The 60,948-nt window shown below is 48.5% G+C and overlaps 3 protein-coding genes and 1 long non-coding RNA gene across 7 annotated transcripts; 3 read left to right on the forward strand and 1 right to left on the reverse strand.

The window, feature by feature from the left end:
* Nucleotides 1–2,490: 2,490 nt before the first annotated feature.
* Nucleotides 2,491–17,324, forward strand: LOC109459510 (membrane-spanning 4-domains subfamily A member 8-like). The gene is made up of 7 exons (XM_074336444.2): nucleotides 2,491–2,667; nucleotides 3,427–3,646; nucleotides 5,600–5,725; nucleotides 9,226–9,285; nucleotides 10,324–10,452; nucleotides 15,862–15,975; nucleotides 16,159–17,324. The coding sequence occupies exons 2-7, from the start codon at nucleotides 3,431–3,433 to the stop codon at nucleotides 16,264–16,266; spliced, it is 753 nt and encodes a 250-aa protein (XP_074192545.2). The 5' UTR covers nucleotides 2,491–2,667; nucleotides 3,427–3,430; the 3' UTR covers nucleotides 16,267–17,324.
* Nucleotides 17,325–31,892: 14,568 nt separating this feature from the next.
* On the forward strand, nucleotides 31,893–40,787 carry LOC109459505 (membrane-spanning 4-domains subfamily A member 15). The gene is made up of 6 exons (XM_019754006.3): nucleotides 31,893–33,134; nucleotides 35,017–35,139; nucleotides 37,448–37,504; nucleotides 38,207–38,299; nucleotides 38,654–38,767; nucleotides 39,771–40,787. Exons 1-6 carry the CDS (start codon nucleotides 32,910–32,912, stop codon nucleotides 39,885–39,887), a joined length of 729 nt encoding a protein of 242 aa, XP_019609565.3. The 5' UTR covers nucleotides 31,893–32,909; the 3' UTR covers nucleotides 39,888–40,787.
* A 2,562-nt stretch (nucleotides 40,788–43,349) lies between these two features.
* LOC141572274 (uncharacterized) lies at nucleotides 43,350–50,671 on the reverse strand. Its single transcript, XR_012497599.2, has 2 exons — nucleotides 50,161–50,671; nucleotides 43,350–46,914 (listed from the first exon to the last, which is right to left on the reverse strand). It is a non-coding gene; the product is annotated as an uncharacterized LOC141572274 (long non-coding RNA).
* MS4A10 (membrane spanning 4-domains A10) lies at nucleotides 44,499–58,852 on the forward strand. Of its 4 annotated transcripts, none has more exons than XM_019754091.3 (7): nucleotides 44,499–46,896; nucleotides 51,102–51,284; nucleotides 51,751–51,870; nucleotides 52,934–52,990; nucleotides 54,637–54,768; nucleotides 55,823–55,933; nucleotides 58,172–58,852. In XM_019754091.3, the coding sequence occupies exons 2-7, from the start codon at nucleotides 51,123–51,125 to the stop codon at nucleotides 58,277–58,279; spliced, it is 690 nt and encodes a 229-aa protein (XP_019609650.3). In that variant the 5' UTR covers nucleotides 44,499–46,896; nucleotides 51,102–51,122; the 3' UTR covers nucleotides 58,280–58,852. The 4 variants fall into 4 exon arrangements, with proteins under 4 accessions (XP_019609650.3, XP_074192548.2, XP_019609652.3 ...); XM_088789620.1 differs by lacking the exon at nucleotides 44,499–46,896 and adding an exon at nucleotides 48,179–48,287; XM_074336447.2 differs by lacking the exon at nucleotides 52,934–52,990.
* Nucleotides 58,853–60,948: the final 2,096 nt, after the last annotated feature.

Here is a 60,948-nt window from a genome sequence, read left to right on the forward strand (position 1 = left end):
ATTACAACTAAATTATAGAACAATAAACCTAGAGAACCATCTGAAGACTAGCTGAACAGAAGTTTTATTACTAAGGATATAAAGAAGAAGCCACGTCAAGACTGATACGAGGGGTGGAGACAGGAAATGGGCTGGCCCCAAACCTCCGTGTGGTGGTTGAGAATCAGGAGGGATATCTTGGCAGCAGAGGTTCCCCCCCGAGGAGCAAGGGACCCCAGCCCCACACCAAGCTACCCAGCCCAGAGTACTAGTGCCAGGAAGAGGAACTTCCACAATATCTGGCTGTGAAAAACAATAGGGATTCCGACCACCCGGGAGAGATGGAAGGCTATGGGAAAACCAGATAACCACTAAAGGCCCATGCACAGATTCACTCACTTTCAGGCACTCACCCTGGGCTCCGGCAGAGGGACAGTGTTTCAGAGGTGTCGAAGGCATTTTGGAGCAGACTGAGGTATGTGGCTGTGAGGCAAGGGCTGAAAGACAGTCACCATTTTCCCTGTGTGGGGTCTTTCTCCATGCAGCCAGCAGGCAGGCACCATCTTTCTTGTGTTGAGTCCTCCCCTCACATAGCCAAAAATGAATCTGATTGGTCTGGTGAGCTCTGTTGCTCCACTTGGCTCACTCCCTGGGACCCAGTCCCACCCAACTCCCCCAATGCCAGAGCACTTTCTTGGGGAGCAGCCAGCCCCACCCACATTGCAATTTTTCTTGGAAAACTCAGTCTGTGGGCCCCAGGCTGACTGGCCTCGGTGTACACTGAGACTTGTGCTGAGTAGCTCCAGGGTCAGCGCTGGCACCAAATCATAATCTACATTAACCTGATGACCACAACTCTTCCCACTCTAGTGATTCCCTGAGACCCTGCCTCACCCAAATTACGTACTGCACAAGATTTTATCAGGGGCTGAAACTTAAGGGAGCTGGCTACTAATCAGTGGGGTCATTTCTTAAATTATATAAATGTCTAACCACTATGCTATACACTTGAAATTAATATAAAATAATATTGAATGTCATCTGTAATTAAAAGTTTTTAAAGTGGGGAGGAAAGATGAAGGGGAATAAGAGGTCCAAATTTCTAAGTACAAAACAAATAAGTCATGGGGATGTAATGTACAGCATAGGGAATATAGTCAACAATATTGTGATAGCGTGGTACAATGTCAGATGGTTGCTGGATGTATCATGGTGATCACTTCTTTAGGAATACAAATATTAAATAACTATGGTGTACTCCTGAAACTAATATAATATTGTATATTAGCTATATTGTCAATAAAAATCTTTTAAAAAACATTATTAAACTAACACATGAATAGATAATAGACCAGTGGAATAGAAGAGAAAGACCAGACTTAGAACCAAATAAATAATAGAAATTTAACATGTAACAAAGATGGCATTTCAAATCACTGAAGTAAAGATAGACTATTTAACAAATGGTGCTGGGACAACTAGGTAGCCTTGGGAAAAATATAAAATTACATCCAGTAGCAAAAGATTGATAAATTTTACTACATAATTTTTTTTTATTTTGCACGATAAAAGTAACACCAAAAACAAAATCAAAAGACATTGTCAAACTTGGAGAAAATATATCACAGATGAAGAGTTAATATCCTTAATATATAAAGAACTCTTAAAAATTGAGGGACAAAAGTCCAGAAATTGAACCAAAAAAGTAGTTATAGACATAAAGTTTGGCTCTATCTACCTTTTCATCCTTATTTATTTCAAAGTCCTTCACCCACAAAATGCTTCAACCACTATTCACCACACCCAAAATATATCCTACGCCTTCTCTTCTCCCTGCCTTTGCCCCCCTCCATACCCTCTACCTGTAAATATATTCTTTCTATCAACCCTTTCACAAAGTTCTGGCCATCTCATCAGCTTTATTTGTTCATACAGTAGGCATTTGTTTAGCGCCTATTATATGCCAATAGGAGCACAAAGGTGAATGTGTCATGAACTATTCCATCAAGAGACTTACTGCCTAGAGCAGCAGTGCTTGCACATTTTGTCTGTGCAGTTCACGTGGTGTACATCATAGGTACATTGGGTGCCCATCCACGGGTGTTTCCTGATTTTCTACAGGCTCTGACTTAGATAAAAATGGACTTAAGTTGATGGCAATTCTCATTTCACATGCTGTGACTCCCCTTTTCTCATGCAGTGTATTGACGTCAAAATTCCACCTTCTGTTTGAAGTCTTCCTTAATCTCTTCAAATCCAACAAATCAGTTTCTTCTCTGTTCTCCTGCAGGGGACTCTTGTTTCTCTCCTGTGGTGTTTCTGTCATTCTGTCTTGCAACGCAGCTATATACATAACCCTTGAGTGCCCAGTTTATCTCTGTGTCTCCCAGGGCACCAAGCACAACCCTTTCTTCTCCACACAGAGAGCTCTTAAGCACTGCCCCAATTGAATTTGCATTTAACTGGTTCCTTGGCCAATACAGGAAGCAAATATGGGTGGGGAAGCTGAGCTCTGAGCAGTTGGTGACCTGGCCTGCACCTAGGAGAAAGTGGAGAGGACTTTGGATCTTTTAAACGTATCACTCAACCAACCGAACCCAGTGCATTCATTCTCTCGGGAAAAATAAGTTGCCTACAGCGAAGCACTAGCAAGAGGGGCAAGAGAGACCTAGCCACTGGGAGAGCAAAGTGAGTATGCTTAATCAATGATTTCTATGGATAACTGAAGGATGCTGATAAGGTTTTTCTGCCAAATGAGACTTATGACGAATCTGGGTATTGAGTAGAGCCAATGGCAGGGTTGATTGTACTAGCTTTTTGGGGTCTGCTCCAGAAAAAGAGAAAGAAAAAGAAACAAAAAGTTGTTATAATAAAACCAAACAAAATGCACAAGAAACTTGAGCAGCATGGCAGACCCCATGAAAGTGTACTGCACTTTCATGGCAATGGGCTTCCTTTGAGGACAATGATCTACATTTAACAAATATTTATATGACTAGGACCTAGGGGAATTCACGCCCACTTTCCCAGCCTCAGTTTCCTTTTTCAGAAATTGAGAGAATTGGACTCAATGTTCTCCAGGAGACTTTCCAGCTCTGAAGTTTTGTTATCAGACAGTACTACTAGGGCAAAGCAGCATGCTAACTGGGCAAGAGGAGAGATACAAAAATGAAAAAGACACAGCCTTTGTGCTCCGTAGTGCTTACCTTGCTTGGGCCTTACTTTTCTCATCTGTGAAACTGGGCAAGTGTGAGGATTAAAGGAAGTGTATTTGTAAAGCACTGACTTCATAAGTGCCCTATAACTGGTACGTGATATCTCTAAAAGAGGATTAAGTAACTCCTAGGGGGTTGAGATGCTCAAACAAGTTAATGACAGCCAAAGTCCTTTATCAATGTAAACATTAGTGCCTATGTGAGTGACGACTCTAGCACATTTGTGTTTTAGCAGCATGAGTTCAACGTCAGCAGGCCCCATGGCCAATTCTGTGTTTGTGGTGGGGCCCCACCACGGGTATCCTGTGGCCCCGGGGGGCATGCCTCAGGTGCCCCTGTATCCACGCAGCCAGCCCCAAGTCCACCTAATTCCTGGGAACCCACCTGGTTTGGAGAGATCTGTGTGTGTGCAACCTGCCCAGAGAGTCTTGAAAGACGGCAAAACCTTAGGGGTAAGTGAGATTTCACATTGCAGACCGGGGGCCACGTGGCTGGAGTCAGAGGAGGGAGGAGGTCTGGAAATACAGAAGTTCCAAACCCAGCAAGCAGGATAGAAGCTGAGCCGGCCTTGCCAAGCTCAGCCCTATTAGAAAGCTCAGCTGTGCCGCATCACCAGGGCCTCGGTGTGCGGCCTTATACTTTCTAACTTAGGCATTTTAGGAAAGACGAAGAAAAGCAACAAAAAAGTAATAAATGGGAACATGGGTCCCGTTGTCAGTATCCATGCTGACCTGTGTGGCCTCTGGAAGAAAATGGGTTCTGCAAGCCACAAGGGGGAGTCTAAACCCAATGTGCTTAAAAAGAATCTTTGCCGAAGAAGAACAAAAGCAGCAGGTTAGACAACCAACAAAGTAAGGGTTCATGATGACTTTCCCCCTGAAAGGCTGTCCTGGGTAGGGCAAAGGGAGGCCCGTTTCATTGCATAGCCTAATGAGGACGAGCGTGGATTCTGACCCAGGCTGCCCAAGCTCAAATCCTAGCTCCACCCTATTTATACGTTGCTCGTGGGAGTGTCAATCAATATAGCCTGTATGGAGAGTGATTTGTACCTGCCAAATTTAAAAATACCCAATAAAATAAATACATAAATAAAAACAATACCATTTCTGACACTTTGTCCTACAGATACGACTGTGTACGTGAGAAATGTGATGTGTATGAGCTTATTTATTGCAGCATGCTGTGTGATAGCAAAAGAATGAAAACAACCAAAATATCCATCAATACAATACTTGTTAGATCAGTGTATTGTATATCCAAAGAATGAAATGTTGTGGAGCTATGAAACAACAGTTCCTTATGTAATGATATGGACGTGTCACCCAAGATACATCATTAATGGGAACATAAACAAAATAAGGGCAGACATTCCATATAATTTGCCACCATTTGTGTAAATTTAAGGAAATAATATAGTTGTATTCACTGCCATGTTTGTAGTATACCATTTGGGCAAGAATATATATATATATTAGTTTCCTAGGGCTGCCATAACAAAGTACCACAAACTGGGTGGCTTAGAACAACAGAAATGTGTTGTCTCACAGTTCTAAAGGCCACTGTTTGTAATCAAGGTGTCTACAGGGCCATGCTCCCTCTGAAGGTGCTGGACGGGGGGGAAAGGTGGGGCTCTCTCCTAGCTCCTGGTAGGTCCCTGACTTGTGGCAGCAAAATCCCAGGTTCAGTGTTCTCCTGTGCACATGTGTGTCTCTTCACATGGCATTCTCTTGAAATGGACAGCAGTATATAGGATCAGGGACCACCCTACTCCAATATACCTCATGTTACCTAATTATTTCTGCAGCAACCCTATTCCAAATAAGGTCACTTCTGAGGGACTGGGGGCTAGAGCTTCAACATATTAATTTGATGGGGTAGAGGCAGACACAATCCATAACAATATCCCAAAGAAATAAGAGATGAGCACAAAGATTTATCATAAGGATGTTTATCCCAGTGTTATTTTATAATATGAAAACATGGAAACAATCTTACCTACCTGATATCTCTGTTCCTGCTAGTCCACAGAACATCCACACGACAGAATCTGGGCAACCTTTATAAAGCGTATGTTTGAAGAATACTTAATACCGTGGGGACGTCTTCATGATGAAATATTAAGTTAAATATGCAGAGTCATTTCATATTATCAAAGTATATATGCATATTTGAAAATAATAATGGAAGGTTAAACACCAAAATATAAGTGGTTGTTTCCTCCGTGGGTTGGGGGGAGGAATTATGGGAAGTTTTTATTTCATTTTTATGTTTTCCATTATTACTTTTTAGACCAAGAAGACAAAAAAATTCACTAAAATAAAAAGGAGGCAGAAAGGGGGTGAGGGGTGGCATGCAGGGTCCAGCCTCCGAAACAAAGGTCTCAGCTTGTGGCTCTGTCCTGACAGGCCATCCAGATCCTAATCGGCCTGATACACATCGGCCTCGGCAGTGTCATGGGAACCTTGCTTCACGGGTACTACTATGTAGCTGTCTCATTCTACGGAGGCTTTCCTTTCTGGGGAGGCATCTGGGTAAGTAATGCGAGTCACCCTGCCAGTGAGTTCCCAGAAATCACCAACACGCTCAGGACCGCCGTGTTAAGTTGTATAGTTTGTTGCAGAAGTTTTCCAGCCCAGAGAGCGTGTGGGGTGTGAATCCAGCTCAGGCCTTGTTCTCCAGGCATACTAGTCTACTAGGGCCACCATAACAAATGCCACAGACAGGGTGACTGAACAACAGACATTTATTATCTCACAGTTCTGGAGGCTGGAAGTCCAAGGTCAAGGTGTCAGCAGGGTTCTTTCTTCCGAGGCCGCTCTCCTTGGATTGCAGATAGCCACGTTCTTCCCTGTGTCTTCAGGATGGGGTCTGTGTATCTGTGTCCTAATAGCTCTTCTTTTTTTTCAACTTTGTTTTTTATTGGAGAATATTGGGGAACAGTAATATTGGGGAACAGTGTGTTTTTCCAGGACCCATCAGTTCCAAGTCAAGTCATTGTTTTCACTCTAGTTGTGGAGGGCGCAGCTCACTGGCCCACATAGGAATCGAACTGGCGACCTTGGTGTTATGAGCATTGCACTCTAACCAACTGAGCCAACCGGCCGCCCCCTAATATCTCTTCTTACAAGAGCCCCAGTTATATTGGATTAGGGCCCACCCATATGACCTCATTTAACCTTAATCACCTCTTTAAAGGCCTTGTCTCCAAATACAGATACTCCTCAACTTATGATGGGGTTACATCCCAATAAACCCACTGTAAATTGAAAATACTTACGTCAAACATGCATTTAATACTACATCGTAGAGTATCAGTTGTTTACCCTTGTGATCACATGGCTGTCTGGGAGCTGTGGCTTGCTGCCACTGAACAACATATCACTTGCCCAGGAAAAGATCAAAATTCAAAGGACAGTGTCCACTAAATTGGACATTTTCATACCAGCAGAAAGAGGAAAAATCATAAGTCAGGGACCATCTGTACAGTTACATTCTGAAGTATTGGGGGTTAGGACTTCAAAAGATGAATTTTGAAAGGACACAATTCAGCTCATAACACCAAGCAACAACCCTGCAAAGTGCCAATTCCCAGAGTGGGCACCTTTTCTAATTGGCCTACCTCAGAAATCAGGGAACTTCTTTCTAGTTCATCAGCCTAGAGATGGCACCTTTTCTAATTTACACAAAAATAATGTGTAAAAGATGTATTGGGAATAGCCCTCGAGTGCTGTTCAACATAGGCCCACAGCCTGAGCTCCAGGAGAAAAACATTTCCACCAACGGTTAAGAGTGGCTGCCCAGCCATAGAACAGTCATTAAGTAGTGGGGACTCACCCTAGAGTCACAGATGGGCTTCAGAGTCCCCATTATGGCAAACTATTTGGTATGTTAATTGTGGGTTTTTTTTGTTTTTTTGTTTTTTTTTCTGGAAAAGTCCGTAGCTTTTATCAGATTCTCAAGGTGATCTGTGACTCCATAAAGAGTTAAAAACCACAGGTCCTTTCTCTTCTCCAGTATATTGCTTTTAGGATTCTTTTGCATTCTCCTTAGTGTCCTCCCTCCTACACACACACACACACACACACACACACACACAGGCGTGCACTCCATCCCTCCTTCTCCTCCCCTCTCCCCCATCTCCTTTTTCTCTTTGCTGTTCTATGGTCTGTCAGTTGACACACACCATGACTCAAAGGCAACTTTTCTCACACATAACAAAACTCCAGAGTCACCTGGATGTCAGCCAGCTCACCCTATCCCATGAGATTTAAATAAAATAGCCTAGAGTTATGCCCCACCCTCATACACACGCACGCACATCGTCTGCAGGACTTATGTTCTTGGGAGCGTTTTTGTTTGAGTACCTGCTCTTTCTTATTCCAATCTGTGTCTCATCTTTTGAGCTGAGGTGTTCTCTCTGTTCGGCCCAGCCTCAGACTTGGAACTCAGCACCCGTTTTTCCCCTCAGCCACAGGCTCCTGTGTCTGACTTTAGTGGAGTTTCGGGCAATGAAGAGGACTAACACCACAGCCGCAGAACAGCTGCCAGTGAGCGCTAGATGCTCTTGCGTATTCTTAAGTGCCCCGTGGCTGCCCGGGCATCTCAAATGGCTCTTGGGCCATCTCGCCTTCTGCCAGGTCACTCAGCTCCCGTCAGCCCTCATGATCCATCCCCTTTTTTTCTGCAGGGCAGTCTTGCTTTTTGTTACCTTCTTGACTCTTTTTATTTCCACAAGATCATTAATGTCTTCCTCCAACCAAAGGCCCATCTCCTTTGGCACCTCAAAAGGACCAGCAGCGACATCAGAAGTCCAGCCTTTTGTTCCCTTCCTTCCCCATCAAGGCTCTCTAAACAGAAGGGTGTAAGATTGAGATTTATTTTTCCACTTACAGGAAAAATGGCATTCCCCTCAGAAAGCATAGGCAGCTAGAGTAAGTTTTCATTGTAAATACCCATTTCCACTCCATGGTACGTCCGTCTACTGTGAGAGGAAGGGGTTAGAGGATGAGGGGTAAGAATCTGGGATCTGGAGTCAATTATGTGGATTTGATTCCCAGCTCTGCTATTTGCTGGATGGTCTTAGGTGAGTTATTTAAAATCTCTAAGCCTCAGTCATCCATCTGTAAAATGGGAATAATAATAGTGCTTGATGGGCCATCACGCAGTTAAGTAAGGCAAGGTTAAAAAAGCACTTCACGTAGTGCTTAGCGAAGCTCTTATCAAACCCTAACTGACAGCCTCTCAGACCACTGTTTACATTGACGGCAGGTGCTCCCATCAGCCACTACGCCTGCTGAAGAGCTGCGTTGAAATAAATGCGCACAGTCTGCCCCACTGTCTTTATATTTGATGTTCAACATTGTAGAGATGCAGCATTTTTCTGATTAACTAAAGGGTGCTCACCGAGATGTATAGACAGGCAAGGACTGACGGTGGGCTTATACCTAAAAGCAGTGGAGATGGTGGCCCCTTCCCTCTTCCTTCCAGAGACCCTAGGCCTGACTGAATCCTGAGATAAAGATGGGAAGCCAACAAGATGTGCACGTGGAAAAATAAACGACAAAGAAAGAAGTAACTTATTGAGTATCTACTATATACTTATTGAGTATCTACTATATACTTATTGAGTATCTACTATCTCCCATGTGCAAGATATACCAAATGCCAGATGCAAGGCACAAATTATCTCATAACAATGACATATAGTTTTTCCCATTTTCTAGGTGAGGAAATAGAGACCGAGAAATAAATAACTTACCAAGATTATATAAGTTTCAAGACAGGATTTAAACCAGTTCTGCTCGATCTTAAAACCTATATTTATCGCACTTCATTATCCTGTCATGTGGTGCAAAACAGCTCATTCATTCATTCATTCATTCACTCTTTTCCCCATATTGAGCTGGAGGTCCCAGCAGAGGAGCCTATGATGTGGGAGAGAATATGTGTGTGACCAGATCACAGAAGCCTGAAGACGGGGCCCCTGACCTAACCTCTGACCTCTTTCTAAACTCCCTCTCTTCTGTGCCAGTTCATTATTTCAGGATGCCTGTCAGTATCAGCAGAAAATCAACCAAGGTCTACCTGCCTGGTAAGTCACATCCTGAGACAGGCTCTCCCAGCTGGGGACCCATAGGAGACACACACAAAGGGGAAAAGAAGGCCAACACGCAATCCCTCCCTCATCCTTGCACTGACACAGGGCACTCACACTCATTCTCACTCACACTCACGTACAGGACCACATAAACCTGGCCAGAGTCACAAGTCGGAAAGAGTCCAGAGGATTCGGGGAAAGAAGAGCAACACGGCCACACCTTAGTTAACACATCAGAGGGTGAAGACAGAAGAAGAACTTTCTTAAGAGGCCCTTACAGCAGGAGGCACAAAGCTGCCAGGGACCAGGGCCCCCAACCAGCAGAGCAGGAAATTGAGAGTACCTGCAGCTCACAGAGCCGGCCTCCTGCCATTTCTGCGGGCCCCAGCTTCTCTCAGGAATGCAGCCAACCAAGCTCTGCAAATCAACATGGATAAAACTCTGTGGTTCGCTAACCGTGGACCAAGAAAGTACCTTTGTTTCTCTCACAAGCAGGTTATCTAAGGCAAGGGGCCCCAGTGTGGCTAGGTCTCCACACCAGATGAGATCTATTTGAAAATCTCCAAAGGGAAGCTCAAAATTCTGGGCATATCTCTGTACATGGCCCAGAGTCATGGAGCATCAAAGTCTGCTGCATCCCAAGACACTGGGGCCAAGTCTTCTGCCTATCGCCTATGGGATAAATGGGTCGAGTGTTTCCCACTTTGGGGACCACTTTTCCCACGAGATACTCTAGGAAGATGGTTAGGTAAACTTGGGGAAAATCTCTATTTAGTAGTCCCCTCCCTGGAAGATCCATAATTCTTGTTAAAGACTCTCAGGAGTCTTGCACCAAAAGTTTTTTCAAAGTTAATTTACCGCCCCCCCCAAAAAAAAAAAAAAAAAAGTAAACCTTTTTTGCACAGAACACCTCTTTACTTGCTGCAAACTAGGGTCCCGGGGATTCATATTAAGAAACACTAATGTGAGTCTCTGCTTATCTCAGCTGTAATAGTCTTCCTGTCTCACCCTGACCCTCTGTGTCTTCTGCAGCTGAATGGCAGCTTGGGGTTGAACATCGTCAGTGCGATCTGTTCTGTGGTTGGAATCATACTGTTCATCACTGACATGAGTATCACCAACCAGTCTGTCTACCCCAACTACTATCCTTACTGGGAGGTGGTAAGTATTCTCCTCAACTAATGCTCCTCTGGCTTCCAGTTTTAGCTTTGCTAGAAAATCCTTGGGAAGAGCCGGACCACGGATCTTCTTTACCAAGCACTGTAGGCGGTGCTGTCAGAATCAGAACAGAGTTCTGACCTGGAGCTTTATTGCTGTGTTCCTCTAAGCACGTGACTTTTCAGAGTCTTAGCTTCTGCCTATATAAAACAGGACCTACCTGATGACATTGTTGAGAAAATTAAATGCAGTTCTACAGACAATGCTCATGTACTCACCAACCTGCACCTCCACTCACACGCTCACCTTCCTGCCCATTACTATAGATAAAGGTTTTCTGTAAAGGGCCAGAGAGAGCAACTATTTAAGGCTTTGCAGACCATCCAGTTTCTGTTATAACTATTGAACCTTATCCTATGGTGTGAAAGGAGCCAGAGAAAATATGTGAACGAATGAGCATGGCTGTGTTCTGATAAAACTTTATTTACAAAAATAGGCAGGATGGGAGATTTGGCCCACGGACCATAAGTTGCCATCCCGTGCGGTAGACCAGCACTGTCCAACAGAAATATAATGTGAGCCATGTATGTGATTTTAAATTTTCCAGTCGCTACATGAAAAAAAAAAAAAAACAACCAGTGAAATTAATTTTAGTAATACATTTTGTTTATAATAATAATCATCATGGGGATGTAAAGTAAAGCAGAGGGAATATAGTCAATGATATGGCAATAACTATGCATAGTGCCAGGTGGGTACTAGACTAGGCAGGGGGATCGCTTCTTAAATTATATAAATGTCTAATCACTAAGCCATATACCTGACATTAATATAAAATAATATTGAATGTCAACAGTAATAGAAAAATTAAAAAGGCAGGGGGAAGGTGAAGGGGAATAAGAGGTCCAAATTTCCGGGTATGAAGCGAATAAGTCATGGGGATGTAACGTACAGCATAGGAAATGTAGTCAATAATATTGTGATAGCTTAGTACATGTCAGATGGTTGCTGGGCTTATCATGGTGATCATTTCTTTATGTATATAAACGTTGAATAACTATGGTGTACTCCTAAAACTAATATAATATTATATGTTAGATATATTTTAATAAAAACCTTTAAAAATAATACATTTTATTTAACCAATATATCCAAAATGTCATTTCAATATGTAATCCATATGAAAATTTATTAAGTCAATATTTTGCCACACCTTTGAAATCCAGTGTGTATTTTGCATTTAACAGCATATCTCAATTTGGGACTAGCTACGTCTCACGTCCTCAACAGCCACAGGGGACTCGTGGCTACTGGACTGAAAAGTGGAGCTATAGTCCCACATCAAATCAATTTCTCCATCTGCACAACAGAGCCTGTCCTCTCCCACCCACCCAACGTTATCACTCCAAGTTCTTCTCTCCACCCACTCTCCCTCCCACTGCCTCTCCTCTGCGTCAATTTTCCCCCTTTACTAGAGCTTTTCCATCAGCATCTAAACACTCTTTGTTTCTTTCATCTTAAAAAACAAACAAACAAGCCTTCTCTGGGTCCTACTTAAGCTACCACACTATTTCTCTGGTCCTCTCGGCAGAAAAATCCCTAAAAGAGTTGTCTATACTCGCTGTCTCCAATTCTCTCCTCTCATAATCTCCCTTGAACCCACTGTAACCATACTTTCAGCCTCACCTCTCCAAAAACCTCCACTGCTCAAGGTCCCCAGTCATTCCTCCTCTTTGATGGACTGCCCATGTCTTCCTGGTTCCACTCTGTAATGGCGCCCTTCCACCCACACTGGCTGCTCTCTTCTTTGTCTCCTTTGCTGCTTGGTCTCTTTTCCCCAATCCCTCAGACTCAGTCCTCAGTCTTCTGTTTCTCTGTACACTCACTGCCTTGACAATCTCATCCAGTCTGGTGACTTAAGACACCTTCTCTGTGACAGTGACTTCACATGCACAGCTCCTGCCAAAACCTCTCCCCCAAACTCTAGTCTCTTGTATCCAATTGTCCACTCAACATCTTAAAATTAACATATCCAAATCTGATCTCCAGATTTTACTTCCCAAACCTTCTCTCGGGTTTCCTTATCCTGGTTGATGGAAATCTCATCTTTCCATTTGCTTAGGACAAAACCTTGATGAAATCATTGACCCCACCCCACCCACCCCCTTCTCCCACACGACCCAGCCAACTCCTTGGGGAATCCTGCTGGTGTCATCTTTCAAATGCATCTAGAATCCAGCCATTTTCACCAGTTCCTCCATAACCACGCTGGCCCAAGCCACCACCACCTGTCAGCTCAGTCACTGAAACAACCCCCCAACTGTTCTCCCTGTTCCCACCTTTGTCTGCTTGAAGCTGTTGATAGCACAGAAGCCAGTGATTCATTTTGATCATTTCTCTGCTCAAAACCTTCACTACGTCCATTTCACCACCACCCCACCCCACCCCCCAAAAAAAAAACCAACATCCCTACAGTGGCCTCAAAACACTGGTCCTCTGGTACACTCTGGTTCTCCCCACTTGAGCCTTACTCACATCCTTGATGTTTCCTCAAACACACTAGGCATGTTGCCACATTCAGGCCTGGAATGTTCCCTCTGCCTGGAATGCTCTTCCCTCCGATATCCCCAAGGCTCCCTCCCTTCCTTACTTCCATCAGGCCATTACTCAGTAATCACCTTCTCAGTGAGACTCCTGAACAACTGTACCTAAAGTCACAAGCATCCACCCACACTATCCCAGGACCTCTCTCCTCCTCCCCCCCACCCCCACCAATCTACTTTTCCATAGTCTGAAACATCTCCTAACAAATTCTATAATTTGCTGGTCTATTACATTTTATGCTTACTGTCTGTATCCTCACACTATAATATAAGCTTCATAAGGGCAGGCATATTTCAACTACCTAGAACCATGCCTGGCAGTATTTGACACTCCAGAAACATCTGTCAAATGAATAAATGAATGCACCGGGTGTGGTCTGTACTTGGCAGATGGTAGCTGTTAACTACTATTTGTATTCAATCAGAAGGGCCTCCCCAGGACTTTCCTCTCCAAAATTCCTAAGAAAAGCCTCTCCCCAGAGAACCTATCCTCAACCACGCCCATGTCATTTACCAAAAGTACCTTGAAATCTTCCCTTCCCAAACATATTTTATGGCTACCAGTTGCTTTAGGGTTAAAGTCCAACTTCCTCAGCCAGCTCTTTGCTGTTCCCCAGAAATCTGGCTCCAATTCCCCATGTCCCTCAGCTCACGTCCATTTGAATGCCTCAGTCACCCTGAACTCCACCTACTCCAACCCACTGGGAGAGGCAGACATTGATGAATACTTAGGTTTTTTTCCTGCTGGGAAAGAACCTACCAAGGAGGCACAGATTGCCCAGTGTAAGACATTAGGAAGCAAATTGTGAAGCAAAAGGTAGAGGAAGATGGGGAAAGGTTCAAAAACAAACAAATACCAGAAGCATGGTCAGTGTCCTGATGTGGAGAGAGCAGTAATTTTTGAGTCAGAAAACTTGGCTTCTAATCTCAGTTCTGCCAATGTCTGATCTTTGAAAGAGAATTCCCCCATCCCAACCACCCACCCCATCTCTGGGCTCCGTCCTCCCATCTGAACAAGGAGGGCTGGACTTCATCACAACTTTGCAAATGATGACCCCAGGGATGGGGCACTCCAGCGGCTCCACAAACATGAATTAATGCCCTTTAAATAATAAATATCTATGTTGCTTGTGGGACCCCTTTTCCCTCATGGAACGTTTGCTTCTTTTCAATCTTTTAAATTGTTTTAAAATTTTTCAATTACAGTTGACATACAATATTATATTAGTCTCAGGAGTCTAACGTAGTGATTAGACATTTATATAACTTATGAAGTGGTCACTCCAATAAGTCTAGTACCCGTCTGACACCATACATACTTATTACAATATTATTGACTATATTCCCTACGCTGTACTTTACATCCCCATGACTATTTTTGTTTGTACTCCTTAATCTCTTCACCTTTTCACCCAACCCCCCCCCCAAACCCTTTACATTGGGAGGTTTTATTTGTAAAGGAATTTTGTTGTTAAAAACACATTTGAAAAGGACTAGCATCACTTGTAAAGGCCCTTCCTCCCTATACTTCCGTGGTTCGTTGACTAAGACATCATCATCCTGTCTTTCCCTTTGCCCGGGACACCCTGTCCTATCCCCTCCCTCCCTAAATCTTCTAGTAAGAATGAATCTGTCTCTCCTTAGTGTCCCTGGGGCACTGTTTTGGCTGTGTTATAGCTTTTACCATGTCTGATGTGAATTATAATTATCCATATCTGTATCTGCCTCCCTCGCTAGATTGTGCCTCTCGGAATCCTTTCTCAGCCACATGTACCAAGCAGATGTTTAATAAATGTTTGCTAAGGTGAGAGGGAGAAGGAAAGTGCTAAGGTGGGGTCTCTCCAGAAGGGAAACTTCTCTGAGCAGCCAACCATCAACAATGCCGTTTTAAAAATTAGAATTGACAAACATTTGGTACCTTTCATGTTGCACTTTTACTCTCGTATTTATTATTTCGTGTAATTGGAATCCAAATGGTTATTGGGGTTATTCATTCCTTGTCTTTTAGGATTAAATGGATTCTACCCAAACTCTCTCCACAGATACAATGAGAAACCCCACTCTCTTGGGTGTTCTTGGAGAATAGCAAAGGGAGGGCTTAGATGTCTCCTAGTCTTTAGATGAAATCTACTACTGCTGAAATAGTTCAAGTGGGGATCCTTTCACTAACTCTTCTTGCTAAGCTAAAGACAGCCCCAATTATTTCTCTCCACAAAATGCCACTCTCATAAGCCAGGAAGGTTCCCTCAGCAGCCAACTTTCTCTAAAGGTTCAGGGGGATGGTGGAGGTTTACATTCAAGCCCAGCAAATTCCTGATGACTGAAGATTAAACATCCCCGTTCTGTAAGTCTTAATTTCTCCCAGGATGCCTTCTTCTGCAGCCTCCACCTTCCTGCCATGTTGGTCAGTCCCATCTTACCCCTCTAACCATCTCACTTTCCTCTCTGTGGCTTGTGCATACTCCCAAATTTCTATTCACTTCCTATACAGAACAGTTTCTCTGTTTCACTGACTCCAGACCACACCCTCAGATCCCATCCCCTATACCTGAAACAAGTTATCAAGGTGTTTCCCTAAACAACAACTATCCTTTCCCTTAGAGGAACACGGATAGTAAGTGTAAAAATAACAATTCTCTTACAGACACACTTGACCCTTACAAAAATCTGGTGAGATATTTTCTCCATGAGGCTAAGGTGAAATTAGAGGACTTCCTCAAAGCCATGGTCCATTGCAGAGCCACACTGAGAGCCAGACCTTGGACTCTTGGAGCAGCACTCAGGACCTCCCGATTCCTTCTGGTTGCAGGCCCCTGGAATGGCTGTTTCTGGCGTGCTGTTCATCTTCTGCCTCCTGGAGTTCTGCATTGCGTGCACATCTGCCCACTTTGGCTGCCAACTGGCCTGCTATTCACCCAACAGTGTGAGTCTTGGAGGCTCCTCCAGGGGTGGAAAGATTTCCCAAAGAGGGTGGAGACTAGAGTGGTCTTCACACTTCCCCTTCTTGCCAGGAACATGAGGAGTCCCAGAATGTCTAAAGTCCTCCGTGCATGCCCGCTCCTTCTTGCATCCTTACTAGCGCCCTTCATGGGCCTGTGTTTTCCAGGTGGACGTGGTCTACCCAAATGTCTATGTGGCAAACTCCATGGTCATCCCAGAACCGGCAAACCCGCCACCACCGATGTATTCCAGTGAGGTCCAGGGCTCCAGATAAGCAGAGCTAAAGGTTCTAGAAGCATCTTTCACTGGGACTAACAGAAAACCACCCTTTTCTGGGCTTCTGAAACTCAGTTTCTTCCTTCCCTGACAATTTAAGGGCAATGTCTCTCCAACTGCATGCATCCTGACTTCATTCAATTCAGCCTGAACGTTCGTGCTGTTCCTTTATTAACTCTTTCACTGTGTTCATTGATTTCAAGGTTTTTTCCAAAATGTGTCAGAAATCCACACAAAAAAACCAAAAAGTTGATATTTTTACTGTTATGCACTTAATAATAACAATTTTAGCTGCTTTGTATATAAATGACATTATTTTTATGTATAAAAATTTCCTATTGTTATTCATTATTGAAAAACACAAAAATATAGAGAAATGTACATCTGCTTTCCTAAACTTCCTTTCTGGAAGTTTCTATCCACAGTCAGCAGATGGAAATATTTATTCAGATATATCCAACCATTGCAGCAACAGGAGGCAGGGATTTAAAGTGGATTTTAACAAAGAGGTCCTTCCTAGGGCATCTACCTGTGGGGTCTTTGTGTGCACATATGCATGTGCTTACCTGTGTGAGCTTGTGTGTTAGAGGAACAGATGTCTAGACAACCCAAGCTTCATTGTTTCAATCATTCACTCATTGAATAAACATGCACAGAGCATTTGATATGTTCAGGCTTCTATTCATGGCAGGAGGAGGGTGAACACACAAAACCCATGACTTCTAGGCACTTCTGGCCTCACAGAGAGGACAACATGCAGGCAGTTTCCTCTAACACAAAGCAGACTGTGGGGATACACAGATATGCTCTGTTTTGGTAGTGATGGGGAAAGCAGAGAACAAGCCTGGTTAAGGAAGCAACTTTTGAGTGGGTCATTAAAGGAGAGAGCATTTTGTTGTTGTTTTAGTGCAATAAGAAACCACACTGTTGGGAAGACCTTTGGAAAGAGTGAGTCATCCAAAAAATGATCAGTTCTTTTGTATCTTTTATATACTCTTACCACTGATGCAATAGTTCTTATGAATAAACATTGTCTTAAGATAACTTCCAAAGTTATGAGGCTAGTATATCTATCTTTATAAAAGGTTGGGGACTAATTCAAAGAGAAATGGCTATGTCTCTAACTTCTAGATTTACACACATTAATTTAAATATTGTTATCCATTATGGCCAATTGGCTTCCAAAAAGTTACATGGCAACAGATTATAGCAATAATCTTTAAAGTCCAGGTGCCATCAGAAGCCTTGCAATGACTTATTGCTGTTGCTGCTACGGAACATGATTTTACTCTTGTAAATATTTTTAGGCTCTGACTTTATCTGAGAAGTTTCCTCTAAGTGGCTTTGCTATTATTCACGGTTCCTTCTCCTTCTGCGCCTGCTTCTTCTCTGACCAGGAAGGCTTCAGCTGCCCGTCAGCTCGTCAGGAATGGCTGAGGTTCCAAGGCCTCCAGGGGGTTTTCATTTGCTAGAACTGAGTGTGCCTTAGGAAATCACAGCCCATAAAAATGGAATATGGGCATGTAATATACTGGCTCTAGACCAGCACTTCACTTATCTGTTCTGTAAGCTGAGATGTTGGCACATTGGGCTCCCAAAAGGGGCTGGCCTGTTTGGATCATTCTCAGAGGGCTGGATGGTCAGAGTGAATCTGGCCGTCTCTCCATCTTTACTGTTGCCTCTCACTACCCCAGCCGACTCCGTATCGTCTCACTCTACAGATCGCTAATCCTCAACCTTGATCCTCCACTCTGTTCTCAGAGGGTCCTTCCTGACTTGTTGGACCTGAGAGTCAACTCAGATGGTCCAGATGTGTGTCACCTCCTACAGTATGAGTCTTCTCAGAGGAAGCATCTACTCATACACCTGGTGCTTCTCCAGAGAGGTGACGCCTGCTATCTGCCACCTGCCCTGCTGAAATCACCATGGGGCTTGTTGGAACAGACCCCTCCGTCTCCTATCACCTACCCTATTAGTCCTGTGTGCTAGGCCCCTCATCCCACAGGGCCCCTTCACCAACCTGGGGTGACAGTTCACTGTCTCCTGCGAGCGATAAAACTGTGTGCTTGCTCTGCAGCGTCCCACAAGCCACCTCTTTCTCTTTAAAGAGAAAGCCACTCTCCCCTTAAAACACTGTCTGCTGTTCTGCTCCAGCTTCTCCTACACCCGCTCCTCTTTCTCCACTCGTGCCTCAAGCATGGCTCCCCGTGGCACTGCCCTTGGCCCTCTTCCCAGCTTGTGTACTCCAGCCTGTCTCCTGGTGGCTTGAGATTCGAATCTCAAGTGAGATTGTGAGATTCAAATGATCTAACTGGTGCACAAAAGCACTGCTCAGCGTACACACCGCTTTCCAATCTGGCCCTGCATCCCAGGACTCATCGTCGTCTAATTTGGTGTTTCTTATGAAAGGGACCACTCTAGTTCCTGCTCGATATGCCTACCTCCATCTTCTCCACCTGGCAAGTTCAAAGGCCACTTCCACGAGGAAATTGTCTTTGTTTCCTACAGCCAGAAGCATCCAAGTGAAAAGCAGGCCTGTGGTGGGAGCAAGGAAGGAGGCACACAGTGTGACCTAGCAGTAATGACATTCAGAGTTTAACTTTGAGGAGTTTTTCTTACCTTGACTGAAAAAAATTCTGATTTTTGTATTGTAGCTAAAATAGAACTGTGACTTTATGTTTCACAGTAGCTAATTCACACTTGCAGCATTTAAAGCTCCCCCCAACCCCCCTAAGAACTTTGGGACATTCCATTGCGAAAGTCTCTTCAGTCTTTGGAAGGTGCAATTATGACATCAGGAGGTATGTCACGTCTAGGAAAGGCATGTGCGCCCCAGGACCCACCCACCCCCACCCCAGTGCCAGGCTACGGCTCACACCACCCTGACTTTTCCTTCCCAGGACTCTCACTGCCCACAGTTTGTACCATTCGTATGGATTCAGTCTTCCTGGGTGCGCACACTGTCTTCAACAGCTCCAAGCTCTCCTGCCGGGCTCTGGATAAGGCTCAGCACAAAACAGCTGTTCACTGACTATTTCCTAGAATGAAAAGTGTCCTCTTACTTCCGGGAAAGAATCCCTTACATATCCATTCACTCAGTCGTTGAGCCATATGAAGTGCTGATTGCACGCCAGGTGCTGGATATACAGTGGTGAATGAAGCAGACCTATTTCCCATGCTCCGGGGGATGAGATGCCAGCATGTGACACAGGCAAGTCACATGATCAGTTAAGCGGTAGAAAGTGATGGGGAAAACTAACAGATGCTCATACAGACGTTATTGGGGAAGGGAAAAAGGGGCAGAGTTTCTGAATGGAAGGCCTCTCTAAAGAGGAAAGAAGTTAACTAACCACACAGGAAGTGCAGTAAAAACCTTTCCAGGAGGAGAGAACAACCTGTACTCAGAGTGTTCAGGGAACTGAAAAGAACTCCAGTGCAGATGGAACACAGTGACGCAGACGGAGAATGAGTCAAAAAGAAACCAGAAAAGCCAGGAGTGGCCACATGAAGAATTCGGGTTTGATTCCAGGGCTAAAAGCCATTGGATGGCTTTAAACAGGAGAGTGATGTCGTCAGGTTTACAAGTGTGAAAGATCATTTATTCATTCTTCCTGCCTTATAGTCCAGGACAGGGGCTGGCAAACTAAAGCCTTTGGGCCAAATCTAGTCACCATCTGTTTTTGTAAACAAAGTTTTATTGGAACACAGCCACGCCCACTCGTTTTGTCCCTGGCTTTTTTGTGCTACAACAGCAGCGGTCAGCAGTGTGACAGAGACTGTACAACAGTAGAGAATGTAAATACTAACAGTAGAGACAAAGAGGCAGGTTTAGACATGGTTCAGAGGTGACATCTCTAGCGCTCATGGACTGTGTGGGGTAGCAGAGGAAGGCAGCAAACTGAGGCAGATGTCAAGGTTTATGATTCAAGTAATGGAGTGACCAGCCACTTACTGACATGGGGAAAGCTGCAGTAGAAAAAGACTTGGGGAGAAAAACAAGATTTCAGCTCTATTGCCCTCAAGAACTTCTAGGAGCACAGAATCTCAGAGGTGGCCCAGCACTTACACATAACCTCTATTTGATGCTTGAATATCCTTTATAATTGCCCACTGGATTTATAATATCTCATCACCTGGGAGCCTGTAAGACATGCAAATTCTTTGACCCCACCCCAGACCTACTTAATTAGAAACTCCAAGGGTGGGGTCCAGCAATTCGTGTTTTAACAAACCTGCCAGGTGGTTCTGATGCTCACTCAAGTTTGAAAACCTATGCTCAGCAGTATCACCTCAAATGAGTCTTCCTTCTATTTTGAGCACCTCAGGTGCTGTTGTATATTATGATGGTGTCTCCAAAGGCAGCCTACGTCATCCTCAGATAGCTCTACTGAGACGCTCTTCCAAAGAATGAACCAAGTCTAAGTGGAAATCCAAATAGGACACACCCCAAGTGATCACCTGGGAGATAAAAAATGACCCTTCCCCCTTCAGAATTGAGTGACCTGAGTACCAGAAAGGACTCAGTCCCAGCACATCCATTTCCTGTCAGAGCCTCTCATAGGCCCTGGTCCTTAACCTTCCCTTTGGTCACTCTCTCACCTTCTGACCCAGGTGAGGCTATTTATTGTCAAGTACACATTTTATGTTTCATAAAGTTAAATCGCCAACCAGGCATCAATAGAAAGAGGCTGTACAGATGCAGAGGGCAATGAAAGCAAGAGCAGCCAGGTTGGACTTCACCCAGAGAAGAGACCAATAAACCTATCCTCCTGGGCTCTCCCCCACCCCCAGGCCAGTCCAAAGGCTGCCAAAAGTCATCCTGCCATCAAGGAATGCCTCCCACCCTTCACTACTGAACACCGAACAGGAGATGTAGGTGCTCAGTAAATATCTGTTGAATGGACTCAATCTTCTGGGGGGAAAAAAAGAAATTTACATTAATTGAGTCCTTCATATCTACCAAGTTGTTCTGCTCAATACTCTTCCATCTGCATTATCTCATTTCATATTCAAACAATGCAAAGTGGTATTACGTTTGTCTTAAGAACAAGAAATATGAAAACTCTGGGGCTCAGAAAGTTGACGTGATTTACCCGAGTCCATGCCACTAGTAATTAGTGGACCTGGATTTGAATCCCCTGCCTCCAAATCCCATGCTCTTTGAGTACTTCATCCTGTCATGTCTGCAGTGCTGGCCCCAGGACAGACAGAAAGCAGGTGACGATGACAATGATGATAAAATAAAAGTCCTTTATGTCCTAGAATCATAGTGTTCCAAGCTACTTGCTCATTGTGGCGTGAGTTGGCTGTGACTCACCCACCCTCTCTCGCCCTTGACAATCAGAGGTTTCCCCTGGTGATGAAACGATAAACATATGACCATGAATAAGGGAAGGGCTCTGTTCACAGAAATAGAGCTTGACAGGCAATTAAAAAGGGTAGAGTAAATAAGTGTCAACAGTGGTGCACCCATTAGTCTCTGATGGGGCTGGGTTACAGCTTTCAGCGAATATTACTCAACAAAACACAAACCAACAGGAAGTAAACCAGATGGAAACATACAATCAGGCCATAAAGAGCATTTTCTCCTACAACCATCAGCCCTACACAAATAGGAAAAAGGGAAAACACAAATAGGGCAGAGGCAGGCAGGGGAAAGGAGAACAGAAAAATGCTTGTGAAAGTCACCCTCTGCGACCTCCTTTTTCTCTGAGTATAAGGAAACTAGTCCTCCTCTCAAACAATACAGAGTGGCATTATCTATGTTTTAAGAATTTACAGGAGCGTAGAATTTCAGAGGTGGCCAAGAACTTAAAGATAACCTCCATTTGGTGCTTGAATATCCTCTAATAATTGCTCCCGAATTTATGATATCCCATCGCCTGGGAGCAATGACCCCTGCTTCCCGCCCCCCCAATCTCAATCACTTATTCCCATGATCACACCTTTACCTGGTCGTTTTCAAAACAGCACCCCCTCCCCAACCTCAGTTTCAACGCCCATCTCTCCAACTTCCACCTCCTATCTTTCTAGCTCACCCCCCCAAATCCTGTAGTTCTCAACTCCAACAGGACCTACAGCCCATCAATCTCCCACCTTTTCACTGACTGCTACAGCCTTCCCCCCATTACTCATCCTCGACTCCATGACTTATCATTACAATCACTCTCAACTCCCTTGACCCCCTCTCACCTCAGTGTACTGTCTGCCAGAATCCCAACCCTGGTTTAACTCAACCAAATGTCCTGAAATAACTGTCTAGCAGTTGTTTTTCATTTCCCTAGTCTATACTCTCTCCCAACCTCTAGACAACTATTTCATATCTCATCCCCTTTCTGCAAACCCCAATACCTGCTCCCCAATTCTCTTTCTCACATAACGAGCTTGCTTCCTGCTTCCCTAAGGAATTGGATGCATACGGAAGACTGATATTTCTGTACCCATAGCGTCCCACCAGTTACTGCAGAGGAAGTTTTCAGGCTCCTTCCACCTGGCAGCAGACTCCACCCCTCTCCTCTACTCACCCTTTCCCACGTCATAGCTTTTCACAACCCACTGAATTATTCCCAGCAGCACCCAAACATGTTGTCATTCCTCCCTTTTGAAAAAGGAAACCCTCTTCTAACCCCAGAACCCCCTAGAGATGCCACCCTATTTCTCTATTCCCCTTTGCAGAAAAGATCTCCTCAGAACAATTTTTGCTTGCTGTCTCCAATTCCTCTCTTCCCAGCCCTCTTTAACTCTGCCTAGTCAGGCTTTTCTACCTGTTCACTAAAACCACTATTGTCAAAGTCCCAAAGGCTCCACCTTGCTAAATCCATTAGCAGGTTCTCGGTCCTCAGCTCACTTGATTTATCAGCAGTATTAATTCACTTGGTCCTGTCCTTCCCCTTTAAACCTCTCTGCACTTGTGGCGAGGGACCCACATTCACAAAACCTTCTGTGTTTTCCCTTACTTGGCCATCTGCTCCTCCTCAGAATCCTTCTCTTCTCCCTGACCTGCCACATATTGGAATTTCCCAGGACTCAGTCCTTGGGTCTCCTCTCTTTAGCTCTACTCACTCCCTCGTGGATGTTATCCAGTCTCCTGGCTTTAAGTCCCAATTTCACGTTGATGACTATATCTTGGTATAAATGCCACAGGTTTTTCCCTTGGGAAATTTTCTTTAGGCGATTCATCTGTGTTGCAAACAGCTGTAGTTCATTCATTTTCACGAATGCATAGTATCCAATATACAAATACACTACAATTTATTTGTTTATTCATTTTCCTGTTGAGGGACATTTAGGTTGTCTCCAGGTTTGTGTAATACAAACTATGTCACTGTGACCATGCTTGTGCGTGCCTCCTGGGAATGGTTCTGGGTATGTCCTGAGATGGTGCCCCACAGCCAGGTGTGGCGCGAGGAGACCGGACCTCCTGTTCAGATGCCTCTGACTGCAAGGAGACTTCCGCCGGGACTCCTCTGAGGGTGAAAGGAGATGGTGCCATTTGGTTGAAATAAAATTCAACCAACACTTGATTAATACTCAAATTCCAGTCCTTGGACCAGCAGCATCACCTGGGAGCTTGTAAGAAATGCAGAATCTTTCCTATTGAATCTGCATTTTAACAAGATCTCCAGGGTGTTTGTGTATACATTCAAGTTTGAGAAGTGCTACTTTAGATTATTATTAAGGGTGGAATGGCTGGGTATGATGTTTGAACTAAATTCAGCCTTGCTAGGTAGAGTCAATCTGCCCTCCAAACAAGTCATAACAATCAACATTTCCACCAGCAGTAAGAGTTCCAATGCCCCACAACCCCTCTCAAACCTATTATCCAACTTTGAAAGTACTGCCATTCTGGCAGATATCACACCATCCATCACTGTGATTTGATTTTTCATCTCTGATTACCAATGAATAGAGCATCTTTTCATGTGTTCATTAGCCATTCAGTTTTCTATCAAATGCCAGTTCATTTCTTTCGCCTGTTTTTTTGTTGGTTGCTTGTCTTTTTCTATTTGATTCTTTGGGATTCTTTGTATATTCTGCATGTTCCCCCTTTGTTAGTTATGTGTTGCAAATATCTTCTTCCAACTTTTTGGCTTCTCTTTTTACTTTCTTTATGGTAGTTTTTGATGAAGATCTTAATTTTAATGTGGTCTAATTTGTCAAAATTTTTATGGTTCATACTTTTTGTATTCTGCTTAAGAAATATTTTCCTACCCAAGGTCATAAAGAGATTCTTCTATATTTTCTTCTAATATTTTAGAAGTTTTCCTTTTACATTTAAATCCTTAGTCAATTTTATTTTTTCTCCGTGGATAATCAATTGTTCCAGCATCATTTACTTATCAGTCCGTCCTTTCTCCACTCACATGTCAGATATCTGTACACATGTGGGTCTGCTTCTGGGATTTCTAATCTGTTCCAGGTGTCTCCTTGTCTGCTCTTCACTGACACATTACACTGTATTAATTACTATTGTTTTACAGTAAATCTTGATACAGGTTTCCCCCACTTTTCAAAAGTTCGCTTTCTGCCCCTTCACTTTTACAAAAGACCTACATTCGTACCTGCTTTTGCGAACCGAAAGAAATCCAAAGAGAACTTTTGCTTTTACAATAAAAGGCAAAAAACAAAGATAGCAGTCAGTATTTGTTTTGCAATGAGCCTTACAGAGGCAGCGCTCACCAGAGCGGTGAGAGTGGGCCCCCAAGCTCCTTGTCCGGGAACCACACTCAGCATCCAGCATCAAGCCCCACAGCTTTGAATTGTGTCTGTGAGCACCTGTGCTTTATCTCGATTTATTTTGCATCTGTTAGCAAGCTGCGTCCTAAAGTAATTGCTTCTTCGCTTTTCACAATTTCAGCTCATGAAAGGTTTCGTAGAAGTGCTATGCTTTCAGATAGTGGGAGAAACCTGTATCTAGAACTTCCCTGAATTCCCTCTTTTCAGGAAAGGATGTCTTAACTAATATTAACTTTTGATCATCCATCTAAATTTCATATTCCATGAAAAACTCTGTTGAGGTTTTGATTTTACTTACTCTTACTCGATAGATCAATTTAGGAAGAACTCACATCTCTTTCTATTGAGCTTTCTGATGTGGCTACCACTCTATTCACTAAGGTCAACTGTAATATCTTTCCATAAGGTTTAACCAACTTCTCCATAAAATGTTATATCTTTCCTTAGATGTTTTTTCCTAAATGTCTTTTATTTTCCTTGTTTACATAGATATCATTTTTCTTGTGTAAATAAATTTTAAAGTTACGTTTTCAAACTGCTCATTCCTGGTGTGTGGATATGCAACTGCCTTTTGCATTTTGATCTTATATCTAGTTAAGTTGATAAACTTTCTCATTAGTTCTAGTGATTTGCATGTAGGAATTTTTAGAATTTCTGTGCAGACTATCATATCATCTACTAATAATGACAGTCTCTTCCTTTTCAATCCTCCTATGTTTTCATTTCTTTTCCATGTCTTATCATCCTGGCTAGTACCTCCTTCCTGCATTCTTAGATTTCAGCTACATTTTAGGTTTTAGTTCCTGAACTAAACCATCTGGAACTAGGTTATAATTTTCAAGATTTCAGATTAGCCAGTTCAAAGCCTCCCTCCAAATTTACAAGGCTTAGTCACAATAAATGTCTTCCGAGCACTTCAGTATTTACAAGTATTTCCCAGACAGCATCTCAATGATCCTTACAAAAAACAGTGTAAAGGTAGGAACTATTACAGTGGCTATTTTACAGAAGAGGAAACGGAAGTATTTAAACGGTAGTTCAGAGAGATCATCTGGCTAGAAAGCCTGGGAGCTGTCCCTGGGCCGGAGTGACTTTCTAGATGTCCCCCTTCCCCCCGCCAGCGGTATTATTCTTTCTGAGCTGGAAAGGGCCTCTGTGGCATGTATCTCCAGCACTGTCATGAGATCATCAGACATGTCAAAGAATTTCCTTAATCCATTGTGTGTGTTTCTTTTTAACTTGGCATTTTTGAAATTTATTTGACACACCTGAATTGATTGTTGCATACTGAGTTGATTAAAAATTAAATGGAAAAGATGTCAAATACCCTGCCCTCGAAAGATTTACATGTAAAAGACTAAATTCACAGTAAGAAAAATTCAGATTCAGTCAATATAATCTGCTTTTCCCTAACTACAAATTTAGAGTTTTCCACTTTGCCCTTGAAACGTAGCACAGGGTTTGCGGGATCTTAGGGTAGCTTATCGCTCTGATGACTTTGTTCCAGGCTTGTTTTCCTTCCGCACAAGTGACAGGAACAGCTGCCCCTTAGATCAACATAGATTAAACATAAACAAGTCCCATCTGTGAAGAATGTGGTCACAGCTGGAAAGCTGAGGGCCGCTTTCAGGAGGTGATGTTATAACCATGGCAGCCTTTGGGGAGGGCAATTACCCATCATGCTCCTGTCCTCTGAAAGTCCCACGGAGCCTTCCCAGCAAGCCCTAAATCTGCCCTTGGGGCTCCAACCCTCCTGCCTTATAGCCTCCCCAGTGGTAAAGGAAGTGACTTCCTTTGGGGGTTAACTTCAAGAGTGCTAGCAACGCCCCGTCCTCCCATTTGTAATTCCCACCTTTGTTCTCCCCTTCGATCTGCATGACCCACTTGTAGGTCCAGAGGATGGGGATTGTTATCTCACACCCATTTGCCTGATGAAAAGACTGAGGTTCAGAGAGGTTAGGTGAGATGACACATCCTCATAGCAGGAAGCATTGGAAGAAAGAGGACAGAAGCAGGAGAGGCTTCCTGAAGTCTCAGCCAGAACTGGAACATGGCCACTTTTGCCACATGCTATTGGCAAAGGAAGTCCCAAGACAGCCCAGATTCAAGAGTTTGGGAAACAGATTCCGGCTGTAGCTGCAAGAGGTGTGGATACATGGAGGGGGTCGAAACCAGGGCCATTTTTGCAATCAACCTGCTACACTGTTCAGCTGAGAGCTAGCCCAGGCCATTCCTAAGCATCTCCCACACCACCCTGTGCCCACAGATCCTGGGTCATCTCCCCGACTTTGCACAGAGGACTCAGGGGCTACTTTGATGAGAAACTGAATCCAGAGACTGGCGCACAAATTCTCTGTGCATATGCCACTTGAGTACCACTCTGTGTGCATACACACACACTCACACATGCTCAGATACTCAAACACACATACACACATACACAGTCCCATGTTCACACCCCCATACATGCACGCAATATACCCACATTCACATACAGTCACACATTTACACACTTACACGTGCTCACATGCTCACACTCACGTGCATGCACACTCACGCATGCTCATATGTGTTCACACACATGTGCCCTCTCACTGACACACCCTCACACACGTGTTCTCACACTCACTCACATTCATGCGCACACTCACTCTGCCCCTGCCCTGGGACCGCTGTGGACCGACCACCTGGCCTTTCTTATCTATCGTCGGACAAGTTCGTGGGGAAGAAAGTCAGGCCGCCTCCTGATTACACTGAGTTTCCCTCCTCAGCCGCAGGAAGGTGACAGCCAAGGTGGATCCCGCTCCCAGCGCTGAAACAAACAGTGAGACCCCAGCAGGCCGCCAGCTTCCCTGGGCCTCAGTTTCCCATTCTGTAGATTAAAGTAAGGAACTAGACCCTCTCACAGGGCTTGTGGCTGGAGGCCAATGATCCCAGCAGCAGCTTCCTCTGCTCCTCTGTGGGGTCAGTGGGTGGAGGCCTAGAGCAGGAGGGACTTGGGAAGTTCCCAGAGGCAGCAGCTCACAGCAGAGCAGAGTCCCAAGCCCCACGCGAATAGCAAGGTTTTCACATGAAAATGTGTGAAGTCAGGAGAGGCAGCTGCGGGAGCGCAGAGGAGCAAGGAGCAAGCGGCAGGTGCAGCAGCGGTGAGTACCCACGGCCCTTCCAGGAGCAGTGGCCCAGGCCACCAGGCCCTGCGCCCAAACAGGGGAAACGGGGCAGGGGCGCATCAGGTCCTAGTCAAGGCGAGAGGGAGAGACTGGGGGCAGAAGAGGTTGCGACCCGTGGGACTTACCCAGCCTGGCACCAAGAGGGCCAGGACAGCTCCCAGGGCCATCTGAACTACTGGCCTCCCACTGACAGGGACCCACCAGCTAAGGACCCTGAAGGGGTGAGGGGGTGGTAAAAGAGGGTTGTCTCTCCTCCAACCCAGTCACTGAGATGATTCAGGCATCCCCTGGAGACCTTGGGGCCCTAACCACCCTCCCAGGGAAGTGGAGTCTTCCTCTCCACCTACTCCCCCCGCCTCAGGTGTGCCGCCAACCCAGACGCAGGTGCCCCACCGTTTCCCTTCTCCAAGGGAAAGAGAAGGACCTAGCAGGAATTCTGAACTGGAAACGGGCATAGGGACCGTTATTTCACCCATCATTTATAGATGGGAATACGGAGGCCCAGCAAGGGGGGAAGGGGCTATCCCACCCCCAGTCAGTGGGAGGTGGGCAGCAGAGCTGAATGAAGCCCTGCTGAGGGGCTGGGTGACATGCACGATCCAATTTAGTGAGTGTCCGCATGGGGAGGCCTGCCCCCTCCTGTCATGTGTTTGCATCTGTTGGCATCTTTTCCAGGCCAGGGAAGCAGGTCTGGGCAGTCCTGGAAGGCTGGGATTGGAGGAGCTGGGATGGTCTGCCAGCCCACTGCCACAGAGTCAGATTTAGATAGGAACAAATTCCTGCCTGCTGACAATGTGGTAGGGCCAGAAGGTATGGCGTCCTAGAAAGCCTAGAGCACCTCTTCCCCCACACCAACATCAAAGCCACCCATTTGACAGATGGGGAAACTGAGACCCAGAGAAGTTAAGCAACTTGCCTGAGGTCATGCAGCTGATTGAGCTCGCAGAGTGGTGGGGTGGAGTCTTCCCAGGCTAACCCCAGGGCCTATGACCTCAACCACTAAGCACAGCTGCCTCCTCCCAGACGTGCAGATGTGCAGCCCCTTCCTAGATGTGTTCCTGTGCTTTTCATCCAAGACACGCTCAGAGCCTTTCTCCTCCAGCTGGTAACACCTCCCCACGCTGCTCCAACTGTGAATGACCACAGCTGCTTCTGGCTGCCTGTGAATAAAGATGATGCCCAGAGGCTCACAGGACCACACAGCCTATGACTCTGGGTGGCCTGTGACAGGGCTCTGCCTGGCCAAAGGCAGTGAGGTTCATGAGTTAGCGCAGGACCCGGTGACCTCGGATCAGCTGAGGGAAGCCCGTGGAGTCAGCATCCTGGGCTGCAGCCCCTGTGTCCCAACTGTGTGGCCCCTGGATCAGAGGGGCCACAGGGAGCTAGGGAACAGCAGGGAGTCAGGGGACCAAGGTTTGCATCCGGCTCTATCCCTTATCTTGACCTTGTGACCCTGGGCAAGTCACCTTGCTCATCTTCAAGCTGACAGGTACTGAGCCGTCTGTCCCGGATGGAGTGGGCTGAGCCGTTGTGTCTCCGCCTGCCCAACAGGGTCCTAGACTAAAACTCCCAGGAAGAGCGAGTTCACCTCACCTGAAGTTCTAGAGGAGGGGATTTCAGGGACCCACCAGGACCATCCCCCTGCCCCATCTTACAGATGGGAAAACTGAGGCTCATGGAGAATAAGTGATTGGCCCGAGATCACACACCTCACTGAACGACTCTGAGCTCAATTTCCTCATCGGCAAAAGGGGAAGAATACTAATACCTACCTCCTACGGTTGTTAGCAACAGTAGAAGCTAAGAGGCAATGAAGGCCTCCTGCGTGCCAGGCACTGGTGGGCACTAGGTGGGCATTGAAAACTCCTTTAAACTTACAGAGACTATGCCGTGGTGAAATTAGGGCAGCTCCGTGGCTTTTCTGGCTGCTCTTGCCGAATGACACCTACCTCACAGGGCTGTTGTAAGGATATATGGTCTCATACAGATAACAACACTCTGTCGACTGTAAAAAGCAGGGCCATCCAGCCATTGATAACCTGCCCTATTGTGGGTGTCTGGGTATTTTCTGTGTCTCTGCTACAGACAGCTGTTCCTCTGGTGGGTACCTTATAAGCTCCTGGAGGCAGAGGACTATGAGTTTTCCTCTTTTTCACCTGCCTGTCTCTGGCACACATGTATTAGTGTTTAGGGTTGTCCCTGGCTGATTGGTTAGTAAGGAATAAAGTGTTCTCTTTCTGGTGGCATATAGCTGGGGTCAGGGTCCAGGTGGCCTCTGGAACAAAGGGGTGGTCCCTGGCCTGAGAGTACAGAGATGCTGGTGGTGGCTGCTGGGGTGGGGGGTTGTAGAAAGAAGAGATAAAGAGTCTCAGAAATTATGTGACACTTTCTTGCCCGGGATTGCCACTTAACCCACCTTATCAGCAGAGAGCCTATTTTTATAGGTGTTTTCTCTTCTCCTGAGGAGGGCAAGGTCTCAGCTCATGTCTCACCACCTCCCTGGGAGCGATGTTGTTAATTACACAAGTGCTCCCTTCCCGGGCTGTTCAGGCCCATTAGCCTGTTGGGGGGGGGGGGTCAGTCCAGCCATGGCGCCCGCCTTTGCGGCCCCAGAGAATGTTCACAGACACGCCCCAAACCACCACGAGTCTCAGGCAGTTCTCACCCATCCCTGGTGAAATGACAACTATACAGGTAAAAGAGTGAGGTTTTCGCCCAATTAAATTTGTTCTGCATAAAGCTTTTGTCCTTCTACTCTCAAAGTATGTCCTTCTTCCCTCTCTGGTGTTAAATATTCCTTCTAGATGATGGTGAGAACATGGATGATGTCTTTACATGAACTTACTCAAGAAAGTGGAAAGTGGGCAGACTCATTCAGTCCCCATTTGTTTCTAATTTACTGCTCTGTGAACGCTGAGCATTTTAGAACTACTGCTCCAAGGAGCAAAGTACAAGCCTTGGTCTCACTCTGACAAAGGCAGGATTCAGACCCAGGAGTGGATGAACTCCATAAAGTCAACTATCCTACTGAGAGATGGGAGTCCAGGGCCTACCCCAGTTCTTTCACTGAGGTGCTGTGTGACCATGGGAGACACCCTCACCCTCTCTGAACCTCTGTTTCCTCATCTCTAAGCACAGCTAATTATCTATGCCTGTGTCTCCCTGAGAATGAGATGTGGGCTTAAGTGATCATTATTCGCACCCCAAGAAGCAAATACCCGTGGGGTAGGTGGGTCCTCTTCAGCCCAGACTCCATCGTTCTACCGCCTCACTCTCTCATCCCATTTTCTTGGACTGTCAGACCAGGCCATCTTCAGCACTGTCCTCAGCAAGTGTCTACTCTCCCCCAATATGTCGGGCAGGGAAGGAAGCAGCTGATGGGTGAGGAAGGGGAACAAGATGGAGGAGAGAAAGAGGAAAGCAAAGGAACGTGGGGTGAGGGAGGTGAGAGAGGAGAAGCAGTCACTCTGAGGACCCCTGATTTAGGTCCATGTCCCCCTTGAAGATACCCCTGAGTTCCAGGCTCAAATCATTTCTCCCTCCCTCCACCGACCTCTCTCTCCTAGCAGTGGCCCTGCTCTACCTTGGGACCTTGGGTGAGGACAGGAAGGACATCTGGTCTTAATTCCTTATATCCCCAGCCCCTATGGTTGGTGCTCATAGTAAATATTCAATCATTTATTGGACTGAATTGCAAACCTCTTGCTTCTCCTACTAGACACGAGGCTCCTTGAATGCAGGGACTCTGTGTTTGATCCATAATTGTATACATTCTCCAAAGGAGGGCTTTTATCAGGTTTGTGTGTTATTTAATCTAATTCACACCAAGTCCTATGCGATTGGTACCAGTGTTATCATCCCTACTTTACAGGGAAGGAAACTGAAGCAAGCGGTGGGGGCCATCTTGTCCCATGTCGCGCAGTAACTGGGGGGGGGGGGGGGGTCGGGGGGGAGGAGGGTGCGGGGAAGCAGGCCAGGATTCAAATGCTGGCTTCTATTTCCAGATCTGTGTGCTGAATCAGTTAATGCCAATGAGAAGTATGCTTTTAATTTCACTGTATACTCTGGCAGATTCCTCACTCTGCTGTTTCCTAGTAAACTCATCTCCTGACAGCTGGGTGGTTTTCCCCAAAGTGTTTGCTCAGGCCCGCCACACATACATCAAGTTTCCGTAACCCATAATCCATGTATATCTTGGCTACATTAATGGCGAATGCTTCGGTGGCCAAAGAGAAAGCCTCCCACAGCAGGAAATTCCCCAGGGAATTATTTACACAAACTCCTTAGCCAGGACCGAGGGTCAGGAAACGGCCGCGAGTTCTGGTCGGATGAGGAGATGCACGCCACCTCAGCTCTGCCTGCCTCGCACTGGCTGTGTGTTCTTCAGCAAGTCACCTGCCCTCTCTGGGGAAAGGAGGGGGTTTAAATGCATGCTCTCCTTAAGGTCCTTTCCGTGTAACACAGCAGAGATTAAGAAGGTGGCTTCTCGGGTGAGTGAGACCAGAATTCAAGGCTCGGCCTTGCCTCACTCAGAGGCCCTGGACCTAGGATAGCCCTTCTCTGAGTGAACCTCCTCCATTGACGATCAGAGATTTTGGTGCCATCCTAAGGGGGCTGCAATAAGGGGAGTTGGCAGCATATTGTTTATCAACTAAACAGTTCTATGCAAATATGCAACCATCATCACTCTCACTGATATCTCCCGAGCCTTTGTCTCCCAGGGTCTCTGAGCACGATGTCCACAGCTCCCACCAGCAATGGGGTGTTTGTCGTCATCCCGCCCAGCAATGCCAGTGGCCTCCGCCCTCCTCCAGCCATTCTGCCCACCTCCATGTGCCAGCCTCCTGGAATTATGCAGTTTGAGGAGCCACCACTGAGGGCTCAGACGCCAAGGGCCACCCAGGCGCCCGACCTGCAGCCCGTGGAGACCTTTCTGACGGGAGAGCCCAAAGCTTTAGGGGTAAGAACAGCCCCTCCAGATGACCTGAGGCAGGTGCTGGGCCGGGAGGGAGCACCCCAGCACTGAATATTCGTGCACACCTTGGAGAGGAGGCAGAGAGTCAATAAATAGTGAGGACTTGAGGATTCAGCTGTGCTCCAGACAGCAACCCTTCTCCAGTGGAGCTCACAGAGATAAACCAGTAAAGTGATGACCGAGATAGGGTCATGGGGTTAAAATGGTGGGGGCAGGAGGGGAAACACTAGAGAGGCATCTCTGGGAAGAGGGCATTTAAGCTAAAACCGAGCTGTTGAGCTGAAGCCAGCCAAGGGAAGACTGGGGGCAAGAGCTCCCCAAAAAGAGGGAACAGCAAGTGGCATACTGTACCTTGGGATGACCTGACTGTCAGGTTCTACTTTCAACCCCACTGCTCCATTGCATCCAGGAGCTTTGGTTTGAACATGCTGAAATGTAGGATTCTACACTAACGGCTGCACCAAGTCCACTGGTGCCTGAAGGGACTAGAGACCATGAACAGAGACACGGTCGTCAGTGGCTGGAATCCTGAAACCTCGGGGTTGACCCTAGGAATCCATGACCTCCAAAGGAATTTGACGACACAAATACAAATTGCTGAAGAACATAGAAGTGGAAACCATAAACAGATGTCAAGGACTGTCACCCAGTGAGGAGAACGCTGGCTTTAGAGTTAGCTGGCCTGCCACTGCCCAGCTGGGACACTTTGGGCAAGTTACTGAGCATCTCCGAGCCTCAGCTTCCCCATCTCCAAAATCAGGATAGGAATAATACCTACCTCATCACGGTAGGGCTCAATGACATAATGCCTGTAAAACACTGCTTAGAGTAGACAGGCATTCGGTAAGTGGCAGCTGGTGTTTCATGAGGAGTAATCGCCAGAGCAGTGATGCTCTAGTGGCAGGAGAAGGACCTGCAGAGAAGGAGAGCAGTGGTGGCTGCTGGGACACCGTGCTCCATAAGGAGGCTGAAAAGACGAAAGACATGCAGCCAAAGAGAAAAGTCAAGGGCTCATGCCGGTAAATATCCAGATTCTTGGCACTCATGTTAGAAAGACAGATATATATTCCACATGATTCTAGTGAGTCACAGTCAGAACTGCCCATATGTGGACCACGCTGGTTTGGAAGGTGCTGAGCACCTCGTCACTGAGGGCGCCGTTTAGAAGTCAGGGGCTGGAAAGTGTTCCTGGATTAAGCAGAAGTTGAATTCAGGGGCCTCCACATTTCCACTCAGTTCTAGAAGTCAATTGTTAGTGAAAAATTTAGGAAGACATGTGATAGAAGTTACTAGAATCCCACATGTCCCCATCTTTGGGGAAATCATCCCATTTCTGGGAATGGGTCAATAGGGTGCTAATAAACCACCTCTTTAAAAAAAAAAAAAATCCAGACTTCAGCTGGGTAGGGTTAGCTCCAACCCACAGCTGGACGGAGCAATGAGAGCCACCGAAATGAGAAATATGCTCAAGGAGATATTCAGTGCAGGCTGTAAGGGGATGAGGAAGGAAAAGGTGAGGCATTTGGCTTAGGGATGCAGTGTCACTGAAATGCCAGCAAGGAAAACCAGGGACAACACACAGTGATGCTTGAGAGCCATGGGTCAGAGCACAAAGCAGGATGTAAAGCTGTAGAGACATGGAAACAAGCAAGCTGGATCCCGTAGGCTGTGGGGAAACTGCCTTTCCTGCTTAACACTGTCCTTTATGGTTGTTATAATGGTATCTCCTTAAAAGAGCAGAATCAGGGTTTGTTTCTCAGTTGCTAACAGTTGGCTGGGAGAGCAGGGCCCTCCCTGCACGCTCTCCTCCGGGGCCGGCAGGGGGCGGTGTGGAGCCCCCGGCTGAGCAGCCTCCCGCTTCCCGCAGACGGTCCAGATCCTCATCGGCCTCATCCACCTGGGCTTCGGCAGCGTGCTGCTCATGGTCCGCCGCGGCCGCGTGGGGATGCTCTTCATCGAAAGCGGCGTCCCCTTCTGGGGTGGAGCCTGCGTGAGTGCGGGGCCATCTGGGGGGCTGTGCTGAGGTGCACCTCTTTCCCCTGTGCCCACCCCCCACCACATTCTCCTGGGCACAGCCGCCCCTAGGTGGAGGCCTGAGCCTACATCTACCTCCTAACCACAGACCCTAATCCTAAAACGGAGCCAGACTCCACTCCTATGTACGCAAGGCTCCCAGCAAAGAGCCTGGCATAGAGAAGGTTCCCAAAAAGGATGGATGGAGGACGCTAAGCACCCGTTTTACCTGGATCCTGCGCTTCACCCCTAACCCCGTCCTGCAGACACCTGCCAGCTCCTCTGGTGGGTCCCAGCCCCCTGGGAGTCTGACCGGTCCTGAAGCCCCTGAGCCCATTCCTCTGCTCGGACCCTGGTCAGCTTGACCAGCCAGCCCTGCTGGAGAGTCAGGGACGGTGTCGTTATCACCTCCAGCCTGAAGAGAGCATTTCAGCGTTTGCACCGCCCTGTCCACACCCGGGCCTCCCGACCCCCAGGAGAACACAGGCTCTGCGGTCAGGCCAGTGGGGTGTCCCACCGAGTCCCTTAGGCAAGGGCTCAGGCTCAGGCCTCAGCCTCCTCACCTTAAAATCGGGTCCATAGTTCTGGCTCTGCCTCCCCCAGAGTTTGAGGAGATGAAGGATGTGGGAGCCAATTATCAAGCCTTGATTCGGCACCAAATAGTGACTGTCATTTGCAACGATTTCCCCTTTAGAGAGAGTCAGAGACTTGCATGAGAGGGCCCTCCCTGGAGTGAGTGAGGCTTTCTGAAGCCAGGGCACAGTGACTTCCTGTCCCCGGCTGCCTCCAGCAAGAGCTCAAAACCCTCAAAAGTGGGGGTCAGAGAGGCAAAAGCAAGTGACACGCAGAGCAGAATGGTCACCTGGCCATGCTCTGGGGACAGGCTGTGGCCCACAGGAAGTGGGGGCAAATGTCAGCTAATGGGAGAATCTAAGGGGGAAACCGCAACAGGGAGAAACGAAGGTGTCATTTTCTTCTCCGAGCTCCCTCCTGCCAAGCTGTATCACAAAATACGCCCCAGTAAAGATTTCAAAATTGGTGAGGGGTATAAGTGACAAATGTCTAACTATTACATTGTTTTGTATACCTGAAACTAATCAAAAACCCTGATTTTCAATCATAAAAGCCCTCAGGGTCAGGAGACCCAGGCAGGATGTGTGTGAGCCCCAATATTTAATCATTCAGTTGGATCTTCACGTAGTTGACCTCCAGGGGCCCCTGAAGGTATACATGTATTGTGCACGTTTTTCTAGAGAGGGCTCATAGCTTTTGCAAGATGCTCCAAGGAGTCCTTAGCTGAAAAAGTCCCAAAAGCCCAGGAAGGAAGGATAACTTGGTACAGAAGGAGGGAGACGATGTAGCTGGGATGCGGTTCCGGTGGGTCTCCTTCTATTTGATGGGCAGGTCACTGCCTCTCGCTGGGGCTCAGCTTCTTTGTCTATGAAACACCATGTCTGTCTCCAGCCCTGAGAGCTGGACTCTAAATCCAGTTTCCATCTTCACATCTCCTCTTAATGTCAAAGAGGCAATATCTCAAAATTAAACTCTTGATTCTCCCTATTTTTCCACACCCTCTCCTCAGCTCGGCGAATGGCACCTCCATCCCTCCATCCCAAGTCATCCTAGACTCTTCTCTTTTCCCACTCCCTGTCCAGCCCACCAGCAGGTGCCGTCAGCTCACCCTCCCAAGCAGAGCCTGCAATTGTCTTTGTGTCACCACCTCCACTGTCCCCACCCTGGTCCACACCATCTGGACAGTTGTAGTGGCTCCTTCCTGGTCCTCTCATTTGCAGTTTAGCACAGAGAGGCCTTCCCTGACCACCCAACCTCAGGTGATGCCCCGCCCCCCAGTGGTTTCTTATGTCACGACAGCTCCTGTCATGACTACCACCCGTACTTCTTGGTTGTTTACTTGCTAAGTGTCATTCTTCCCCAATTAGAATAGAAGCCCCGTGAGAGCAGGGGTTTGCCTGGTCTTACTCAGCTCTGCTTTGTCTTTGGCACATACCTGCTGTTTCATGAGTGAATGTTTAAAGGAACACTGCCTTCTCTATGAGGCTCTGACGATATGATATCAATGAAAACAAGCTATGGCTAGTACCCTGGACAGGGGCCCCTAACCAGGGGACACGCTTGCAGAGAGAGCCCAAGGAGGCAGAGAAAGTGGCAGCCTAGAGGCTACTTCCCTGTCCCAAGTACCCACAGCTTCGACAGAGCCCAGGCACAGTGTGCCCTGCCCAGTGTCGCAGCCAAAGCCTCACCAGGGTCCCCTCTCCCCCACTCAGTTCATCATCTCTGGGTCCCTGTCAGTGGCAGCCGAGAAGAGCCACACCAGCTGCCTGGTAAGTCTGATTGGGGACCTGGGATGAGGGTAGAGCCACGAGGATTCCACTCCACTAGGACCCCAAACTCATTCAGCTCCTTCAACAAGCATTTCCTGGGGGGCTGCTGAGTGCCAGGCATGGGACAGCATCCAGACAGTCCCTGCCCTACACTGGGGAGAGGAGGAGCCAAGACATACTTTCAAAATACACAGCAAAGCAGGAAGTGAGGGTCTGCAGGCAAAGTGCTCATGGTTGTTGAGAAAAAGGGAAGATGCAAGAAGGCCTCCTGGAAGAGGAAGGGGCTGAGCGGGGCACTGGGGGGTGGGAAGGGTGAGTAACACTGAAGGAAAAGCATGAGACCTCAAGGAGGGGCCATGGGCAGGGCTGCTGCAGAAACAAATGGAAGGGAAGAAATCAGATGGAGCGATGCGCTAGGTCCATCTCACCAAGGAAGGTTCTGGTGCCTTCTGCAGGCAACGGGGAGGCAACTGAGCTCTTGGACAGGAGACTGCTGAGCAGGGCCATTCTCCCATGGTCCAGGGGGAGGCTAGAAAGAAAGGGGGGGGGTCAAGAAGAACTCAAATCAGTGGGGCCACTGCCCCTGGCCATGGGAAGGCTGGGTTGGGAGGCTTGGGACGGGGAGAGCTGTTGCCTTTTGTCCTCTCTCCTCCTTTCCGCTTCCCTCTGCTCCTTTCCCTCCTGTCTCTGTCCATCCTGCAGGTGAGGAGCAGTCTGGGGACGAACATTCTCAGTGCCACGGCAGCCTTTGCTGGGACAGCCATTCTGCTCATGGATTTTGGTGTCACTAACTGGGTGTGTTTTCAGACACCCCCAGCAGTGGGGAGATGTGGAGAATGGTAGAGCCATATCAGGGGCCAGGTGAAGCAAGCGTTTGCAGCACCAGGCGGCCAGGGCCCTGGGCACGAGCAGTGCCTGCCAGTCCCAAGAGACTGCATGAGCACATGGACCCCCAGCATGGGTTTGGGGAGAACAGAGAGACAGCCTGGTGGAGTGAGGGGAGGGCACAGGATGGGCAGCAGGAGGACTGGTCCCCGTGCAGCTCTGCCACCAATGGCTGTGTGACTGGGCACGTTATTCTCGCTCTGGTCCCCCTTCTCGATTCTAGAATCCTCGGCTTGCCTTGACTGTGGGTTTTTTGGTCCCCAGGATGTGGGCAGGGGCTATCTGGCTGTGCTTACCATCTTCACCATCCTGGAGTTCTTTATCGCAGTCATTGCTACCCACTTCGCATGCCAGGCCACCCGCGCTCAAGCCAACACGGTGAGTATGTGCACGCCAACCTGGGCCTCTGAGGAAGGCTGGAGCTGGGGAGGGTCCCTGTTTCCAGCCCCTCCTGCTTCCCTCTGGGAAGCAGTCTAGGGGACTGTGCTGCACTGAGCTCCCCACCCATAAATCTGAGGACCCAAAGAAATCTCTGCTGAAAGATGGAACTATTTTCCTCATGGCCACAGAGGGGTGCCAGCACCAATGGACCCGCTGCTCTGTCAGCCTTGACCCTGAGCAGTCAAGGCCCTGGGCACAGGGGATGAGGCGGGGTTTTGAACACAGATGAGTAGAAGCCTCTAGAAGTTAGTTCGTGGGCCATGGAAGAGACAAGAGCCATCAGACAAGACAGCACGACAGGTGAGAATTGAGCTTAGTTTCCCAAACACTGGAGAATCGCGAAGCCAGAAAGGTAGTGAAGGAGGGCATTCGCGGCAGGAGAACCAGTCGGAGTAAAGGCTGAATTGCGAGAGAAAATGCAGGCCACCGTGTGGGGGGCGTGGCTTTGCGCAGAATGGAAGGTGAGACTATTGACGTCTTTGAGCAGAGACAGATATGTCCAAAGGGAAGGGTGAGTAGAGCAGGGCCCAGGGAAATCAATGAAGAGGGTTTGTCCAATGCAGGGGGGTGGAGGGTTCAGAGAGGTGGGCGCTGGAGGCAGGCAAGCAACAGGAAGCCAGTGCTACTGTTATTTATGGAAGGCTTGAATCAGTGAAAGGCCGATCAGAGAGAAAGAGCTTCAGCTTCTAGAGATATGGGACTCATATCTGTTTTGTTCACCGTTGTACTCCCCACACCTGGGTTATGGTTGGCCCCAGTAAATATTTTTTGAAATTTTAATTGAACGGATGACAGTTCTGAGCCGCCCTATTCAGACTTGCAGATTAGTAGGGTGTTCTCAGAATACCCACAAGGGGGCACTATTGCAACACCTCCCTGCAGGGAGAGCGCCCTCTAGAATTGTCATTGGATTTTTTTTTTGATTTTTTTTTTTTTGCAGCCTGTGATTTTCCTGCCAAACGCCTTCAGCACAGACTTCGACATCCCCAGCCCCACAGCCTCCCCACCCCCTGCCTATGACAATGTGGCATATGTGCCCAAAGAGTCGTCAGAGTAGTTGGTCACACCGGCCTGTTAGAGTCCAGCTTTTCCCCTCTGGGCTCATCCTCTCCGGACCCCAACTTCGTTCATCTAGGGTAGTCCCACTCCCACACCCTGCCAGTCTTCATAAATGTGACACCTGAGTGAAGTCTTCCCTGATGATGTCTATCTCACACATTTCCCACAGTGATTTCTTTCCTCAGGGTGAGCGTCTCTCGGCAATTTGGACACGCGCCATCAGCCTTCCAGAAATGGCCCCCTGTGAGGCTATGCGTTTCTCTCTGCTCACTGGGGAAATCCTCACTGGGAGACAGGTTCAGGCCTGGGGAAGATCATTAAGCTCAGACAGCCCAGGAGGGAATGCTGAGCCCCAGCAGCAGAGGCCGCACAGCCAGCAGTGGCCTGACCTCAGGTCTCCAGGCCCCAGGACCAGCTCTGTCCTTGTAATCTGCTACCATGTCATTAGGCCTCAGTTTTCACACCTGAAAGCATTGAACCAAATGCCATAGCACGCCCTCCCAGCTCCCCTGGGCTCCCTGAAGTCCTGGTCTGAGTCAGGCACTGTCCCCCAGCTGCTCTGGAAACACTCGTTTCCTTATCTGTAAAATGGAGTTGATATTGACCCTGGCCCTGCCCCCTCCCAGGGCTGGGGAGGTTACAAGGAGGGCTGAAGCCAGCCCACTGTACCCCATCAGCATCCACAGGTGCACAGAGATGGCGGCCCCTCCCCAAAAGGCTCAAGACCTCCCCGTGCCTTTTAGTGCCCCCTCTTGCTCCCCCAGCCTGAGGAGCAAGGCTGCCCCTAAAGATTACAATGACTATGCTGGATCTGGGGCCACGGAGACACCTCCATCTGGTATCAGAGGCTCATCTCATCCACACCACAGGGGGAAATAAACAGTGTGACTTACGTTTTAAGCTGGTCTCATCGCAATGACTTTTCAATTTCAAGAGTTTCTAAGGGTTGTCCTGTATTTATCAGAAGACCTGGGTTATTGTCCCACTGTCACAGCAAAGGAATATCTCTGGGTTCTGGGTTCTGGGTTCTGTGTGTGTGATCCTTACACTTGTTCTGTCCCCACCTAAGCCCAAATAAGCAGGCATTTGTATCCCCACTCTACAACTGAGGACATGGAAGCTTGAAGAGGTTAAATCAAGTGCCCAAGGCCACCAAGCTAATAAGAGGCAATGCTGGGATTTGAACGCAGCTCCATCTGAGGTCAGAGTCCGTGCTCTTACTACATGGCTCTCCAGAGTCCAAACACAAGTGCTCCCCACAAACCTCTTTCCCTTCCTCCTGTTTCTTCATCCCAAAGACTGGGACAGGGCTGCATTCCTCAGCACCCCAACTTCTTCCTTCTTCATCTAACACTCCTGCTTCTACTTCAAAACCCTATTTTAACGTTGCTTCTTCTGTGAGGTCTTCCCAAAGGAGGGGTAGTCAGCTAGGTGGCTACGTGCCATTCAGCACAGGGGTGGGGCAAGCAAGGCCACATTTAAGGAGGCGCTCTCTCCCAGAGCTGTGTACATGCAGAGCTGGGGTAGGGGTTATAAAAAGCTTTGGCTTTCAGAGGAGACTTGAGGACATAGAGCTGAGAACTTACGACCATCAAGTATAGAGTTGGAGGAAACATGTTGGCAGATTTGAGACCAGTTTTTCTCATAGAGGAGAACAGAGACATTTTTGAACAAGGGGGAGAAGTCTGGAGAGACAGAGGGAGGAAAGGAGAAAAAAGAGGAAGAAAGGGCTTAGCCTCAGTTCACTGGGGATTATCATCTCTGTCCCCGGTTGACTGAGTCCCTCAGGGAGTGGGGGAGCCACAACCACAGATCAAGTAGGAGGAATTACAGAGCTGGCTGCTTTTTCACATCCCAGGCTGTCATCTGGACAGACTGCAAGGCCCTTGCAGATGTCCCATGTCTAGACAGCATGGAGCCAGGATGTGGAGCTGAGATGGCTGAGGGCCGTGCCTGGTGACACGACATGGAGTCCTACTCTCCCGTAGGGGTATAAGTAAAATCACCAGAAAGCTTTCTGTGTCCCCAAGAGGGAGTACAAAAGACTGAGAGGGCCGATGTGCAATGTGGATTGTATGAGACTGTAGCTTTATAACAAAGAAGAGTAGAGACAGCGGCCACCAGTAAGAGACCAGCAAGGACAGACCACGGCTTGAGGATTGGAAGGCACAGAAGCGATCACATTATCCTTACTCGGCAAAATTAAGTTTTCTACCACTGAGAGGAGATGGGAGCTAGAGAAGTAATTACCATGAAGAAGAATTCTGAAAACTACAAAACATTACTAAGAGACATTAATGAAGATCTAAATAAATGAAGAGATATACTATTTTCATGGATTAGAAACTTCAAAATTTTGTTAAAGTGCCATTTATCTCCAAAATTTATCTACAGATTCAGAATAATCCCATTTGAAATTCCAGAAGCTTTTTTGGGGGGCGGGGGAGGAGGGAGAATGACAAGTTAATTCTAAAATTCATGTGGAAATTCAAAGGATCCAAAATATCCAAGAAAACCTTAAAGGAAAACAAAGTTGGACTTAAACTACCAAATTTCAAAACTTACTATAAAGCAATAATAACCAAGACAGCATAGTTTTTAGTGCAAAAACAAACAGTTAAATCAATGGAATAGAGAGTCCAGATATAGCCCCTCACTTACACAGTTCACTTGATTTGTGACAAAGGCTCCATTGCAACTCAGGGGACAGAAGATACTCATTTCAATAAACGGTGCTTGAGAAATTGAATAGGGGGGAAAAAAGGGCCTTAATTTCTACCTCACACCACACATAAAATTTAATTCAAGATGAGCCATGAACCTAAATTTGAAAATTAAAAACCAATTTTCTAAAAAAATAGGAAAATATCTTTAGTACTTTGGGATAAGCCAAGAGTTCTCAAACGACACATGCACACAAACACTAGTCGTAAAAGAAAACATGATAAATGAGAGTTTATTAAAATTAAGGCTTTCTGTTTATCAAAAAAAAACACCATAAGTGTGAAAATGCTCCACAGACCAGTAGAGGATTTTGAAATACATATCTGACAGAGGGTTCATGTGCGAAATACATAAATCACTCCTGAATATAAATAAGGAAAAGAGAGACAACTCCATTGAAAATGGGCAAAGAACTTGAACAGGAACTTCACAAAAAAAGGATATCAAAATGGCCAATCAGTGTGTTCAACATTATTAGTCATTAGAGAAATACAAATTAAAAACACAACGAGATACAACACATCCAAGTGGCTAAAATTAAAAAGGCAGGCTATGCAAGTGCTGATGAGTTTGGGAGCTCCTTTCCTTAAACATTGCTGGTGGGAGTATAATTTGATATAACCAGTTTGGAAAAAATGTTTGGCAGGGCCAACTAAAGCACACAATATAACCCAACAATTACATTCCTGGATATACACCCAAGAGAAATTAGTATGTCCACCAAAAGAAAGGCACGGAGTTTTTAATGGCAGCTTTATGCATAATAGTCAAAAACTTGAAACATCTCAAATGTTCAACAACAATAGAACAGGTAAATAAATTGTGGTGTATTCATACAATATGAACAAATAAAAATGAACAAGCTACCAGTACATCTAACATGCAGATACATCTCTGAGTGAAAGAACACAATGCTTTATTCCATTGATACGAATTTCAAGAACAGGCAACATAAACCGATGGTAATAGAAGTCAGCAGAGTGGTTTTGCTCTAGAAAGCAGGGCATGAGGCAGCCTTCTGGGGCGTTGAAAATGCTCTATATCTTGATCTGGGTTACATGAGTGTATACATAGATAAAATTTCATTGGGCTGTACGTATTTGTGCACTTTATGTAATTACCTCACCAATTTGTAAAGTGGGGAAAAAAAGAAATGAAAAAAGTTACTATATTAGTTAACTGTTTCTATGTAACAAATTACCACAACCTTAATGGCCCAAAACAGCACACATTTATTATCTCACAGTTCTGTGCTCAGGGTCCAGGCACAGCTTAGTCCTCTGCGCAGAGTCTTGCAAGGACACCGTCAAGGTGGCAGCCAGGCTGCATGCTCATCCGGAGGCTCGACTGGAGAAGAGCCCACTTCCACGCTGATGCTGACGCAGGTTAATGACAGCACTCATTTCCTTGCAGCTATAGGCCTGAGGGCCCCAACTTCTTTTCTGTCAGCTGTCAACTTCCCTCAGCCCCAGAGGCTGCCCTCAGCACCTTGCCAGGTGGGCTCTGGCACATGACCATTTACTTCTTCACAGCCAGCCCGAGAGTGAGTGTCTCGAGCAAGTCTGCTAACAAGATGAAGTTTTAGGGAACAATGTAATCCTGGAAGTGACATCTCATCGCCTTTGCAATACCTTGTGGGTTAGAAGCACATCACGGGTCCCACCCACATCTGAGGGGAAGGGTTATTGGGGGCCACCTTAGAATCTGTCCACCACAATACCTTTTGCCCAATTGAATTCTGCAAATGTGAAAATGCAATGTTTCATTCTCTCCCAGCTTAAAAAGTCCTATCTATACCCTCTAAAACCTTTCAGCCATGGGTTTTTGGGTTTGTTTGTTTGTTTCTCTTCTTACCAGAGTCCTCGTCCTCACCTCCCACTCACTCCACTGAGATTGCTCTCTCTCAGGCTGTTGTCATTGACCTCATTGTCACCAAAATCAATGGGCTTTTTAAAATCCGTGTTATAATAATAATAATAACTCCATCCGTTCCTTAAGTGTTGCCTACCCTGGCTCTTCTCTATGCACTCTGCACATTCCCTAGGTGAGCTCATCCGCTGCTGCGGTTTCATTTAGTGTTTTATTTAGCAAATGCTCCCACTACGTGCTCTTAGGACGCCAGACGTTAGCCAAAGTCCCTGCTTCATGGAACTCATATGAGCCATCCATCACCATCATGGCGACTCCCACATCTCTATCTCCCATTCCAGTCTCTTCTGGAGCCAGCTTCAGCATCTGCTTTCATGTCCCACTGAAAAGGAATTTACATCTTCTCTTCCAACTCAAACCGTTTGTCAGTCATTGTCACTACAGACCTGGCTGCTGCCCAAACCAGAATCCAAGCATCCTTCTTGGCTCAGCCCCATTTGTCATTGTCCCTCACTGTTCTCCTTGCTCTCCTTTCTCAACTCAGTCCACCCTCCCCATCCTCCTTCCCAGCACCTGTGGACTACTGTCATCTTCCACCTGCATCATGGTATCAGCCTCCTGACCTAACCTGTGTCCCCAGCTCCAGTCTGGCCCAATCCATCTCTGGGTTACATAACAGCCAGCGGGAATTTTCTGAAGTACAAAAGCAAATGTTATTGCTCTGCCCAAAGTCACTTGGGGCTCTCCTTTGCCCTCAGGCTAAAGTCCAAATGCCCTGGCAACTTTATAAACCCCCAGAGATGTAGCCTATTCACGTCTCCAGCTCCTCTCTCCCCAGCCTCCTCTTACACTTGACCCAGCAGCCATACTGAACCTGTGAGACCCTTCTGCCTAGAATGCTGTCCCCTGCCTGCCCCCTCTACTCTCCTATTTGTCCCTCACTCCCAACCCTCCTTCAAACATTGGTATAGATGCCACTTCCTCCAGGAAGCCTCCCCTGGCCTCACCCCTCACGAGAGAGCTGCCCAACCCAGCAGGCCTGAGAGAAGGTAAGGGACCCCTCAGTGGGAGTGACAGCTAAGTGAGTATGGAGACATTGTTCTCTGCCTGTGTGTGACATGTGTGACATAAAATATGCATGTTTCTATGAGTGGCCCCTGAGAGTGTCCGGTGACTGTAGTACTGAGACACAACACCCAACACATGTCAGGCACTGCTTTAAGCACCCTACATATTCTAACTCATTTAACCCTCTAGCAGCTCCATAGGTATTATTATCCCCATTTTGCAGAGAAGAGAACTGAGGCCAAGAGGTCTTGCCCTAGGTCTCACAGCTATGAAGCAAGGTATGAACTCAGGCAGCCCAGACCCAGAGCTGGCTCTGAAGGGCTGTGCTGTGCTCAGCAAGCTGAAGTCATATGTGCTGGCAGGAGTGATCCTCTGGGATCCCCACACCCCCCAGCATAACGGGGGGCCAGATGGAAAAGGAGGATCTCAGGGTGGGAGCTGGGGGTGGTTCGAGCCCACCCACACCAGAACCGCCACATCAGGGACCCGCACACCTCCCATGGTGTGGGTGCCATGCTCAAGGGCCGAGTGGGGACAGGGTGCCAGGGAAAGCACGACCTCCACCAATCAGCCCTACGGAATTTGTGAGCATGCCGGGATCCTGATTCAAGCAAATCAAAGGTCACAGACTCTTATGAGACAACCAGAGAAATCTGAACACTGCCCAGATATTTGCTATCTCGTAGGGAGCACAGACGGGACGAGAAAAGTTTTTCCTGCCCCCTGGTGTTGAGCTTTTCCACCACACAAGCAGTCTCCCTGTGCAGCACAGAGCTGTGTAGAGCCACAGACCTACTGCCTCGTGCAGAAACATGCCTCTGTGAGGACCAGGACTTAACTCGTTTTAATCTTTTAGTTGTGACATGGGTCACACTTTATTTTTTAAGAGTCCTTATCTTTGAGAGAGTAATACTAAAGAGTAGGATGTCAGTTTTGCTCACCGATGGGGGAGAAGACAGAACAAGATCCGTGGAGAGCTGGGGGATGGTGGGGATGTACGTGAGGTTCCCTGGGCCGCTCTCCCCACTGACTCTATGAAGATTCACAATCGTCTTCACTCCATCGGTCCTATAAACACGTTAAATGGTCAGCCTTTGACTTGCCAAGGAGATTTGCAACTGTAAAGGATGGTGCTAAGATGTCAGCTGCCTGGGTTTGGGGCATGACCGAGACTTCGACAGCTCACAGGCAGCTGGGCATGAAGCAGGAGGTGGGGCCAGGAGGGAAAAGATCCAAAGTCTAGTGTCGTAAAGATATCCTGACCTTCTGGTGCTGCCTGAGTGTGGCTGAGGTGGAACAGAGGGCAGACGGTGCCTGGAAGCTCGGAGTGGAGGTCCCGGGGCCAGGTGAGTGGTCCGCTATGGCTGGAAGAGAAGGGCAGTGTCTTTGCTCAGATTTCTGGAAGCAGAGCCTGAGACAAGGATTTTGAACAGCTGGTCTGTGAGGGTGTGCTTTTGGGAAAAGAAAAGCCAGGGAAGCAGGACAGGGCAGGTGAAACCAGCCAAGGGCCGATTTGGTCTGAGCTGCCCTCTGGCTTCAGCCTGATCCCACGCGGTGAGCTGATGAGAAGCACAGACTTGGTCCCACCTTGAGGCAAGGAGGCCGTGTTTTTATACGCTCTGGTGCAGGGTTGGGGGAAAGGTATAAGTGAACCTCCCAGGAGGGAGCAGCTGTGAGCCCTTAGCACCAACAATACACTGTGTCCACCCCATGAAGAGGCTCTGGGGCGTGGGGGGGGAGGCACCGACAGCATGAATCCCCTGGCGGCACTAGGGCCTCGTCACTACCTAGGGCCTCGTCCTGGTGCTGCCAGTCACTGAGCTGGGTGGGGGCTGCTCAGCCGTTTCCATCCCAGTCCCAGGAACTCGTACACACACAGTCAATTCCGAGGAAACAGAGTCCCAAAGAGGAGACGGCACTTGTCCAGGACCACTCAGTCATGACTGGAATCCAGGCCTCCTGACATCCCAGGGTGGAGGCCCCAGCTCCTTGCCGGTGAACCTCTCTTTCCACCAGCACTCATCCTGAAGCTGTGGGGGAGGCTGGCTTTGGCACACGCACGGCTGTTTCCTAACTGGCATCTACTGAACCCAGACCCTCTAGAGGGGCTCCTGGTCCGCCACCAGCCCCTCTGTCACGTGGTATGACTCGAGCCCTCTCAATTGCTGCCTTCCTCTGCTCAACATGCATGCACACACATGTACACGCACACACATGTACATGCACACACGTGCACACACACACACACCCTCAGAAGCTCTCCATGTCCTCCAGGTCTCCACAGGACAGTCTGATTGGATGACAAGTTTTCTCTGCCTGCTCGACCCCAAAGCTCCCGTGGACACATCTTACTCACTGCTGCCCGAGTGCCTGCGGTGCTCAGCTCAGAACGCAGAGATAAATCTCAGACCACTAGTTCAATACACTCTGTGCTCTCCACACCCTTCCTCACCATCCCCGAGAGCCCAGAGGTCTCGTGCCCCTCTCCCCCTGTGGTCACCCCTCCAGATAATGACAGGATGTGCCAGGTCTTAACCAAGAACCAGACGAGAACCAGATGGAGGGTGGTTGGCAGGATTCCAGGCTGGTGGTAATGGCTAACACTTATTGAGCGTTTGTTATGCGCCAGGCCCCAAATGGTGCAGACCTAATCCTGTTTCATCCTTACAGCTCCTGCCCCCACCCAGCTCCCCCAGATGACAGATGAGGAGACTAAGATATAATCAGCCTGACCAAGGTCAGAGCTCTGGGGACAGAGCCAGGATGTGGCCCAGACTTGTCCACTTCCCATGCGCATGACCTGGTCCTCTCTCCTGGGGGCTGGAGGGTCCTGCCCTGCTCTGTCCCTGCTGCTCTGCCATCTTGGAGCTGAGGTAGCAAAGGGTATATGCGCAGGACACAGGGAGCACCCAGGTCCTGGCTGGTTTTCTGGGGGCTGTGGGTCCTGAGCTGCCTAAGGAGAGTGGGGAGGGGTGAAGGCTCCCCACCCCAGGTATAAGACTTCTAAGGGCTCAGAGTTCATGACCTTCATTACAACAGACTTTTGCCTCCGGTTATCTAAGCCCTGCCCTCTGCAACTCCTTCCCTCCTGGTTGGATAAAGTTCCTTGTAGCGGCTCTTTATCCCGTAAGAGAATTATTTGGAATTGGAAGTGACCCTAGAGGTCACAGTCAAGTCCCTGCCCCCACCCTGATATGCACCTGAGAAAACCAAGAGGAAGGGAAACAAAGCCCAAAAAACCCAGAAGCAGAAGGCTATACGTTTTAGGCCACTTTGCCCAAAAGTGTTCCTCACTGGAAACCAAATGAGAAAAAGGTTCCATGGCCAATTAAGTTTGGGGAACGCCCTTAAATTAAAATAGAATGTGCCACTGCAGGAATTCTCAGGGCCTTTAATACATAAAAGAAGGGGAAGATGATATTCAGGGTTTCCCAAACTTATCTGAACATGGAACCCTTTTGCTGCTGGTCTGTCAGGAACAGTATTCCGTGGGACATATTTTGAGAAAAGTTACTCTGGCCTCTTGACTCTAATTCCCTACTGGATATTTGAGCCACTCCTGCTGCCACAACTCTGGAAAGTGAATGCTGGGCAGAGTCACTCCTCAATGACTGAGTACGTACTGTCTCCCTGAACAACCTGTTCCGTCCAAGACCCCCCTCCAGCCCGGCCTCCTGACTTCCTTCTTTTGTGCTTCCCGGTGGCGTCCAGGCTCAGGTTCAGGCTCTGTCCTCCCAGGTGCCCAGGAGGAGTCTAGCTGCAGCCCGTGTCTGATTAGTACAGGCCTCTGCCACCAGGTACATCCCTCAGTCCAGCCACTAGCTATGTCAGAGAGGCTCTGAAGAGCTGGGAATTGAGAGAGGGATGAATTCCCAAGCATAACTGGGTCAGGTCACAGAAAAAAGTCACACAGCAATGTGTCTTTGGGCTCAGCTTCCAGACCCCAGGAAGGAGAGAGGCCCAGCCTGTCCTATAAACATTCTCTCCCCTAAATCAGGAGCCGTCCCTACAGGCCACTGGAGATATTGATCAGGGGTCCCAGCAGTCTGGTCACCGAGCGCTGGAGTCAGACCACACGCTTCCTTGCTGTGTGATTTTGGCCAAGGCACTTGATCCCCCTGGACCTTGGTTTCCTTCTCTATGGAATCGAGTCAAGCTCCTGGGGATTGAGGGGTGTCCGCACGCACAGCGCCTAGCACAGAGCTGGTGCTTACCAACCCTGGAGCCTGTTGGAGCTCCGACACTGTCCCTTCCTTTCCACCCTGTTCAGGATTTGGTCATCCAGATTACCTGTCCCGCCCAGCCTCCCAAGGCTCTCTCCCTCTCCCAACAACACCATCTCCATGGCAGGAAAACTGCAAAGTAGCGATGCTCAGACAGGACCTCCTGGATTCACACAGTCAGACTTAAAATCCAGGGGCATGTGCCCCCCACTTTCTTTTTACTAGAGTGAAAACAGCCCACTCCCTTTAAAGAGTTTTCTCATTAGCCCCGTCCCCATAGACAGCCATCTCCTGCTGTGATCCCCACAGCCAGTACCACTCCCCTCCCCTCCCAGCCCTCCCGGCTCCATTCTCCTGAGAAAGAACCTGGGGGCTGCCTTTTCTTACCAAGTGACCAGGCCGCGCCCAAGTCCTGACGCGCCCACAGCATCCACATACCACAAAATAAGCAGGGCCCTCAGCAAGTGGTGCTTTTAGCCTCCTGCAGTTTTCCCCAACCCTCTCTTTGTGCTCATTAAAACACCCAGAACATTCCTTTTCACTCATTGAGGCAATGGTATGTGAAGGATTTAAGCCCACAAGCTCTGGAGCCAGTCTGCCAGGCTTTGGGGCCCAGTCCAGTCATTCGCTGGCTCTGTGACCTTGGACAAGTGGCTTAATTCCTCAGAGCCCCATCTCCAAATGGGAGCAAGGACAGTATTTACCTCATAGGATTGGGATGAAGATAAAACCAGACAATGGTTATAAAATGCTTATCCCAGTGCCAGGAAAAGAGAAAGTACTTGTAGACGTGGACTTATTGTCTTCTTTAAATACTGACTTCCTAGCTCAACGTTGGCTCATAGCAGGTCCTCAGAGAAGGTTCCTTCCTTTCTCTTCCCCACCACCCCAAACCCAGGAGGCACTACCATGGCCACAAGTGGTGGGACGATTATTTGATTCTCACCTGGTCTCATTTGGCTCCTCCTGGGCCAGAAGGTAGGAACTGTTTACAAAGTTGCACACACCTGCCCAGGCCTCCTGTGCCTCCAGTTTGGGTGAGCTCTGTCTTTGGATGGTTGGGAAGTTTGTCTGGTCCTCGTTTTTCTGCCCCGGGAGGAGCTGTGTCTCTGTAAACCCCACAAAGGTTGTGAGTGGCAGTTTCTCCCCATCCCTGGGGGCCAGGTTATCCCAGGTTAAACCAAGTGCAGGGGCTGCTGGGCAGGGCAGCCACTATTCTGGGGAAGGCTCTGGCCCCAAGGGCAGAGGGGACAGGCACTGAGTCTCACGCAGGCACAAGCCCCCGAAACAAGACGAGGTCTGACTTGGCCTCTCTCCTTGGCCCACAGCCAGGCTCCTTGGCCTGAGTCATGGCCACAGAAGCCACGGGAGAAGCCAGAGTGATTCCCAGATCTGGAGCTGCGGGGCTCAAGCCATGGCAGGCACTCAGTCCAGCCCAGCCTGGCCACCTGCCTCCAGACTGGCAGCAGGAGAAGTCCCGGAAGCTGAGTGGCCTTCTCAAGGAGCTGGGCGTGAGTGTCCACTTCCCGGGGCCCTGGAGGGACAGGGGAGGGGGATACCTGGAAAGGATGCTAAGGAGCCCTGAGGACAGAGAACAATGACAAGAAACCCTCCATCTTCCCTCAACACTCATCCTAAAATTGAAAAGGCCGTGAGAGGTGGCAGAGGCGATCTACACCTACACCTACACCAACACTGGCTCAGCTTCAGCTCATAGGAAATCCTCCACAGAAGACATTGTGTCCCCTTCCCTTCTCGCCCCCATCCCTCCAAATCCGGGTGGTACCAGCATGGCCACAGGTGGTAGGACAATAACGTACTTTATCCCCACCTACTTTCCAGAAGCGTGGTCCTTGCTTACGGACCCACCAGGAGCCCTTAGGAGGGGGAAGCAGACTCATTTCAGGCAGTTGGTCCAGGCCACCCATGACCTCTTTCAGGGCCAGTCCCCTAACGGGTTCACTGTTCCCTGCCCAGGCCTTCCACATTGTCATCGCTCTGCTACACGTGTTCCTCGGGGGTTACCTGGCCTCTACAGTCAAGGGCCTTCACCTGGTGGTGCTGAAGTCCTGGTATCCATTCTGGGGGGCTGCCTCTGTGAGTAGGAGCCAAACATGGGCTGGGTGTGGAGGCCAGCAGGTGACCTGGGGGATCCTGGCATTTGGGACCTGATGCGGGTGAGGGGGGGCACAGAGAGAGCTCATAGGAGGGAAGCACCAGCCAGCACCTTCTCTAGTCTTCCTCTCTCTGCTTCTGTCCTCCAAGCACTCTGGGAATGGCTCTCTCCCAGGACGGCACTCCCAACCTCTGTGTTCTCCCCTAATTTAACATGTGCCTCCAGCAGAGAAAGGGGTGCGTGTGAGCTGGGGGCAGCTCTACCTTCCCCGGGCTTCTGGGCAGCCAGGCTGCCTTTGCCTGCAGCAATACATCCCCAGGGCCCTAAGTCTCTGTCGGGGTGGACCTGCCAGAGCACTAGGGTGGGAGGTGTGGCTCCTGTCCTCTCAAGGCCATCAGCCAGGATGGGAGATGACAGGAGACCAGTGCACGGTTCCCCAAGGCTCCCCGGGGTGTCCTCTCCAACCTGGGTCCCTGGTGGAGGCCTGCTCACACTCTGTCCCCGTTCCACAGCACCTCTCGGGCGGGTGTCCTGGCCCCCCGCCCCTCTGTCACTCAGTCCACTGCGCCAGCTCCAAGCTTTCAGTGCACAGGGATGGAACTGTCAGACATTTGAAAGAATTGCAGAAATACACCAGAGACTTTAGAACCGAGAGTTAATCTCCACATCGTAGGATTCAGGAAGGAGAAAGGGTCTGCGTGGAGGGGATAGTGCAGCCAATCCCAGACGGATGGCTTGGGCTAGTAAAGGGGGGAAGCGGGAGGGGCTGAGAGGCACAGCTTGATGCCAGGCATGGAGGTTCCTGTGCAGTGGGCACAGCACCCTGGCTAAGCGGGCCTGGGCTGGGCCACGTGCCGGGCAGGGTGAGCTCCCTTTGTTGTCGAAATGGTGTTCTCGACCCCAATTGCCACCAGAGGCGGGTTTTGGTTTTTTTGGTTTTTTTCGTTTTTGTTTTTTTAAAGAGAAAAGCAGGAAGGGAAGGAATCTAGGGGTTTCAAGGAACCCCAGCTTCTCTCTTACAACTGTTTCAAATCTGGCCTGCAGTTCCTCATTTCAGGGCTCTTGGCGATAACAGTGGACACGGTTTTGAAAACTTACCTGGTAAGTGGGAACATTGAGATTATTCCCTTCCATCCCCAGCCTGGGGTGACCTTATGAAGGGCATCTGTGTGCGGTGGAGATTTGGGAGGCAGCTGTCCGGGATTTGCCAGAAGCGGGCACGAGTCTTCAAAACAGGAGGAAGGTGCCCACGCCCAGGACGTCTGCCCCTCACGTGCCTGACTCCAGGCCAGTCTCTCCACCCACTGCCTTCCCTCCACCCCAGTCCTGTCCACTGTCGTGTATGGCCTTGGGGTGTCCTCCAGCCTGTTCTCCACATGGCAGCCTAGAGACTGGTCTGACTGCAGGTCTGACTGCGTCACCCCACTGCTGTCAGCCTCGGTTCCCTGCTGCCCTTGGTTTGTCTCCAGCATCAGCAAGTCTGCAAGCCCCAGGCCCAGCCAGTTTTCCACATGCTTCTCATTTCTAAGTGCCAGCCAGACACAGCCGTTGTCTTCCCCTGTGCTGTTCTATCCCCTGCCCCAGCACCTCTGCCTCTTCCCACCCCCACTCCCCCACACCCCACACAGTCTCTCCCAGCTTTGACTTACTCCTGACCATTGTTTAAGACTCAGCTCACACACCTCGTCCTCCAGGAGGTTTCCCTGACCTGCCATGACTGGCTCCTGTGTCCCCACGGCTCTCGGGACCTGCCTGTCCCCTTGTCTCTCTCCCATACTCTAAGCTGTGTGGGCAGCAGGTGTCTGAGCATCTTTCTAGCCAGGGGGGCCTGGGCAGGCACAGAGTAGACACCAGCACAGGACTGGCTGATGGCCGTAGGTGCTGATGCAAGGACCATTGCTACCCTCTCATGTCATGGCCTCAGCCCTCCTTCTGCCCCGGAAGGCTTGACCTGCTCCACACTTGTGCCCTCAGCCTGGGCTGGGCTGTGGCTGTCCCCTGCCCTCACAGGGGACGTAGAGAACAGGAGGCGTTTGTGCAGTTTACCTGGCAGAGGCAGGAGATACATGGCAAAACCTGCCCAGTCCTCCTGGGCTGGGAACTTCAGACCCACAAGCCTCCCCCTTCCTATACCTGAGCATAGGGAGCCTCTTACCGCAGAGAAATCCATTCTAGTACAAGACATTGGTGATTCCCTATGTCCATACACTTCCCCTTTACAGGGGTTTGGACTTGGTAAGAGGCTCTTGGAATACTGCTTAACCCAAGATGATGACGCATGGAGGTCTTTCAGGGACCACGGTAGGCAGGGAAGGGGGCAGGCCTGGAGTGCATGAGGACAGGCCTCGTCCAAGGCTCCTCCCACCCTTTCCTGTGGGAAATGGGCGGGGTGAGTGGCCAAGTGGGTGTCGAGTCCCTGATCAGCTGGCATATCTGATGCCAGGATGGTCAGGGATGGCTTTGAGAGGAAGATGCAGTGGGGACATCCATCTTTGTCACAAAGCTTCTGGATTTGGAAGCAGCTCCTGGGTCCCGCAATCCTCTCCCGTAGAAGGTGAGGGCCACCAGAGCCTCCTCAGGGATCAGCTGGCTCAGAAATCATGTTCGGACGAGGCGCTTTTAGCCCAGAGATGGGCAGAGTCTTTCCTGAGATCACAAAGCAAGCTGTTGGTAGGCCTGTGTGGAGGACCCAGATCCGGAGCTCGAACCTTTGGACAATGGTTGTCACTTTTATTTTGTGCTTGTAGAAGGCGCTGTGCCTGATAGCAAACATCACCAGCTTCTTCTGCGTGCTGGCCGGCCTCTTTGTCATTGCCAAGGATCTCTTTCTGGAGAGTCCGTTTGGATCCTCGATCTGGAGACCATACCCCAACAGCGCCGTGAGTGCCCTGGTCCCCTGAGTCCTCTGACTCCCAGAAGGTGCAGCCTGGGGCTCGGCTGAGAGCAAGTTTCTGGCTCTCAGAAAACCTGTCCTGGAGCCCAGGTGGAGGTATTGGGGCCCTCAGCAATCTGTTCCCACCCCAACGCTCCCGAGGCGTGATGCAAAGGGGATGCTGGCCTTCTCTCTGGTCAACATCACTCACATCACTGAGTCCAATCCCAATTTTATAGATGGGGAAACTGAGGCCCAGGGAGGGGGAGGGGCCCATCTGAGGTTGAGCAGCAAGTTGGCAGCAAATTCAGACCCACAACCTGGAACTGCTCGTTCCCTGTTCAAAGCTCCTGAAATATCAGAGTCCCAGCCACCCCGTTATCTGTGAGCCTCTCAGCAGCCTTGCAGAGCTGGCTAAATCCACTTTGCTACCCCCATTCTATGGGAGTGAATACTGAGGTCCAGAGAGGCTAAATTAGTGGACCAAGGTCACACAACAAGGCAGGGGTGCAGGGAGGACTCAAAGCCAGATGTACGACTCCACGCCTGGTGCTCTTTTCAGCACAGCCACCTCTGAAGCAGCAGGTAGACCAGCCACTCCACGTGGGTGGCTGCGGGCCTCTGGGTCAGGTTTCAAAGGTGCTGACCACGCTGGCTCGCTATTCCTGATCGCTTTCCACCGAGCACATGCACATGTGAGCTGATGCAGACACACGTGCATGGACCCACACACACTCCCCCACCAAATGCTCTGGCCCCATAAGATGTCCCAGCTGCATGGTAGTCCGCAGCCCAGAATTCTGCCAGGGACCCACGAGGTTCTCCAGCCCTCAAACATTAGGCAAATCTCACTCAGGACACATGGGGACCAGGCGTTGGGTGTAGAGCAGTGAGAGACAAACCCAGTCCCAGCCCCAGACAGTCCCCCACCCGCCCCATGCACACCTGGGAGCAAAGCCCCCATTGCCCTCTGACCCCGCCTGTGCCACCCAATGTGTGCAGGCATCCAGCGAAGCCTCACCCTGTCTCCCCATCTTCCTCTCTCCCTCTGCCCCTCCTAGGTCCACATCCAGAGGCTAGAGCTGGCCCTGCTCTGCTTCACCTGCCTGGAGCTCTTCCTGCCCTGGCCCACGGCTCTCATAGCCTACAAGGATGACAGCCAGTCTGCAGAGGTGAGGGCCCTTAACACATGGGGACAGGAAGCAAGAGGAGGTTCTGAAAGGCGAGGTGCAGGCAGGGGGCACGTGAGGAGCACGTCTCTCATTGCTGAGCATTTATTTAGCGGGGCCACAGAGGCAGCCCACGGTCCAGGACAGACACAAGGCACAGGGGCGACAGAATGCCAGTTTGAGGTGACAAATGCGGAGCCACCAGGAGAAAATGCCATGGGTGCTCCGAACAACAGGCCACTGCTCTCTCAGCTCCGATGGCCCTGGGAGATCTGTGGAGGCCGGGCAGGATTCAGATCAGGATGGGAGAAGAGACCTCCAGCACAGGGGACAGCACGTACAATGGCTGGCAACAGGAAAGGGAGGGCCTGGAAGAGCTGCAGCGTGTTGTGGGGTTTGGCTTGGTGGGAAAATCGGGAGGGGTAACCGGGGGCTGAGCACTTCGGGCGTACTGGGTGCTCTCTCTGTTAAGCCCTTTGATAAACGGTACCTTTATTTAACTGAATCTTCTCAACAACCCTCTGAGTTAGGTACTTACTTCCCCATGCTACAGGTAAGTAAACTGAGGCTTAGAGAGGTCACATCGTTTCTCAAAGTCAAACAGCCGGTAAGGAGATCCAGGCCTTACCTCGAGGTGTGTCTAACCCATGGCCAAGCCCTTGTCTACATGAGCAGATGGCAGAAAGGCAGGCTGGGAAATAGAATTCTATCTTTGCTCCAATGTCCCTGATTTTCTAGGCTTTTTTTTTTTTTTTTAAAGGAAAAAAGTGTATATTACAATCTTAACTTTAGAACACTGTAAAAACATATATTTTGAGTCCCCCATAATTATGCAAATGTAACACTCTAATTGTTTTCATGTTAGTGTCATCCATCTACTGAGTTTTCATATAACACAGATATGAGTTCGTGGCCCTTAGTTTTATTTAACACCAAGCAAATAAGTTGTCCTAGTTACTGCCTGGCCGTCACTAGGACTAATGTCCTTCTCATTAGGACATCAGAGAGCTGGAAGGGGGCCTGGAGCCATTGAGGCCAACCCCACTTTTAAGGACTAGGAGACCGAGCCGCTACCTGGCTGCAGAAATTAACAGTCATTGTGCCCACTTAAGACACTTGCTGTGCCTGGCACTGTGTTGAATGCTGCAGTTGGCTGTATCTGCTTCCTACTGCTGTTGTAACAAATTATCACAAACTCGGCCGCTTAAAATGACACAGCTATATTACCTTACGTTTCTAGAGATCAGCAGTTTGAAATGGGGCTCACTGGGCTAAAATCAAGGTGTCGGCAGGGCTGCCTTCCCTTGGAGACTCTAGGGGAGAATCTGTTTCCTTGCCTTTTCCAGCTTCTGGAGGCCAGCTACCTTCCTGAGCCTGTGGCCCCTTCCTCCATCTTCAAAGCCAGCGGCCTAGCATCCTCAAACATCTCTCCTTTGTCCCCCTCTTCCTCCATTAAGGTCCCTTGTGATAACATTGGGCCCCGCCAGAGAATCCAGGATCATCTCCCCACCTCAAGGTCACCTGATTAGCAACGTTAACTCCCCTTTGTCATGTAACCTAAGACAGTCACAGGTTCGGGGATGAGTCCATGGATGTCCTTGACGGCCATCCTGCTGCCTCCCACCCTGGCTCAGACCTTGAACCTCGCAGCCCATCTTGGGAGGCAGGGTCTGCTTTCTCGTTGCAAAGAGGAGGAATGAGGCTCAGAAAGGTTAAGCGATTTCCCATAGTCACACAGCCAGTAAGTAGCCGAGCTGGGCCTCCTCCAAATCCCTTTGTGGCCTCTTCCAGCTGAGAGGACAGTGCCAGGGACTGGCTCTGCAGCCCGGGGTTGGTGCCACCCCCGTCACAGATCGGCAGCAGTCGCTGGGGATGCTGTCAGCATTAACAGGCCCCTAGAATATATTCAGCTAGGAGGAGCCTTGGCGTGTCAGCTGGCCCACCCCATCGGGGAAGCCAGCAGGATAAGGGACGTTGGTGGCCAGCACAGGTAGCCGGCCTGGCGTGAGGACCCAGTTAGCTGACTGCCCCATGAATCTCTCCCAGCTCCTTTCTCAAGAACAGGGAGGTGGACAGAGTCAGGCATCACCCTCATGGGAGTCCATCTGTCTCTCCAGCCTCAGTTTTCCCATCTTCATAGCGACCTTAAGACTTCAACAAATGAGCCAGTGGAAAAGTGCTTTGTAAATGGCCACTCACTCCCGTATGTGAGTAGTGGGGACAGTGGCTTTTCTTTTGCAGAAGGATGACTTGTTTCTTGTTCCTGACACAAACGTGCCCACGGGGCCTCCACCATCCTATGAAGAGGTGACTCAAGGTGACACACAAGAGGAACAAAAGCAAAGGTGAAGAGGCCCTGGGTCCCCCTCACACCTATCATCATATCATCAGAATTCACTCCGTGGTCCCATTCCCCAAGGGGCCATTACCTGAAAGGAGCAAATGGTGCTTTTGCAAGAACTGTCTGTCCAGTACTAGTGGGCAAGATGGAGTGGCCCCTATCCCCTCAGTTGCAGGAGGGGCCTCCAGGTCCCCACCCCCTAAGACCACAGCACCTGACAGGCTGGCCCGAGCTGCCTCAGCTGGACCAGAGCATGACCAGGTCCTCCCCACCTGCCCTGCCAGCTCGGGAGCAGCCCTGGCGCCCATCTCACACCCACTACCTTCCCTTGTCTATTTTCTCCAATCAGTGGTGGGCACTCAGGGAGCTTATGAGGCGAGCCAGAGATGGGTCCTTGGAGCCCAGGCGGCCTGGCTTTCCCTAGACTCAACCTACTAAGAGTTTCTGGGGGAACTGTGGGTCTGAATCCATGGATTCGGGGTGGGGGCAGCAGAGGCATTGAGTTAGACAGAAACCATGGCTGGTTCCTCCCCCTGAACTGGCAACAGGTGTCTCTGCCTCCCTGGGCCTCAGTGTCTCCATCTGCACGATGAGGGGTCGGGAGGGTGAAATGAGCAGGACCTCCACACTGGAAAGCTCTCAGATCAGGAGTCGAATTCAGGATTCCGGTGGCGACATCCAAGGTTGCCAGTGAAACCAGAATTCCACACCTACTTGCGCTAAGTAAACACAGTGAGGGAGAGAGATCGGCCTCCCTCTTTTCCCAAATTTCAGTCATCTGGGACAATCTTCATGACTTTTGTTTATTTGTAAATTGTACTCTATTCCCTTTGTGTTTTCTTAGATTGATGTTTTTTTCATAATATTATTTTAGAAGGGTACTTTTGTATCAGCAGCAAACAGGAAGTCAATATCCTTCCATAAAAAGAAGCTAACCATAAAAATAATGTAAACACAATGAAAATAAACCAAAACTGACTTGCCACCCACCTCTGAGATCTCACCCTTTATTTCTCTGCCTCTTGGCTTGCTCTGCTCCAGCCACCCTGGCTTCCTTGAGGGTCCACAGACACCCCAGGCACAGCCCTGCCTCTGAGCCATCCTTTCGCCCTTCCTCTGCCTGGACGCTCTTCCTCCAGTTATTTACAGAGCCCACTTTTTGAATCTTTACTAAGTTACTGACTCTGGGCCAAGGCTGCTGTCATTTCATCTTCCCATCAATCTGTGAGGTAGGTTCTATTACTATTCCTATTTCACACAGGCTCAGAGAAGGTAAGCAAGTTGCCCAAAGGTACAGAGCTGGTAAGTGGCAGAGCCAAGATTTAGACCTAGGCAATCTGGTTCCAACCTGAAGTGCTGCCTCCTGACACCCCCAAACATGGCTGTAGTGTGGCCCTGCTCTCTAGGATCTGTTCAGATGAGACCTGCACATCGTACAAGAGGCTGCCACACTGGTCTACACAGCAAAGCCAGCCCTTGCAGCTCGTGGGAACCCTGGCCTCCCTGACAGGCCATTCCCCCTGCGGCAGCCCACGTTTTTCATTGTCTGGGACAGCAGTCCTCTCTACAGTGTCTTATGATGCACGCTATGTGTAGAGATACCCTCTGGATCACTTGCCTTGCACTGGAAATTCCCAGGGGTCAAGGTTCTCCTATTTACCTTGTCACCTCCCTTGCTGCCACTTCTGGCTGTCACCTCTGGTTCCAATCACCGGCTTGCCCGTAGCCTCTTTTCTCCACTTCTGTTCTGCTGCTTCTGTGGGTTGCAGCCAGCTTTAGAACAGAATGTAAAGTAAAGGTCATGGGCTCTGAGAAAGCATCAGAGAGAACCAAGAGCCGTGCAAAAGTTTAGGACCAATACAAGCTTTCAAAAGAGAAAAGTACAGGATGGACAGAACCTCAGCGAGGAGACCTGGGTGCAAAGTCCAGCCCTGCAGTGATTACCTTGTGATCTTGACTCAGCCCCTTCCCCTCCCTGGGCTTCAGTTTCCTCATCTGTGAAATGAGACGTTGTACTAGACTGGCGGTTTCCTTCCATAAAGGTAGAAATGGCACCTTCTTGATTTATATATTTTTTAAATCTACAAATAAAAGACTTGTGGAAACAACTTCCCTTTCAAAGGGCACGATGTCCTGACCTCCTCAGGCGGCTGGTGGGAGGTCACACTGGGTCAGCCGGCCTTGGCCCAGCGTGCTCACGGCCCAGTCCCTCCCCGGCCGGTCGACACCATGACCTGCTGGGTGACTTCCAGCGCTACACAGTTGACACCTTGAGCACAAAATACAGAATGTCTAACACCAGGTTAAAAACTGAAAGCAATCTTCGACTACTGTTGATGCTGTTGTTAGATTTTAATCAATATTTTGATATGTATTCCATCCTTAACCTAAACCTAATACTTTCCCCATTGTGAAAAAAATTCAAACATAAAGAAAAGTTTAAAGGATAGTATGATTGAAGTGTTAGCAATGTGCATATTTGCTTCCTGTCTTTCTCCATCTGTATCTATATCCCTCACACACATACATGTACACACATATACATACTTACATGTCTTATATGTAATTTTTTGTTAAACTATTTGAAAGTTGCAGATATCATAACCCCTTGTTCTCAAATTCTCCCACCTGCATTTTCCCTAAGAATATGGACATTCTACATAACCACATTATCACA

The sequence above is a fragment of the Rhinolophus sinicus genome, chromosome 14 (assembly GCF_057876585.1).
Source record: "Rhinolophus sinicus isolate RSI-liver-muscle chromosome 14, RSI-T2T, whole genome shotgun sequence".
NCBI classification, from domain to species: Eukaryota; Metazoa; Chordata; class Mammalia; order Chiroptera; family Rhinolophidae; genus Rhinolophus; species Rhinolophus sinicus.

Bases quoted from the DNA above. Each gene is read 5' to 3' on its own strand.
- LOC109459510 (XM_074336444.2), top strand. From the start codon at position 3,431: ATGAGTTCAACGTCAGCAGGCCCCATGGCCAATTCTGTGTTTGTGGTG. The intron at 5,726-9,225 runs GTAAGTAATGCG...CTTCTGTGCCAG, and splicing joins CTTTCTGGGGAGGCATCTGG to TTCATTATTTCAGGATGCCT. The intron at 15,976-16,158 runs GTGAGTCTTGGA...TGTGTTTTCCAG, and splicing joins CCTGCTATTCACCCAACAGT to GTGGACGTGGTCTACCCAAA.
- LOC109459505 (XM_019754006.3), top strand. From the start codon at position 32,910: ATGTCCACAGCTCCCACCAGCAATGGGGTGTTTGTCGTCATCCCGCCC. The intron at 33,135-35,016 runs GTAAGAACAGCC...CGCTTCCCGCAG, and splicing joins GAGAGCCCAAAGCTTTAGGG to ACGGTCCAGATCCTCATCGG. The intron at 38,768-39,770 runs GTGAGTATGTGC...TTTTTTTTGCAG, and splicing joins CCCGCGCTCAAGCCAACACG to CCTGTGATTTTCCTGCCAAA.
- MS4A10 (XM_019754091.3), top strand. From the start codon at position 51,123: ATGGCCACAGAAGCCACGGGAGAAGCCAGAGTGATTCCCAGATCTGGA. The intron at 51,871-52,933 runs GTGAGTAGGAGC...TCTGGCCTGCAG, and splicing joins CATTCTGGGGGGCTGCCTCT to TTCCTCATTTCAGGGCTCTT. The intron at 54,769-55,822 runs GTGAGTGCCCTG...TGCCCCTCCTAG, and splicing joins GACCATACCCCAACAGCGCC to GTCCACATCCAGAGGCTAGA.